This window comes from Cervus canadensis, chromosome 1 (assembly GCF_019320065.1).
Source record: "Cervus canadensis isolate Bull #8, Minnesota chromosome 1, ASM1932006v1, whole genome shotgun sequence".
NCBI lineage: Eukaryota > Metazoa > Chordata > Mammalia > Artiodactyla > Cervidae > Cervus > Cervus canadensis.
Window position 1 is genome coordinate 21,017,310 of NC_057386.1, and position 72,089 is coordinate 21,089,398.

General features: G+C 39.5%; 8 protein-coding genes and 1 pseudogene across 8 annotated transcripts in view; 5 read left to right on the forward strand and 4 right to left on the reverse strand.

Annotated features, from left to right (window-relative positions):
- Positions 1–81, reverse strand: part of LOC122442018 (keratin-associated protein 9-7-like) — a 1,181-nt gene extending 1,100 nt beyond the window's left edge. Inside the window, exon 1 of the mRNA XM_043469276.1 lies at positions 1–81. This exon is cut by the window's left edge and continues 1,100 nt beyond it. Coding sequence (XP_043325211.1) covers positions 1–20 — 20 coding nt within the window. The 5' untranslated portion in view covers positions 21–81.
- A 3,486-nt stretch (positions 82–3,567) lies between these two features.
- Positions 3,568–4,776, forward strand: LOC122442080 (keratin-associated protein 9-9-like). The gene has a single exon (XM_043469378.1). It carries the CDS (start codon positions 3,698–3,700, stop codon positions 4,286–4,288), a length of 591 nt encoding a protein of 196 aa, XP_043325313.1. The 5' UTR covers positions 3,568–3,697; the 3' UTR covers positions 4,289–4,776.
- Positions 4,777–10,897: 6,121 nt separating this feature from the next.
- Positions 10,898–38,935, reverse strand: LOC122442000 (keratin-associated protein 9-3-like). Its single transcript, XM_043469227.1, has 2 exons — positions 38,014–38,935; positions 10,898–10,956 (listed from the first exon to the last, which is right to left on the reverse strand). Exon 1 carries the CDS (start codon positions 38,902–38,904, stop codon positions 38,101–38,103), a length of 804 nt encoding a protein of 267 aa, XP_043325162.1. The 5' UTR covers positions 38,905–38,935; the 3' UTR covers positions 10,898–10,956; positions 38,014–38,100.
- Positions 11,058–11,525, reverse strand: LOC122442102 (keratin-associated protein 9-2-like). Its single transcript, XM_043469434.1, has one exon. It carries the CDS (start codon positions 11,523–11,525, stop codon positions 11,058–11,060), a length of 468 nt encoding a protein of 155 aa, XP_043325369.1.
- LOC122442073 (keratin-associated protein 9-3-like) lies at positions 20,821–22,028 on the reverse strand. The gene has a single exon (XM_043469365.1). It carries the CDS (start codon positions 21,902–21,904, stop codon positions 21,314–21,316), a length of 591 nt encoding a protein of 196 aa, XP_043325300.1. The 5' UTR covers positions 21,905–22,028; the 3' UTR covers positions 20,821–21,313.
- Positions 25,522–26,672, forward strand: LOC122442035 (keratin-associated protein 9-2-like). The gene has a single exon (XM_043469310.1). The coding sequence runs from the start codon at positions 25,571–25,573 to the stop codon at positions 26,222–26,224; it is 654 nt and encodes a 217-aa protein (XP_043325245.1). The 5' UTR covers positions 25,522–25,570; the 3' UTR covers positions 26,225–26,672.
- A 5,637-nt stretch (positions 38,936–44,572) lies between the features above and the next one.
- On the forward strand, positions 44,573–45,389 carry LOC122442106 (keratin-associated protein 4-1-like). The gene has a single exon (XM_043469442.1). The coding sequence runs from the start codon at positions 44,620–44,622 to the stop codon at positions 45,070–45,072; it is 453 nt and encodes a 150-aa protein (XP_043325377.1). The 5' UTR covers positions 44,573–44,619; the 3' UTR covers positions 45,073–45,389.
- Positions 45,390–58,354: 12,965 nt separating this feature from the next.
- Positions 58,355–61,539, forward strand: LOC122442097 (annotated as a pseudogene).
- A 7,515-nt stretch (positions 61,540–69,054) lies between these two features.
- On the forward strand, positions 69,055–70,135 carry LOC122442053 (keratin-associated protein 4-7-like). The gene has a single exon (XM_043469329.1). It carries the CDS (start codon positions 69,119–69,121, stop codon positions 69,731–69,733), a length of 615 nt encoding a protein of 204 aa, XP_043325264.1. The 5' UTR covers positions 69,055–69,118; the 3' UTR covers positions 69,734–70,135.
- Positions 70,136–72,089: the final 1,954 nt, after the last annotated feature.

Here is a 72,089-nt window from a genome sequence, read left to right on the forward strand (position 1 = left end):
GAGCAGCAGGAGTGAGTCATTTTGTCAGTGGTGGAGTGTGGACTTCTGTTTAGAAGTGAGTTTCTCAGATTCTGAGGACTGCTTCTGTTCTGGGGCTTTTTATACACTGGACCCCCAATGTTGGGACCAATAAGCAAGACTTTCCTTGTTGTGTATGTTGTTTTTGCAGTCAATGGGAAATTATCCAAGAGGAAATGATTTCTTTAGTGTTTTGAGGCCTCTGTAAATTAGTGTTTGATCTTCTTTTTAATTAGGACTAGTACTTAAGAACCTTTTCCAGAAGGGAAAAAGAATAAGGAATCATCCCAGCAGCATGTCTGGTCATGTGACATCATCAGGTCATGGGATAGTTCTTCCTGCCTTGGCCAGGGTCGGAGCAGTCATCTTTTCTTTCTTCCTTTGACTACACTTAGGTTGAGACTTGCTGGATGTTGATGCATTCTGTGATGAATGAAGCCAGCTAAAGTCCAAGTGTGATGTCAGAGGAAGTCTGAGATTCAAGACGATCACGTGTATCTATCTACATGTCTTTCAAATCAGTAGTGACTGACCTAAAATGTTTCCCAGCTTTATTAGGTACATTTAGGTAGAAGATGTTGGCACATTGTTCTTCACTAGCAAGTCGGCACCAAAGCTGGAATAGAGGCCAAAACTGTACCCTGTTTTCAGACATCAATTCATTAATGTCCCATAACTATTTTTAGCTGGATCAATCACCTCTGATGAGACATCACAACTTGCACATACTTTCTTTTATAATTTGTGACAAATAGGTAGATAGGATGATAACTTTATGGATTTATAGATTTCAATAAATGTCAAATGTGTCAGCCATAATTTCTTAGAGTTTTTTCTGCCCTGTTTTCTCTCTTTTAGGTACATATGTAAGAGTGTAATTTCCATGTCATAGGGAAAGCAGATAGTCAACAGTGGTAGAAACAATAAAAGTGTTTCACTATTTCACTACAGTGGTGTATGTACTCTCCTGATATGAGACCTCTGAATTCTACTGGTGTGTATCTCTCCTTGTTTGTTTGTTTTAAACTGTGCTTTAATTGACACGGCGTTATATTGTGTATAGGTGTTCCAACATAATAATTTGATATTCGTAGATGTTGCAAAGTTATCACTGCAGTAAGTCTAGTTAACGTTAACATCTGTCACAATTGATAACTACAAAGTCTTTTTTCTTGCATGAGAGCTTTTAAAATCTACTTTTCTAGCAACTTTCAAAGATTTCAGTATTATTCACTATGGTCACTATGCTGTACATCACATCCCCCATGTATTTGTTTTATAACTGGAAGCCTGTACCTTGTGATCCCATTTACCTGTTTCACCCACCCCACCCCCACCTCTGGCTACCATGGATCTGTTCTATCTATGAGCTCAGTTTTAGAAAAATTCTTTTAAGATTCCTTATATAAGTGAAATCACATGGTATTTGCTTCTCTCTAACTTATTTCATTTAGCTTAATGCCCTCAAAGTCCATTCACATTGTCATAAATGGGAAGATATCCTTCTATTCACCATTGAATAACATTCCATTATATAATATGTTCCATGTTTTCTTGATCCATGTATCCATTGACAGCCACTTTGGTTGTTTCCATGTCTTGGCTAGTGTAAACAGTGCTATAATGAACATGTGGCTGCATAAATCTTTTTGAGTCCGTGTTTTTGTTTTCTTCAGATAAATGCCAAGAAGTAGACTATTTAGATCATATTCTATTCTCCCCATGTCCTATTTTTAATTTTGAGGAAACTGCATAATGTTTTCCATAGTGGCTGCACCAATTCCCATTTCAACTAGCAGGGAAAGGGGTTCCCTTTTTTCATATTCTCATTAAAACTTTGTATGTCTTGACACTTTTATGATAGCCATGCTAAATCCGGTATGAACTGATATCTCATTGTGGTTTTCATTTGCATTCCTGTTGATTAGTGATATTAAACACCTTTTCATGTACCTGATGGCCATTTGCATGTCTTCTGTGGAAAAGTATGTCTCTAGAACCTCTGCCCATTTTAAATGAGATTGTTTCATTTTTGCTATTGAGTCCTGTGAGTTGTGAGTCGTGTGAGTTATTGAGTTATGCATTTTGAATATCAACCCTTTATGAAATATGATTTGAAAATATTTTCTCTGAATTCAATAGGTTTCCTTTTCATTTTGTTGATAGTTTCCTTTTCTAGGCATAAACTATTTAATTATTCCCACTTTTAGATCTGTTGCCTTTACTTTTGGTGTCAAATCCAAAAAGTCAACACTCAGACCAATGTCAAGGAGCTTCCTATCTTTTTTCTCTCCCAGGAGTTTTATAATCTCAGGTCTTAAGTTCAGGTCTTTAATCGATTTAGAGTTAATTTTTGTGGATGGTGTAAGAGAGGAGTCCAGTTTCATTCTTTGGCACATGGCTGCCCAGTTTTCCCACCACTATTTGTTTAAAAGATTGCAATTTCCTTATTGCATTAATATATTCTTGGCTCCTTTGTAATAAATTAGTAGGTCATATAATGTGTGGACTTATTTCTGGCCTCGTTTTTCTATTTCGTTGGACTAAGTGCCGGTTTATTCCAATCCATCCTGTTTTGTTTAATAGAGCTTTGTAATACTGTTTGGAATCAAGGAAGATGATGCTTCCAGCTTTGTTCTTCTTTTTCAATATTGCATTGGATATTTTGTGGTTCCACACAAATTTTAAATTTTTCCTTTTTTCTGCCATTGGAATTACATTATCATTTTATCCTTTCTACTGCTGTTGACTATATGTTTCCCCATTATATGGAAATTATACGCAAACATATACATCTAAAAGAGAGAAAATGGGGCCTAAAAGCTTTAAGAAATTGCGGCTGAGATTCAACATTTGTCGGAATATATAAATTTACAGATTCAAACATACCTTAGTTATTCTCCTATCTAACCTGCTTGTCACAAGTTGTAGAAGAAAGTGTATGCAAGTTGGGATGTCTCACCACAGGTCATTAGCCGAACTAGAAAATAGCACTGAAACAGTAAGGAAGGGATGCTGTTTGAAAATAGGATTCAGCTTTCGCCTCTATTCCAGTTTTGATGCTGATTTTCATTTGAAAAATAATATGCTAACCATCCTCTAATCAGATGACCCTGATAAAATTGGGAAACACTTCAAACTAGTTTCCAAATACAGATATATACAAATACATGTGGAAGTCTTAACTCTGACTTTGTCAGAGACCGGGCTTGAACTCAAGCAGGCTTCATTCATCACAGAATGTATCAGCATCCAGACCCTTTCGAGGCATGTCCCAGTCTAAGTAGAGCCAAAGGAACAAAGCTGAGAAAGGAGAGCTATTCTGACCTTCACAGAGCCAGCAGGAACTACCCATGACCAGATGATGTCACAGGACCAGAAATGCTGCTGGTGATGATTCCTGACTTTTTCATTTCTAGGAAAGATTCTTAAGTACTAGACCCAATTAAGGAAAAGATCAAACACTAATTTACAGAGGCCTCTCTATAAAACACTAAGAAAGCAACTTCCTCCACAACTATTATCAAAACTACAACAAAAACATAAAGAACAACCAGGAAAGTCCTGCTTCTTGGTCCCAACATTGGGGGTCCAGGATATAAAAGCCCCAGAACAGGAGGAGTGAGCAGAATCTGAGAAACTCACTTCTGAACAGGAGTGCACCCTCCTCACAGACCCAATGGCCCACTCGTGCTGCTCCCCGTGCTGCCAGCCCACCTGCTGTCAGCCCATTAGCTGCAGGACCACCTGCTGTGAGTCCAGCTGCTGTAAGCCCTGCTGCCCCCCAACTAGCTGTCAAACCACCTGCTGCAGGACCACATGCTGCAGACCTACTTGTGTGACCACCTGCTGCCAGCCCACCTGTTGCAGCAAACCCTGCTGTCAGCCCACCTGCTGTGAGACCATCTGCTGCCAGCCCTCCTGCCCCCCAACTTGCTATCAAACTAGTGAAACCACCTGCTGTAGGACCACCTGCCGCAAGCCTGCTTGTGTGACCACCTGCTGTCAGCCCACCTGCTGTGGGTCCAGCAGCTGTGGGCAAACCTTCAGTGGGTCCAGCTGCGGCCAGCCTTGCTGTCAGCCAGCCTGCTGTGCTCCTGTGTACTGCCACAGAATCTGCTACCACCCCACGTGCTGCTGCCTGCCTGGGTGCCAAGTCCAAGAATGTGGATCCAGCTGCTGCCAGGCTTGCACCGCCCCTGTCTGCTGTCAGACCACCTGCTGTCGCCCTAGCTGTGTGTCCAGCTGCTGCCAGCCTTCCTGTTGCTGATCACCTCACCAGAGAACCTGTGTCCCCAACAACACTTTATAGCAACTGAGTTGCTACTTGGGGACAAAAAATTACTTCTTAGTCTTTGCTGACAACTGGTATGCTCTACCAGAATTTGTTACCCATCTGCCTCTTTAAAAGCTTATAAATCAGCTTGATAGAGTGCAGAGGGTTCTCCTAGTTGTCTTTGTCTGGTGTAGGAAGACCATGTGCCAGGCATCTTTGATAAGGACTTATGTCTTGGTTTTGACTCTGAAAATAGGACTGACCATGTTATACTTTTAAGCAACTTAGGAATACAAATCCTCTTAATGTTTCTATAGGTTTCTGCAGCTTATCATGATTAATATAATCATATGTTTCTCTATCAATATCCCCATGGCTCTTGTACCCTGAGTTTTCCTTTCATGATGCCTTTGAATTGTCTTCCTAGATGCAGTAGTCTTGCCTGTGTGTTTCTCAATAAATTCTTTGCCATAATCTTCCTATATTGTGTTTGATTTTTACATGGCATTCCTGATATAGAGATTTAAGTACATACTACATACTATATGCATTATCCATTATGAGTATCATGTTGGCTCTCAAAATCAATTATTAGCTCATTAAGTAAATTGTGTAGTATGCTTTAGCCAGTAATGAACACACTCATCCAGGATAGGGTCTTCTGTTCCTGCTCACAGGTATTTACCTATACATCCCAAGGAAATAGATGCTTCAATCTCAGTGACTAAGCTGTAGTTGTTGTCTTTGTTTATGTGCTATTGCTGGGCATGGACACATCATAAGATATGCCAAAGAAATTATGTTCAGACTATTAGTCCCTACTCTCTACCTCTTCTTGATAACCATCCCTGAGCAATTAGTAACTGCAAAAGAACCCCTGTCCCACACAACACCTTATGTTAACTGACTTGCTATTGAGGACAAAAAAATCACTTCTTAGACTTTGCTGACAACTGGTGTGCTGCACCAGAATTTGTTACAAATCTATCTCTTAAAAAAAAAAACTTGCAAATCAGCTTGATGGAGTTCAAAGGGCTTCCCACTGGTCTACCTACATGAGGAATGCAAAATGATGGACACGACTGAGTGACTGAACTGAACTGATATTCCTTCTAAGAAATGTGACTCTCATAGTGTTAAAGCCTTCAATGCAGGATGGGAAGCACTGATTCCCAAGAACGTTACTTTGAGTTAAGTTGAGAAGATTCACTCCTACATCACTTTCTGAAACCATGTGTACTACCTCTGTGTATATATTTGGTACTACCTATGTAGGAACCAGGTAATGGTCTTTGGGTCAAAGTATACACCACAACCAGAAGACACTATATCAAAATCACATGCTGTCACTTCTAAATTTGTTCTTTGCTCCATATTTGCAAGACCATTCCAATTTTCCATGGGGCCAGTCATCTCTGTCATGTGATGTTTGGTAGAATAAGTAGCTCTCATGTTTGTGTGCCTGTTGTTGATCTTGTTCTTCAAAAAGTGGGGCTCTTGGTCCAAATTGATGCTATTCAGAATCCTATGATAATAATACTATAAGCCAACAGTGCTGCTGATAGGGACAACAAATCCATGTTTAGAATATGCAGTCCTAGAAAGAAGAACCTCTCTCTTTTTCTACAAGTCTGAGAGGATAACTTGCCTTTGTGTGGCTTGGTTAATGAGTTATGATGCTACCTTATCAGTGCTCAATAACATTCTCTGCTTCTGACTAGCAGCACATACAGCAGGGGCAGCCATGGTGAGAGGGAGCCTATGCTATTGGGTTCACACAAATCCTCTATCACTGCCACCATGGATACTTTATTCATATTCTCTTGTGTAAATATTGATGCACCTGAGGACAGAGATGGGATGAGTTATTCCAAATTTGTAGCTGTCCAGTGCCTTCTCTATCATGAACACTCTGAAGATCATTGACGTGGGACAGAAGTGGGAAACACCTTCTGTCCTCAACCCATCTTTATATAAATAATTATTCTCCAAATCTCCTTATGTTCCAGTCTTGCTTCTCCCAAGCTCAATCCAGTCAGGACTTCCACCACTTGCAAACAGCCAATGAACATCATTGCAAGGCCACTTTTCCTCAAAATAAATGTCATGCCCATCTGTACTGTTGATTGTTTGCTGTAAATATTTTCTCTTTCCACTGCCTTTGAAGAGCAAAAGTGTTATCTGTGGTACTCAAAATTCTCCACCTGGCATAAAAACTTCTATGGGACTATGGACTGGTGAAACTTAAGGTATTGCATGTTTATATACTATGATCCATTAGATTTTGCAAGAATCAAATGCAAGTATTACCTGTGTATTCTTTAGTCATTGAGGGCAGCACAAAACTCTACTGTTCTCCTTGGATGTGTAGGTTCTCATACCTTCCAATACCTTGACTTTGTTGTTGTCCAGTCGCTCTGCTGTATCCAATTCTTTGCAACCCCATGGACTGCAGCACATGAGGCTTCCCTGTCCTTCACCATATCCTGGAACTTCCTCAAACTCATGTCCATTGAGGCGGTGATGCCATCCAACTATCTCATCCTCTGTCATCCCCTTCCCCTCCTGCCTTCTATCTCTCCCGGCATCAGGGTCTTTTCCAGTGAGTCAGGTCTTCACATCAAGTAGCAAAAATCTTGGAGCTTCAGCTTCAGCATCAGTTCTAATGAAAACTCAGGGTTAATTTCCTTTAGGATTGACTGGTTTTATCTCCTTGCAGTCCAAGGGATTCTCAGGAGTGTTCTCCAACACCACAGTTCGAAAGCATCAGTTCTTCGGCACTCAGCCTTCTTTATGGTCCAACTCTCACATCCATACATGACTATGGGAAAAATCATAGCTTTGACTATATGGAACTCTGTCAGCAAAGTAATGTCTCTGCTTTTTAATATGCTATCTAGGTTGGTCATAGTTTTTCTTCCAAGGAGCAAGCATCTTTTAATTTTATGGCTGCAGTCACCATCTGCAGTGATTTTGGAGCTCAAGAAAATAAAATTGGTCACTGTTTTCATTGTTTCCCCACCTATATGCCATTACGTAGTGGGACTGGATGCAGCGATCTTAGTTTTTTGAATGTTGAGTTTTAAGCCATATTTTCACTCTCCTCTTTCACCTTCATCAAGAAACTCTTTAGTTCTTCCTCGCTTTCTGCCATAAGGGTGGTGTCGTCTACATATCTGAGGTTATTGATATGTCCCCTGGCAATCTTGATTTCAGCTGTGCTTCATCCAGCCTGGCATTTCACATGATGTACTCTGCATATAAGTTAAATAAACATGGTGACAATTTACAGCCTCGATGCACCCCTTTACCAAATTTGAACCAGTTTGTTGATCCATATTCAATTCTAATTGTTGCTTCTTGACATGCATACAGATTGCTCAAGAGACAGATAAGGTGGTCTGGTATTCCCAGCTCTTGAAGACTTGGAAGTTTACAATTAGTAGATTTGAAGCTAATTTGTGTTAAGTCAGGCACACAGGTGCTTCCCAGGGGGCGCTAGTGGTAAAGAACCCGCCTGCCAGTGCAGGAGACTTAAGAGACATAGGTTTCATCCCTGGATTGGGAAGATCCCCTGGAGGAGGGCATGGCAGCCCTCTCCAGTATTCTTGCCTGGAGAATCCTATTTACAGAGGAACCTGTTGGTCTATAGTCCATAAGTTTGCAAAGAGTTGGACATGACTGAAGCAACTTAGCGTGCACCCATGCAGGCATACAGTGTTAAACAAAAGAGACAAAACAGATTATCATGGAACAAGTAAGGGAAAAACCAATTCTCTGGTGATGAATAGATCTGTTCCTGTGATATTCTTTTTTTTTTTTTTTTCCTGTGATATTCTTAAAAATATAACAATTGTGGTTTTTCAAAGTCATCTGCTTATAGACTAGTTGACCCATAAAAGCACGGGGAAGAGAAAGAAAACACTTCTAGATTAATACATAAGTTGACATAATATGAAAGAAAATAGTGGAAAATTAACACAACGTTGTAAATCAACTATAATTAAATAAAAATAAGTTAGAAAATAAAAAATGATAACAGAATATATATGAAAAATATGTTCTGTACATTCTCCTAATAAGACTAGTGAGTGGCAGAACAAGAATTTGAGTACTCTTCCATATGATTTTAATTCTCATAATTGAGTGATAGTTGCTCAGTCATGTCTGACTCTTTGCAATCCCATGGACTGTAGCCTGTCAGGCTACTCTGTCCTTGGAATTCTCCAGGCAAGAATACTAAGAGCTGTGGTCTTTCCTTCCTTTATAGAGATTTTATGATTGAAGATAAATTCAGAAGTAAAGAAAAGCACAATCTAAGAGTGAGTTTAGTAAAGAAAGTGTGTGCATGCATGTTAAGTCACTTCAGTCCTGTCTGACTCTTTATGATCCCATGTACTGTAGCCTGGCTGGTGCCTCTGTTCATGGGATTCTCCAGGCATGAATACTGGAGCGGGTTTTTATGCCTTTCTCAAGGGCATTTTCCTGACCTAGGGATCTCTTATGTCTCCTGCATTGGCAGGCAGGTTCTTTATCACTAGTGCCACCAGGGAAGCCGAGTACAGAAAGTGGATAATGTAAATTAGAAACATCTTAAAAAGGCACAGACACAGTCATAAGAATGATAACATATGTCCATGCATTTCAGTGGTATTTCATGCCACTAAACCATAATCCAGTACATTTAGAATATTTAGAGAAAATGTTTGGACTTAACCTTAACACTATAGATCTAGTTGGAAAAGTCAGTGACTGGGGCCTCAGGGAAAAATGAACATCTGCGGTCAGTAAGGAAACACTAGGCCTTGTCCAAAATGCACCCTGGGAGGTGGGAAAATACATGCCAGGGATTGGTGTGAAACCAATGTGATTTTTCAGTGTGCATATCTTCTACTGGGGAGAACTCAGTAACTGCTCAGTAATGCCATTCTGACTGTCTAACAAGTGATCCCAAAGAGCAAAAGATTCAGGAGACCAGGCTGGACAATCCAGGAGACCAACTGAAATTCCATGGCTGACTATTCCAACCCCATTTAAGAAATACACATTCGTTTTTCAAATCCTTTTCAGGCAAGAGGAAATTCTGCTAGTCTTGATATTACAATTTCTCTATAAGTTCTTTTGTATAAATTGGTTCTAGTCCTACTTATGTCTTGTAAGTTAGACTTTAGAAGGGTCAAGCCATCAACTGTAGTTGATAATGACTATGCATGCAAAATTAAAAAGAAAACCCATCTATTGATAAACTATTAGAAAGAATGAGGAAGTTTGGTTATAGTATCAACATACATGAACTAATTGCTATTTTATATGTCAGAAACAGGACTTCGCCGGTAGCTCAGATGATGAAGAATCTGCCTGCAATGCAGGAGGCCTGGGATCGATCCCTGGGTCAGGAAGATGCCCTGGAGAAGAAGATGGCAATCCACCACAGTGTTCATGCCTGAAGAATTCCATGGACAGAAGACCCTAGTGGGCTACAGTCTATGGGGTCACAAAGAGTGAGACACACATTCGCATACATATGAAAACACACATACACACACACATTTCACACATACGTATGAAAACACACATACACATACACATGTCAGAAACACTGAAGAATCAGAATTTTAAGTTGTACCCTAAAATAGCATAAATTTATGCTGTTATGTTTCATAATTATGAAACACCTAGAAATAAATCTAATAGAAATGGGAAGACCTCTACAGAGATCAGTATAAATACTTTGATCAAGCAATTCTACTTGCAGATATTTATCCAATAGAAATGTTTATATACATGTACCAAAGAACCTGTTCTAAAACTTGAAAGCAGCATGATTTTATTAGCCCCAAACTGCAAACAATATATCAATGGGAAACAAATGAAAGTTGTCATATTCATTCAGTGGAAGATGATACCGTAAGGAGAATAAGTGAACTTCAGATAATTACATGGATCAGTGTCACAATCCTAATATAAAGAACAAGTGGCCAGTTATATAGTATCTCATTTATATGAAGTTCAGAAAAATCGTGACCTTGCCTACATTTGGGAATGAATGAGAGAATTTGAAGATAGCAAGTTCTATTTCTTAAGCTGGTAAGAGTGACAGGAGTGTGTTCATTTGGAGGTCATCTATCAAGTTGGGCATTTTCTCATGTGAAATGGAAATAATAAATGTGGGGCATTGTATGAGCTCAGAATGAATAATTCATAGTATATGCATATGTGTATAAATCCTCACATCATGAATGCTATATAATAACACCAAACACAATATGGAATGAATACTGGCACAAGATTTATCTAGAAATTCAGGTAAGATTCCCTGCTTCTGGGAGATGCTAGAAGTGATTATAAAAAGAAGAAAGCAGGATGTAAGAATCATGAGTACGTTGAAAACAAACATGATTATGAAGATTTTTATGAAGATAGTAGCAGAAACTGAAGAAAGTCGTGAGTATGTGTCTTCATAAGTTGCATGTAGAGAGAAGATGAAGATCCTGATTTCTGAGTCAAAGTAGAGACCAACACTCCATATCAAGGATGCAGGAATGTGGAACATGACTCATATACACAGGAAGAAGAGAATCAAGGGGAGGTCCTCCACACTCCATCAAGCTGATTCTCAACCTTTTAAACAGGGAGATTAATAACAAAAATTTGGTGATAGAACACTGGCTTTAGCAACATTTGGAAGTAAAATTTGTTCTGGAATGCCAAATCAGGTGATGAGAAGGTTGGTTTGAGAGACAGTGATTCTTTAGCAAAGTGATCAGCAGCAGGAAGGCTGGCAGCAGCTGGACACACAGCTGGGGTGGCAGCAGGTGGTCCTACAATGGGTGGTCTGACAGCAGACAGGGGGGCAGCAAAGCTGGCAGCAGCTGGACCCACAGCTCTGGTCTTGGCACCCAGGCAGGCAGCAGCACGTGGGGTGGTAGCAGGTTCTGTGGCAGTACACGGATGTACAGTGAGCTGGCTGGCAGCAAGACTGACCACAGTTAGACCCACCACAGTTTTGTCCACAGCTGCAGGATCCACAGCAAGCGGGCTGACAGCCAGTGGTCACACAAGTAGGTTTGTAGCAAGTGATTTGACAGCAAGTTGAGGGGCAGCAGGACTGGCAGCGGCTGGACCCACAAGAGCTACATCCACTACAGGTGGGCTGGAAGCTCGTGGTCCTACAGCAGGTGGTCCTGCCACAGGCAGGCTGGCAGCAAGGGGAGCAGTAGGAATGGGTCATGGTCTCAGGGTGGTGTGTGGGTTCTTACACAGAGGTGAGTTCTCAGATTCTGATCACTTCTTCAATTCTAGTACTTTTATACACTGGGCTCTCAATATGTGAACCAATAAACAGGATTTTCCTTACTGTTGTTTACATTGTTTTCACAGTCACTGATGGAATTTTAGAGGAGGAAGTTGTTCCCTAAGGGTTATGAATCTTTGGTAAATAAGGATTTAATCTGTTTCCCAATTGAGAATAGTTCATAGAAACATTTTTCAGGGAAAAGAAAGGCGATCACATTATCAACATCATTCCTGCTTCAGTCATAATATGATCATGTGATACAGTTTTCACTGGCCTGAGGCGGGTCATAGCAGTTGTCCCTCCCTAGCTTTGGTGCTTTTGCTATATGGAAATTGGCAATTTCCTAATTTATCTTTAGGTTTTAAACTTTTTAAGGTAACAAGTGAATGGTAAATACAAATAATTAATTACCAGCTTTATAGATTATGATGCAATGAACAAACCCATGTCAATATTACCAGGTTAAGAAATAGAAATTAAAAGTGGTCCTTTCCAATTATACCCTCTTCACTAATCCCCATATGTGCTAAATACTCTATTGATGACTTACAACCCTTTAGGTCAGTTTTAACTTTTTTTTTAACCTTTATGTAATAAAAGAATATAGAATTGACTTCCCTTTACATTATGAGTGTGAGATTCAACAAAGTTATTATTTGTAGTTTATCTATTGTCATTGCTCTAAAATCTTGGATTGTATGTGAATATGACACAATTTATTTGTTGACTGTCCTCCTGATGTACATTTTTTTTAAGGTTTAATATTGAAAAGAGTCCTATAAATGTTTTTGTACCAGTTGTTTGATAAACACATTTCTTTGGATGTAAACCTAAGAGTAGGTGGCTCATATAATTGCTTGGTCAAATGTTTATCCTATTCTATGTATCCTATTCTTGCCCATCTTCCATTTGATTTATTCCTAGATATTCTAATTTTTATGCTAATTTTATTTTATAATTGAATTTTTTCGATTGCTTCTGACATACAAAAATATATTCATATATGTTGATGTTGTAACTAAGCTCTCTTATTATTTTTAATATTTAGCAATAGATTTTTTGAGAAATTTTACATGCACAATCATGTCATCTACAGATGATGATAGCTTTATCCATTTCATAGAAGACTTTAAAGTTTTTTTTAATTAATTTATTTTGTATTGAAGGATAATTGCTTTACAGAATTTTGCTGTTTTCTGTCAAATCTCAAAATGAATCAGCCATAGGTATACATATATCCCCTCCCTTTTGAACCTCTCTCCCATGTCCCTTCCCATCCCACCCCTTTAGGTTGATCCAGAGCCCCTGTTTGAGTTTCCTGCCATACAGCAAATTCCCATTGGCTATCTATTTAACATATGGTAATATAAGTTTCTGTGCTACTCTTTCCATACATCTCACCCTCTCCTCCCCTCTCCCCATGTCTATAAGTCTATTCTCTATGTCTGTTTCTCCATTATTGCCCTGTAAATAAGTTCTTCAGTACCATTTTTCTAGATTCTGTATATATGCTTTAGAATACAGTATTTACCTTTCTCTTTCTGACTCACTTCCCTCTGTAGATTCTAGGTTCATCCACCTCATTAGAACTGACTCACATGCATTCCTTTTTCTGGCTGAGTGATATTCCATTGTCTATATGTACCACAACTTCTTTATCCATTCAACTGTCGATGGACATCTAGGTTACGTCCATGTTCTAGCTATTGTAAATAGCATAGCAACCTTTTTAAAATTAAAGAATAGTTGGTTTACATATTGTGTTAGTTTCAGGTGTATGGTAAAGTGATTCAGTTATATGTATATATATATTTTTCAGATTATTTTCCGTTGTAGATTATTAAAAGATATTGACTACTGTATCCTGTATTATGCAGTAAATCCTTGTTACTTATCTGTTTTATTCAATATATATGTGGTAGTGTGTACTTGTTAATCCTATACTTCTAATTTGTTCCTCTCCCCTTATCTTTCTCTCTTGGTAATGATAAGTTTGTTTTCTATGTCTGTGAGTCTCTGTTTTCTAAATAGATTCATTTATATTGCTTTTTTGATTCCACATATAAGTACTGCAGTCCTTAGGGTCACAGCCAGACATGACTGAGTGACTGAACAACATAAGTGATATCATATGATATTTGTCTTTCCTCCTCTGACTTAATTCACTTGGTATGACATTACCTAGGTCCATTCACATTGCTTCAAATGGCAATATTTAATTCAATTTTCTGGTTGAGTAATATTCCTTTGGTGTGTATACACACACACACACACACACACACACCATATCTTCTTTACCCATTCATCTATTGATGTATTCCTAGGTTGCTTCTATGTGTTAGCTATTTAAATAGTGTTATAAGCCAACTCATTAGAGAAGACTCTGATGCTGGTAAAGAGTGGAGGCAGGAGAAGAAGGGTACAACAGAGGATGAGATGATTGGATGGCATCACCGACTCAATAGACATGAGTTTGAGCAAGCTCTGGGAGATGGTGAAGGACAGGGAAGCCTGGCGTGCTGCTGTCCATGGGGTCACAAAGAGTCGGACACGAATGAGCGACTGAACAATGATGAATGATGAGGCTAGCAGCCTTTTTATCTTTTATAAAAATTAATTTCTTTACTTTAATTGCAGGCTAATTACTTTACAAGATTGTAGTGGTTTTTGCCACACATTGACATGAATCAGCCATGGGTGTACATGCATCCCCCATCCCGAACCCCCTTCCCACCTCCCTCCCCATCCCATCCCTCTGGGTTGTCCCAGTGCGCCAGCTTTGAGTGCCCTGTTTCATGCATCGAACTTGGACTGGTCATCTGTTTCATATATGGTAATATACATGTTTCAATGCTATCCTCTCAAATCATCCCACCCTCGCCTGCTCCCACAGAGTCCAAAAGTCTGTTCTTTATATGTTTCTCTTTGCTGTCTTGCATACAGGGTCATTGTTACCATCTTTCTAAATTCCATATATATACATTAATATACTATATTGGTGTTTTTCTTTCTGACTTACTTTTTCATCCACCTCATTAGAACTGATTCCAATGTATTCTTTTTAATAGCTGGGTGATATTCCACTGTTTATATGTACCACAACTTTCTCATCCATTCATCTGCCAGTGGACATCTAGCTTGCTTCCATGGCCTAGCTATTGTAAACAGTGCTGCAGTGAACATTGGGGTACATGTGTATCTTTCAGTTCTGGTTTCCTCAGTGTGTATGCCCAGCAGTGGGATTGCTAGGTTGTATGGCAGTTCTATTTCTAGTTTTTTAAGGAATCTCCACACTGTTCTCCATAGTGGTTGTCCTAGTCTGCATTCCCACCAACAGTGTAAGAGGGTTCCCTTTTCTCCACACCCTCTCCAGCATTATTGTTTGTAGACTTTTGGATAGCAGCCATTCTGACTGGTGTGAGATGGTACCTCATTGTAGTTTTGATTTGCATTTCTCTGATAATGAGTGATGTTGAGCATCTTTTCATGTGTTTGCTAGCCATCTGTATGTCTTCTTTGGAGAAATGTCTGTTTAGTTCTTTGGCCCCTTTTTCGTTTTTTTTTTTTTTTTTTTTTTTTTTTTTTTGCCCTTGTGCATTCTTTTTTATTTTATTTTATTTTATTTATTTTTTTGTCATACATTGATATGAATCAGCCATAGATCTACACGTATTCCCCATCCCGATCCCCCCCTCCCACCTCCCTCCCCACCCGATTCCTCCGGGTCTTCCCAGTGCACCAGGCCCGAGCACTTGTCTCATGCATCCCACCTGGGCTGGTGATCTGTTTCACCATAAATAGTATACATGCTGTTCTTTTGAAATATCCCAGCCTCACATTCTCCCACAGAGTTCAAAAGTCTGTTCTGAATTTCTGTGTCTCTTTTTCCGTTTTGCACATAGGGTTACGTCACCATCTTTCTAAATTCCATATATATGCGTTAGTATGCTGTAATGTTCTTTATCTTTCTGGCTTACTTCACTCTGTATAAGGGGCTCCAGTTTCATCCATCTCATTAGGACTGATTCAAATGAATTCTTTTTAACGGCTGAGTAATATTCCATGGTGTATATGTACCACAGCTTCCTTATCCATTCATCTGCTGATGGGCATCTAGGTTGCTTCCATGTCCTGGCTATTATAAACAGTGCTGCGATGAACATTGGGGTGCACGTGTCTCTTTCAGATCTGGTTTCCTCAGTGTGTATGCCCAGAAGTGGGATTGCTGGGTCATATGGCAGTTCTATTTCCAGTTTTTTAAGAAATCTCCACACTGTTTTCCATAGCGGCTGTACTAGTTTGCATTCCCACCAACAGTGTAAGAGGGTTCCCTTTTCTCCACACCCTCTCCAGCATTTATTGCTTGTAGACTTTTGGATAGCAGCCATCCTGACTGGCGTGTAATGGTACCTCATTGTGGTTTTGATTTGCATTTCTCTGATAATGAGTGATGTTGAGCATCTTTTCATGTGTTTGTTAGCCATCTGTATGTCTTCTTTGGAGAAATGTCTGTTTAGTTCTTTGGCCCATTTTTTGATTGGGTCATTTATTTTATTTAAGGATCTAAATGTAAGACCAGAAACTATAAAACTCCTAGAGGAGAACATAGGCAAAACACTCTCCGACATAAATCACAGCAAGATCCTCTACGACCCACCTCCCAGAATATTGGAAATAAAAGCAAAACTAAACAAATGGGACCTAATGAAACTTAAAAGCTTTTGCACTACAAAGGAAACTATAAGTAAGGTGAAAAGACAGCCCTCAGATTGGGAGAAAATAATAGCAAATGAAGAAATAGACAAAGGATTAATCTCAAAAATATACAAGCAACTCCTGGCCCATTTTTTGATTGAGTTATTTATTTTTCTGGTATTGAACTGCATGAGCTGCTTGTATATTTTTGAGATTAGTTCTTTGTCAGTTTCTTCATTTGCTATTATTTTCTCCCATTCTGAAAGTTGTCTTTTCACCTCACTTACAGTTTCCTGTGTTGTGAAAAAGCTTTTAAGTTTAATTAGGTCCCATTTGTGTATTTTTGCTTTTTTTCCATTACTCTGGGAGGTGGGCCATAGAGGATCCTGCTGTGATTTATGTCAGAGAGTGTTTGCCTTTGTTTTCCTCTATGAGTTTTATAGTTTCTGGTCTTACATTTATATCTTTAATCCATTTTGAGTTTATTTTTGTGTATGGTGCTAGAAAGTATTCTAGTTTCATTCTTTTACAGGTGGTTGACCACTATTCCCAGCACCACTGGTTAAAGAGATTGTCTTTTCTCCCTAGTATATTCTTGCCTCCTTTGTCAAAGATAAGGTGTCCATAGGTACATGGATTTATCTCTAGGGTTTCTATTTTGTTCCACTGATCTTTATTTGTCTTTGTGTCAGTATTATACTGTCTTGATGACTGTAGCTTTGTAGTATAGTCTGAAGTCAGCAGCCTTTTTATCTTGTAAAATTTTTTCTTATCCTAGTTCACTGGTACAGTTGAGCAGAATAGTGAAGAAGATATCTTTGTGTATTCTCTCTAGAAGGGACAACTCTCAATATTTCATAATTCAACAGAATGCTTTCTGTCTTTTTTGGTAGATTGTTTCCATCAGAGTAACTAGAGGTTTCCTATTCCTTGCTAAGGTATCCTATATTGGAAATGTGTTGACATTTCTAAAATGCTTTCTCTTTACCTGTTGAGATACACTTATGATTATTCTCCTGTAGTTTTTCAATTAGTGTTCTTTTCAAACATCGATTAACGTTCAAATGCTAAACCAACCTTGTAATTATGAAAACAATTCAATGTTTTCATCTGATCAATAGCCATGCAAATGTGAAAACCCAGACAAGTGTGTAAGACAAACCTATTCCACTGAGCTTTACATTTGCATTTTGAAAAAGATTGGAGACTGTGTTATCAATTAAAAATATAATTTGAAAAATCTACAAATTATAAATACTGGAGGTGTGGGGAAGAAGGAACCCTTTTCTACTATTAATGGAATGTAAACTGATAGAGCTACCATGGAGAACAGTATGAGATTTCTTAAAAAACTAAAAATATAGCTGCCATATGACCTAGTAATTCTGCTACCGAGCATATACCCCGAGATAACGATAATTCAAAAAGCCTCATGCATTCCAGTGTTTATTGCAGCACTATTTACAATAGCCAGGACATGGAAGCAAACTAAATGTCTATCAACAGATGAATGAATAAAGAAGATGTGGTACATATATACAATGGACTATTACTCAGGCAAAAAAAGTATGAAATTGGTCATTTGCAGAGATATGGATGGACCTAGAGTCTTCATACACAGTGAAGTTAAGTCAGAAAAAGAAAAAGAAATATCATAAATTAACGTGTATGCATGGGCATGCACACACGCACACACATAACCTAGCAAAACAGTAGAGATGACCTTTTTGCAGGGCAGGAATAGAGACACAGACATGTGGACACAGGGAGGGAAGAGGGGGTGGGATGAATTGAGAGATTGGAATTGACATGTATAAATTGCCATGTATAATAGAAGATAGAAAGTGAGAACTAGTTATATAGCACAGGGAGCTCAGCTCAGTGCTCTGTGGTGACAGAATGTGCGGGATGGGGGTGGCGAGGAAGGGAGGTCCAAGAGGGACGGAGTATATGTATGCACATAGCTGATTCACTTCTTGTAAAGCAGAGACTAACACAATGTTGTAAAGCAACTATTCCTCAATAAATAAATAAAATATACTTAGACTTCTATGACATGTAATGCAACTAGTTCTTAAATATTATTGCGGAAATGAGCCAAAAGGAAGTTTACACTAACATAACAGGAATAGGCAATCCCAAAGAATGCTCAAACTACTGCACAATTGCACTCATCTCACACACTGGTAAGGTAATGCTAAAAATTCTCCAAGCCAGGCTTCAGCAATACGTGAACCGTGAACTTCCAGATGTTCAAGCTGGTTTTAGGAAAGGCAGAGGAACCAGAGATCAAATTGCCAATATCCACTGGATCACCAAAAAAGCAAGAGAGTTCCAGAAAAACATCTATTTCTGCTTTATTGACTACGCCAAAGACTTCGACCGTGTTGATCACAATAAACTGTGGAAAATTCTGAAAGAGATGGGAATACCAGGCCACCTGACCTGCCTCTTGAGAAATCTGTGTGCAGGTCAGGAAGCAACAGTTAGAACTGGACATGGAACAGCAGACTGGTTCCAAATAGGAAAAGGAGTACATCAAGGCTGTATGTTGTCACCATGCTTATTTAACTTATATGCAGAGTACATCATGAGAAACGCTGGGCTGGAGGAAGCACAAGCTGGAATCAAGATTGCCAGGAGAAATATCAATAACCTCAGATATGCAGATGACACCACCCTTATGGCAGAGAGTGAAGAGGAACTGAAAAGCCTCTTGATGAAAGTGAAAGAGGAGAGTGAAAAAGTTGGCTTAAAGCTCAACATTCAGAAAACTAAGATCACGGCATCTGGTCCCATCAGTTCATGGGAAATAGATGGGGAGACAGTGGAAACAGTGGCTGACTTTAATTTTTTGGGCTCCAAAATCACTGCAGATGGTGACTGCAGCCATGATATTAAAAGATGCTTGCTTCTTGGAAGGAAAGTTATGACCAACCTAGGTAGCATATTAAAAAGCAGAGACATCACTTTGCCAACAAAGGTCCGTCTAGTCAAGGCTATGGTTTTTCCAGTAGTCATGTATGGATGTGAAAGTTGGACTATAAAAAGAGCTGAGCCCTGAAGAATTGATGCTTTTGAACTGTGGTGTTGGAGGAAACTCGTGAGAGTCCCTTGGACTGCAAGGAGATCCAACCAATCAATCCTAAAGGAAATCAGTCCTGAATATACATTGGAAGGACTGATGCTGAAGCTGAAACTCCAATACTTTGGCCACTTGATGTGAAGAACTGACTCATTGGAAAAGACCCGGATGCTGGGAAAGATTGAAGGCAGGAGGAGAAGGGGACGACACAGGATGAGATGGTTGGATAGCATCAGTGACAATGCATGAATTGTCTCATTCTGAATTTCTACTGAAAGAGCACTTTTTTTTTTCAGGTAATTAATTAAATTCCTTGCTCTTTCAGTAGAAATTCAGGAGAAGGAGACAATTCAGAATTTTACTTGTGTGATATTAAGAAACAAGTCCCTTTATATGGACTTTCTCTTGTGATGACACAATGGATTCTAAAAATATTTGATACAGTTGAGTTGCATTAGTGGCTGAACTGGCCCGAGACAGGAAAGTCTCCACGCTTTCACCAGAGCTCTAAACGCATCTACTGCTCTAACATGTAACTGCTGCTTGCTGCATTTTAGGAAACCGATACAGGAATGACGTTGAAACAGGCATTATCTATTATATATACATGTATGCGTGCATTCTCAGTCCCTCAGCTGTGTCTGACTCTTTGCAACTCCATGGACTGTATGATCCAGCCATGATCCTCGATCCATGGGATTCTCTAGGCAAGAATATTGGAGTGGGTTGCCATTTCCTTTGCAGAGGATCTACTTGTCCCAGGGATGGAACCTGCATCTCCTATGTCTCCTGCTTTGGCAGGTGAATTTGTTATCACTGAGCCACCTAGGAAGCCCCAGCTATTAAATGTGAGGGATTTATCATTCCTCCCATTGTTGAAGTAGCAATTCAGTTTCATAACATAATAGACCTCAGTATTGGATATCGTTTCTGCTTATATTTTCATGTAAATATAGGTGTCCTTATGCAAAAACAGAGGAGAAGGCAATGGCAACCCACTCCAGTACTCTTGCCTGGAAAATCCTATGGATGGAGGAGCCTGGTAGGCTGCAGTCCTTGGGGTCACTAGGAGTTGGACATGACTGAGCGACTTTACTTTCACTTTTCACTTTCATGCATTGGAGAAGGAAATGGCAACCCACTCCAGTGTTCTTGCCTGGAGAATCCCAGGCATAGTGGAGCCTGGTGGGCTGCTGTCTATGGGGTCGCACAGAGTCGTACACGACTGAAGTGACTTAGCAGCAGCAGCAAGCAAAAACAGAAGTTGCCTGGGATCTCAGCTTGTCCATCATTAGTTACATAATATTTCACAGTGAAATTTCTCATCTAAAAATGTATGAATTAGTTAATGGCAGGATGTTTGCACCTCAGGTTGTATAGCTCATATGGTATGCAATATGGATACATGTTCATATATTAGCAATGCTGTACAATAAATCAAACACAATGTGGAGTGAATTGTGGAATCGAATTTATTAAGATACAGGTATGTAAGACTCCTGCATCTAGGAAGAGAACACAAAGTGGTCTTAAGGAAGAAAGCAAGTTACAGGATCCCTGAGTACACCGATAAAGAAAATATGTTTATGAAGATTATGGTCAATTGCAGAAACCTATGAAAATGTTATGAGGATTTGTTTTCAAAAATTATTTAGAATGACTAGGAAGTAGATCTTGACATCAGAGTGAATACCCAGACAAACTCCATATGAAGGATGCATGAAATTGATATATTATCCCCACACAGGGAAAGAAGAGATAGGGCAAAGCCTTTTTCACTCCATTCAGCTGACTCACAAGCTTTTAAACAGGAGATGAGTAACAGAAATTCTGGGAGAACATGCTAGTTGTCGGCGAAGTCTAGTAAGTGATTTTGTCCACACAATAGCAAGCTAGTTAACAAATGATGTTGTGTGGGGATGGGGAAACTTTGGTGAAGAGATCAGCAACAGGAAGGCTGGCAGCAGCTGGACACACAGCTAGGGCGACAGCAGGTGGTCTGACAGCAGACAGGGCGGCTGCAAGGCTGGCAGCAGCTGGATCCACATTCTTGGGCTTGGCACCCAGGCAGGCAGCAGCACGTGGGGTGGTAGCAGATTCTGTGGCAGTACACAGGAGCACAGCAAGCTGGCTGACAGCAAGGCTGGCCGCAGCTGGACCCACTGAAGGTTTGCCCACAGCTGCTGGACCCACAGCAGGTGGGCTGACAGCAGGTGGTCACACAAGCAGGCTTGCGGCAGGTGGTCCTACAGCAGGTGGTTTCACTAGTTTGATAGCAAGTTGCAGGGCAGGAGGACTGGCAGCAGATGGTCTCACAGCAGGTGGGCTGACAGCAGGGTTTGCTGCAACAGGTGGGCTGGCAGCAGGTGGTCACACAAGTAGGTCTGCAGCAGGTGGTCCTGCAGCAGGTGGTTTGACAGCTAGTTGGGGGGCAGCAGGGCTTGCAGCAGCTGGACTCACAGCAGGTGGTCCTGCAGCTAATGGGCTGACAGCAGGTGGGCTGGCAGCACGGGGAGCAGCACGAGTGGGCCATTGGGTCTGTGAGGAGGGTGCACTCCTGTTCAGAAGTGAGTTTCTCAGATTCTGCTCACTCCTCCTGTTCTGGGGCTTTTATATCCTGGACCCCCAATGTTGGGACCAAGAAGCAGGACTTTCCTGGTTGTTCTTTATGTTTTTGTTGTAGTTTTGATAATAGTTGTGGAGGAAGTTGCTTTCTTAGTGTTTTATAGACAGGCCTTTGTAAATTAGTGTTTGATCTTTTCCTTAATTGGGTCTAGTACTTAAGAATCTTTCCTAGAAATGAAAAAGTCAGGAATCATCACCAGCAGCATTTCTGGTCCTGTGACATCATCTGGTCATGGGTAGTTCCTGCTGGCTCTGTGAAGGTCAGAATAGTTCTCCTTTCTCAGCTTTGTTCCTTTGGCTCTACTTAGACTGCGACATGCCTCGAAACGGTCGGGATGCTTATACATTCTGTGATGAATGAAGCCTGCTTGACTTCAAGCCCGGTCTCTGACAAAGTCAGAGTTAAGACTTCCACATGTATTTGTATATATCTGTATTTGGAAACTAGTTTGAAATGTTTCCCAATTTTATCAGGGTCATCTGATTAGAGGATGGTTGGCACATTGTTTTTCAAATGAAAATCAGCACCAAAACTGGAATAGAGGCAAAGCTGAATCCTATTTTCAAACAGCATCCCTTCCTTACTGTTTCGGTGCTATTTTCTAGTTAGGCTAATGACCTGTGGTGAGACATCCCAACTTGCGTATACTTTCTTCTACAACTTGTGACAAGCGGGTTAGATAGGAGAATAACTAAGGTATGTTTGAATCTGTAAATTTATATATTCCGACAAATGTTGAATCTCAGCCACAATTTCTTAAAGCTTTTAGGCCCCATTTTCTCTCTTTTATATGTATATGTTAGAGTATAATTGCGATGTAATGGAGAAACATATAGTCAACAGCAGTAGAAAGGATAAAATGATAATGTAATTCCAATGGCAGAAAAAAGGAAAAAATTTAAAATTTGTGTGGAACCACAAAATATCCAATGCAATATTGAAAAAGAGGAACAAAGCTGGAAGCATCATCTTCCTTGATTCCAAACAGTATTACAAAGCTCTATTAAACAAAACAGGATGGGTTGGAAAAAACTGGCACTTAGATCAATGAAATAGAATAAAGAGGCCAGAAATAAGTCCACACATTATATGACCTACTAATTTATTACAAAGGAGCGAAGAATATATTAATGCAATAAGGAAATTGCAATCTTTTAAACAAATAGTGGTGTGAAAACTGGGCAGCCATGTGCCAAGAAACTAGACTCCTCTTGTACACCATCCACAAAAATTAACTCTAAATCGATTAAAGACCTGAACTTAAGACCTGAGATTATAAAACTCCTGGAAGAGAAAATAGATAGGAAGCTCTTTGACATTGGTCTTAGTGTTGACTTTTTGGATTTGACACCAAAAGTAGAGGCAACAGATCTAAAAGTGGGAATAATTAAATAGTTTATGCCTAGAAAAGGAAACTGTCAACACAATGAAAAGGAAACCTATTGAATTGAGAGAAAATATTTTCAAATCATATTTCATAAAGGGTTGATATTCAAAATGCATAACTCCATAACTCACATGACTCACTACTCACATGACTCAATAGCAAAAATGAAACAACCTCATTTAAAATGGGCAGAGGTTCTAAAGACATACTTTTCCACAGAAGACATGCACATGGCCATCAGATACATGAAAAGGTGTTTAATATCACTAATCAACAGGAATGCAAATCAAACCCACAATGAGATATCAGTTCATACCGGATTTAGCATGGCTATCATAAAAGTGTCAAGACATACAAAGTTTTAATGAGAATATGACAAAAGGGAACCCCTTTCCCTGCTAGTTGAAATGGGAATTGGTGCAGCCACTATGAAAAAAAAATGGAGTTTCCTCAAAATTAAAAATAGGACACGGGGAAAATAGAATATGATCTAAATATTCTACTTCTTGGCATTTATCTGAAGAAAACAAAAACACGGACTCAAAAGATTTATGCAGCCACATGTTCATTATAGCATTGTTTACACTAGCCAAGACATGGAAATAACCAAAGTGTCTGTCAATGGATGAATGAATAAAGAAAACATGGAACATATTATATAATGGAATGTTATTCAGTGATGAATAGAGGGATATCTTCCCATTTATGACAATCTGAAAGGACCTTGAGGACATTAAGCTAAATGAAATAAGTTAGAGAGAGACAAATACCATGTGATTTCACTTATATAAGGAATCTTAAAAAAAAATTTTCTAAAACTGAGCTCATAGATAGAACAAATCAATGGTAGCCAGAGGTGGGGGTGGGGTGGGTGAAACAGGTAAATGGGATCACAAGGTATGGGCTTCCAGTTATAAAATAAATGCCTGGGGAATGTGATGTATAGCATAGTGACCATAGTGAATAATACTGAAATCTTTGAAAGTTGCTAGAAAAGTAGATTTTAAAAGCTCTCATGCAAGAAAAAAGACTTTGTAGTTATCAATTGTGACAGATGTTAACGTTAACCAGACTTATTGCAGTGATAACTTTGCAACATCTACGAATATCAAATTATGTTGAACACCTATAAACAATATAACGCCGTGTCAATTAAAACACAGTTTAAAACAAACAAACAAAGATAGATACACACCAGTAGAATTCAGAAGTCTCATATCAGGAGAGTACATGACACTACTGTAGTGAAATATTGAAACATTTATTGTTTCTACCACTGTTGACTATCTGCTTTCCCTATGACATGGCAATTACACTCTTACATATGTACCTAAAAGAGAGAAAATAGGGCAGAAAAAACTCTAAGAAATTATGGCTGACACATTTGACATTTATTGAAATCTATAAATCCATAAAGTTATCATCCTATCTACCTATTTGTCACAAATTATAAAAGAAAGTATGTGCAAGTTGTGATGTCTCATCAGAAGTGATTGATCCAGCTAAAAATAGTTATGGGACATTAATGAATTGATGTCTGAAAACAGGGTACAGTTTTGGCCTCTATTCCAGCTTTGGTGCCGAATTGCTAGTGAAGAACAATGTGCCAACATCTTCTACCTAAATGTACCTAATAAAGCTGGGAAACATTTTAGGTCAGTCACTACTGATTTGAAAGACATGTATATAGATACACGTGATCGTCTTGAATCTCAGACTTCGTCTGACATCACACTTGGACTTTAGCTGGCTTCATTCATCACAGAATGCATCAATATCCAGCAAGTCTCAACCTAAGTGTAGTCAAAAGAACAAAGAAAAGATGACTGCTCCGACCCTGGCCAAGGCAGGAAGAACTATCCCATGACCTGATGATGTCACATGACCAGACATGCTGCTGGGATGATTCCTTATTCTTTTTCCCTTCTGGAAAAGGTTCTTAAGTACTAGTCCTAATTAAAAAGAAGATCAAACACTAATTTACAGAGGCCTCAAAACACTAAAGAAATCATTTCCTCTTGGATAATTTCCCATTGACTGCAAAAACAACGTACACAACAAGGAAAGTCTTGCTTATTGGTCCCAACATTGGGGGTCCAGTGTATAAAAAGCCCCAGAACAGAAGCAGTCCTCAGAATCTGAGAAACTCACTTCTAAACAGAAGTCCACACTCCACCACTGACAAAATGACTCACTCCTGCTGCTCCCCGTGCTGTCAGCCCACCTGCTGTGAGCCCAGCTGCTGCCAGCCCTGCTGCCCCCCAACTTGCTATCAGGCTAGTGAAAACACCTGCTGTAGGACCACCTGCTGCAAACCCACCTGTGTGACCACCTGCTGTCAGCCCACCTGCGGTGGGTCCAGCTGCTGCCAGCCTTGCTGCCGCCCTGCCTGCTGTCAGACCACCTGCTGCAGGACCACTTGCCTCAAGCCTGTTTGTGTGACCACCTGTTGCCAGCCCACCTGCTGTGAGGCCAGCTGCTGCCAGCCCTCCTGCCCCCAAACTTGCTGTCAAACCACTGAAACCACCTGCTGCAAACCTACTTGTGTGACCACCTGCTGCCAGCCCACCTGCTGTGGATCCAGCAGCTGTGGACAAACCTGCAGTGGGTCCAGGTGCTCTCAGTCTTGCTGCCAGCCAGCTTCCTGTGCACCCGTGTACTGCCACAGAACCTGCTACCACCCCACATGCTGCTGCCTGCCTGGGTGCCAAGACCAGAGCTGTGGATCCAGCTGCTGCCAGCCTTGCAGCCGCCCTGTCTGCTGTCAGACCACCTGCTTCAGGACCACCTGCTGCCGCCCTACCTGTGTGTCCAGCTGCTGCCAGCCTTCCTGCTGCTGATCACCTTGCCAAGGAGCCACTGTCCCTATACAACACCTTCTATTAATTGACTTGCTATCTGGGGACAAACAAAATCACTTAGACTTTGCTGACAACTGGCATGCTCTACCAGAATTTCAGTTACTCATCTCCTTGCTTAAGAGCTTGTGAATTAGCTTCCTCCAATTGTCTTCCTCTGGTGTAGGAGGACCATGTGCCAACTTCCTGCATCTGTGATAAGGAAGCATGTCTTGGTTTTGACTCTGAAAATAGGATTGACCATCTAGTTCTTCTGAGTAACTTAAGAAAACGAGATCTCAGAATGTTTCTATAGGTTTATGCAGCCTATCATAATCTTTATAATCATATTTTCTCTTTTGCTATCCTCATAGTTCTTGTATCATGCTTTCTCCTTTTACGATCACTTTGACGTTTACCCATATGTTTCTCAATAAATGGTGTACCACAATTCTTCTATATGTGTTTGATTTATTGCACCACCTTCCTGACATAGAAATTTATATATCATATGCTTTATCCATTATGAGCATCATATTAGCCCCCTTCCTAATTATTATCTCATTATTAAACACCCATTTCATTGTGTAGTGTGATTTACCTAACAATAAACAGACTCATCCAGGATGAAGTCTTCTGTTCCTGCTCAAGGACACTTACATTTACATCCCAAGGAACTATTAATAGATGTCTAAGCCTCAGTGACTATGCCCTTGGTAAGCTATAGTTGCTGTCATTGTTCATGTGGCTATCTATAGCTGGGCCTGGACACACCATGAGATACTCCAAGGAAATTATGCTCACACTATTTCTCCCCGCCCTCTATCTTTTCACAATAATTATCCCTCAGCAATTAGTAACTCCTCTCTCTGCCCACTGGTCTATCTAGATGAGGAGTCCAAAATGACCAGGTGACAGTTTAAACATAGACTATATTCCCTAAAAGATGTGAGTTTTATAGTATTAAACCCTTCAATCCAGGAGAGTGTAGATCTATGGGGAGGGGAAGAACAGATTCCCATATATGTCACCCTGAGTTAAAGTGAGAGGGTTCACTGCTACTTCAGTTTCTGAAACCATGTATACTACCTTTGTGGATATACATGGTACTATCTATATGGGAACAACATAGAGGGCAACAACATATCAACCTTGTGTGTTGTCATCTCTAAGTTGGTTCTTTACTGCACATCTACAAAACCATTCTAATTTTCCATGGGCCAGCCATCTCTTGATGAAACTGAAAGAGGCTCAATACTCTTGGCTTAAAACTCAACATTCAGAAAACTAAGGTCATGGCATCTGGTCCCATCACTTCATGGCAAATAGATGGGGAAACACTAGACACTTTGAAAGACTCTTTTGGGGGCCTCCAAAATCACTGCAGATGGTGACTGCAGCCATGAAATTGAAAGACACTTGCTCCTTGAAAAAAAAGTTATGACCAACCTAGACAGTATATTAAGAAGCAGAGAATTACTTTGCCAACAAAGGTTCATCTAGTCAAAGTTATGGTTTTTCCAATAGTCATGGATGGATGTGAGATTTGGACTATAAAGAAAGCTGAGCCCCGAAGAACTGACACTTTTGAACTGTGGTGTTGGAGTGGACTCTTGAGAGTCCCTTGGACTGCAAGGAGATCCAACCAATCCATCCTAAAGGAAATCAGTCTTGACTATTCATTGAAAGGAATGATGCTGAAGCTGAAACTCCAATACTTCGGCCACCTGATGCGAAGAACTGACTCATTTGAATGGTCCCTGAAGCTGGGAAAGATTGAAGGCAGGAGAAGGGGATGACAGAGGATGAGATGGTTGGATGGCATCACTGACTCAATGGACATGAGTTTGAGTAAGCTCCAGGAATTGGTGATGGACAGGGAAGACTGGTGTGCTGCAGTCCATGCAGTCACAAAGTGTTGGACATGACTGAGTGACTGAACTGAACTGAACAAGATGATTCTAATTTTCCATGGGTCAGCCATCTCTGTCATGTGATGTATGGTAGAACAAGTAGATCCCTTGTTCATTTGCCTCTTATTGATCTTGTTCATTAAAAAGTGGGTCTGTGGGTCCTAAGTTTTACTATTCAGAATCCTATGACAATATTACTATAAGCTTGTGAATAGTACTCCTGATAGTAACAACAATCCATGTTTATAACATGGAATCTTATTAAAGAGGAATTGCTGTCTTTTCCATGCACACGTAGTCTAACAGGAAAACTAACTTGCTTTCAAGTTAGATGGCTAGATTTCCTGAGGGATATTATTCTCTGCTTCTGACCAGCAGCATATACAGCAGTGCCAGCCATGGTCAGAGCAAGCCTGTGCTGTTGGTCCACACAAACCTTCCATCCCTGCCACCATGGAGTCTGTTCCTGCTCTCTTGTATAAGTATCGATGTACCTAATGATCGAGATGGGATAAGATATCCCAAACTTGTAGCTGTCCAGTGTCTCCTTTGTGGTAAACACTCTGGAGGTCATTGATGTGGGACATAGTGGGAAACACTTTCTGCCCTCACACCTACCTCCATCTAAATAATTCTCCAAATCCCTTTACTTTCCACTCTTGCTTCTCCCTTGGCTCAATCCAATCAGTCAGTCCTTTTACCACTTGCAGATAGGCAAAAAGCATAATTTCCTCAGGGCACATTTCCTCAAAAACAAGAATATATATATATATATATAATGGACATGTGTACTGACTCACTGTTCACTGTGAGTATTTTCTCTTTCCACTACCCTTGCACAGCAGAAGTGTTATCTGTCATAGTCAAAATACTCCATTTGGCTTAAAAGCTTCTACTGAAGTTAACAGGTGATGAAATTTAAGATATTGAATGCTCATATATTATGATCAATTTGATTTTGTAGAAATCAAATGGAATTGGGATGTAATTATTTTAAATATTATTTTTAATTAGATATAATTACAATATTGCAATGGTTTCCACAATACATCAACATAAATCCACCATAAGTATATATAAGAAGGAGGAAACAGACAGAACAGGCTCCATCTTGAAAGCAGGACTCCATCTTGGGCCGGACTGTGGACTTTGAGCTATATGACCAGTATCTATAGAAACAACATACCAACTGGAAAACCAGGCCCCCTGAATGGAAGAGCCCCAGGGCTCATACCTAGACTCTCTGTTGCATAAAAGAACACCCTAATTATCTGTGTAACCAAATAGAATCATAAATTCTATTATGCTTATTGGGGTATGACAACAGGCCTATTGATAATTGTCCACTGTTAACTACCTAGGCTTAAGGTATATGAATCACAGGTTAACTTTGACTGTTTCTTTCTTTTCCTTTGTTCAGACTAGTTTCAGGGAATCTGGGGAGGTGGGTTTGGGCATGTACACTTAGGGTATGTATGGTTTTAACAAAAACTGGTCGGGGTCCTTGGCTAAGAGGAGACGCTACCTTGGGCCCGCTGGTGTAATAAACTGCACTCCACTATCTGCATTGTCCTTCTGAGTTTGTTTCCAGGAAGGTGTGGCTACAACACAAACATCACTTCCTCCTAAACCACCTTCCCACCTCCTTCTCCATCCCACCTCTCTAGGTCATCACAGAGCACCAGCTTTGGGTTCTGCATCTTACCACAAATTTCCACTGGCATCCACTTTATGGGCTTCCCTGGTGGCTCAGATGGTAAAGAATCTTCCTGCAATGCAAGAGACCTGGTTTCAAACCCTGGGTAGGAAGATCCCCTGAAAAGGGAATGACTCCAGTGTCCATAGAATCCCATGAACAGAAGAGCCTGGCAGGCTACAGTTCATGGGGTCTCAAAGAGTCAGACATGGCAGAGTGACTAACACACACACACACACATATACACACATTCATTTCATATATGGTAACGTATATGTTTCGATGCTACTTTCTCGAGTCATGCCACGCTCTCCCTCCTGCACTGTGACTATACATCTGTTCATTATGTCTGTATCTCCTTTGCTGCCCTGCAAATAGGATCATCAGTACCATCTTTCTAGATTCTATACATACACATTAATTTGCAATATTTGTCTTTCTCTTTCTGACTTACTTCACTCGTATAATAGGCTCTAAGTTCATCTGCTGCATTAGAATGGATTCAAATGTGTTCCTTTCTACAGCTGAGTAATATTCCATTGTGTATGGAATGTACACAATTATGTACCACTGTTGTAGCCATGCGTTCTGGGAAACAAACTCACTCAGAAGGACAATGCAGATAACGGAGTGCAGTTTATTACACCGGCAGGCCCAAGGCAGAGTCTCCTCTTAGCCAAGAACCCTAACCAGTTTTTGTGAAAACCTTATATACCCTAAGTGTATGTGCCCAAACCCACCTCCCCAAATTCCCTGAAACTAGTCTGAACAAAGGAAAAGAAAGATACAATCAAAGTTAACCCGTGATTCATATGCCTTAAGCCTAGGTAGTTAACAGTGGACAATTATCAATAGGCCTGTTGTCATACCCCAATAAACATAAGAGAATTTATGATTCTATTTGGTTACACAGATAATTATGGTATTCTTCTAGGCAACAGAGTGTCTAGGTACGAGCCCTGAGGCTCTTCCATCCAGGGGGCCTGGTTTTCCAGTTGGTATGTCATTTCTATAGATACTGGGCATAGAGCTCAAAGTCCACAGGCCGGCCCAAGATGGAGTCCTGCTTTCAAGATGGAGCCTGTTCTGTCTGTTTCCTCCTTCACAACAATTTCTTTATCCATTCATCTGTTGATAGACATTTAGGTTGCTTCCATGTCCTTGCAATTGTAAATTAGTGCTGCAATGAACATTGGGGCAGATATGTTTTTTTCAATTAAGGTTTCCTGAGGGCATATGTCCAAGCAGCTCAATACCAGAAAAACAAACAACCCAATCAAAAAGCGACCAGAAGGACTAAACAAGTGAAATGTTGTTCCTAAACCATGAAAGACGACAGGATTCTTGGCCTCTGGAGAAGAATTCAATCCGGGGCCGGTGACGAGGTTTGATCACTCAGAGCTTTTGTTTCATAAAGTTTTGTTAAAGTATAAAAGAGAAAGAGAAAGCTTCTGACCTAGACATCAGAAAGGAGCAGAGAGAATGCCCCCTGCTAGTCTTTAGCTGGATATTATATAGCTACTAACAGTCTGCTAATCAGAGAAAGGAAATGTTTCAAAACTCAGAGAATGGCACCAGGCCCCTCACCCACAACATGCATTTTGAGATAACATTGGCACCAGTTGAGTCATCCTGGGCCATAAAACAATTGACATGAATCTTGAAGAAAGGCAGTTTTCCAAGCAAATATATAATTTCATTAACATTGATTAGGAGAACAATATATGAGTAAAACACACTGGTTTGTCAAGTTGGTTCTGAGTCTTAGGTGGAACCAACTTGAAGACAGTGTCTAGAGTAAATACATAGTACATTAACATAACTTAAGACAAACATCTCCATAAGAAAAATGTCTTGGTTAGCTCAAGGTTTGAGAAAAGTTAAGTTCAGGTGGAATCAGGTGTCATCATGGCAACACAGAATTTTAAGAGAAATCTCTTTTTAAATTTGTATAGAGAAGTGAGGAAAAATCTTATTTGTATAGAGAAGGGGGGAAAAATCTTAACACTTGTTGTTTGTTTCCTCCTGCCACTTCAGAGAGAGATAAAAAATGTCTGACATTTGCAGCCTACTTCCTCCATTTGGAGACCCCTGGCCTTCCTGCTTGTTACCCTCTCACAAGCATTTCTCCAAAGAAGACATAAAGATGGCTAATAAACACATGAAAAGATGCTCAACATTGTTCATTATTAGAGAAATGCAAAGTAAATCTACAATGAGGTATCATCTCACACCACTAATGTTGGGACCAATAAGCAGGACTTTCCTGGTTGTTCTTTATGTTATTGTAATAGTTTAGGGTAATTGTCATGGAGGAAGTTGCTTTCTTAGTGTTTTATAGAGAGGCTTCTGTAAATTAGTATTTGATCTTTTCCTTAATTGGGTCTAGTACTTAAGAATCTTTCCTAGAAAGGAAGAAGTCAGGAATCATCACCAGCAGCATTTCTGGTCCTGTGACACCATCTGGTCACTCAGTAGTTCCTGCTGGCTCTTCGAAGGTCAGAACTGTTCTCCCTTCTCAGCTTTGCTCCTTTGGCTCTGCTTAGATTGGGATGTGCCTCGAAAGGGTTGGGATGCTGATGCATTCTGTGATGAATGAAGCCTGCTTGAGTCCAACTCTGATCCCTAGAAACTTGTGTTCAAGACTTCCACATCTGTCCATATCTGGGACAACTTATTCAATATGTTTCCCAGTTTTATCAGAGACATTTAGGTATAGAATGGTTTGCACAATGTTTTTTATGAGAAAATCAGCACCAAAGCAGGAGACTAGAAGCAGGCATAGAAACAGTACACTGGAATTCAGATAGCATCAACCAATTAATATTCCATCCCCATCTTGTAGCTGGGTCAGTGATCTGGGGTGAGACCTCCAACTTATACATAGATTTTTTTAAATTGATGCAAATATAATGATAGCCAAGGTATATTTGAATTTGGTAATTTACATATTTTAACAGATGTTGAATGCATGAGACATAATTTCTTAAATTTTTTCCTGTGCAATTCTCTCCATCTCTCTTCCTCTAGTTACAAATGTAGGAGTGTAATTGTCATGTCATACGGAAAGAATTTGGGCTTCCCTGATAGCTCAGTTGGTAAAGAATCTGCCTGCAATGAAGGAGACCCTGGTTCAATTCCTGGGTTGGGAAGATCCACTGAAGAAGGGATATGCTGCCCACTCCAGTATTCTTAGGCTTCCCTTGTGGTTCAGCTGGTAAAGAATCTGCCTGCAATGCAGGAGACCTGGGTTCAATCCCTGAGTTGGGAAGATCCCTGGAGAAGGGAAAGGCTACCCACTCCAGTATTCTGACCTAGAGAATTCCATGGACTGTATTGTCTATGGGATCACAAAGAGTTGGACAAGACTGAGCTACATTCACACACAGAGGGAAAGAATATAGTCAACAATATTAAAAAAGAATAAAACAGTATTTTAACATTTCACTACCAGCAGAGTTATATGCTTTCCTGTCTATTATAAGCTTTCTGAATTCTACTGGTATGTGTCTCTCTTGTTTTTATAAATTGAGGTATAATTGTCATAATACATTATATTAGTTTCAAGTGTAAATCATAATGATTTGGTATTTGTATATATTGCACAATGATCACCACAATAAGTCTAGTTAAACTCCATCACCAACTACAGTTACAATTTTTTTTGGAGTGATGGGAACTTTTAATATTTACTCTCTTAGCAACTTTCAAATATGCAATAGAGTGTTATTAACTATAGTCACTACACTGTACATTACCTTCCTCATGAGTTTATTTATAACTGGAAGCGTGTACTTTTGACTCACTTTACCCATTTTGCCCACCCTCCACCACCCCACTCCAACTTTGGCTACCATTAATGTGTCCTCTCCATCTATGAGTTCAGGTTTTTGTTTTGGGGGGTTCTTTTTCATTCCAAATATAAGTGAGATTATATAGTATTTGTCTTTCTCTGTCTGACTTGTTTCACTTAGCATAAAGTCTTCCAGGTACATTTATATTGTCACAAATGGGAAAACAGCTTATATTTTACTGCTGAACTGTATTCCATTGCATAATACATAACATGTTTTCTTCATTCATCCATTGATGGACACTTTGGTTGTTTCCATATCTTGCCTATTGTAAATAATGCTGCAATGAACATGTGGGTTCTTCTATTGTTCCCAGTTAGTGTTTTATTTTCTTCAGATAAATACCCAGAAGTGGAATTGCTGGATTGGATGGTAGTTCTTCTTTTAATTTTTGAGGAACAGGCATAATCTTTCTCATAGTGGCTGCACCAATTTATGCTCCCACAAACAGCCCATAAATGTTCTTATTTTCTCCACATTCTCACCAAGACTTGATGTAGCTCGTCTTTCTGATTATAGTCATGCAAAACCATGAGGTAATAAATCATCATAGTTTTGAGTTGCATTTCCCTGATGTTTAGTAATGTTGAGCACCTTTTTAGTACCTGTTGGCCATCTGTATGTCTTATAAGAAAAAAAATGTCTATTCTGAATGTCTGCCCATTTTTTCAATCAGATTTTTTTTTTTTTTTTTTTGCTATTGGGTAAAGTGAGTTCTTTATATATTTTAATATCGATCCTTATCATGTATATGATTTGCAAGTATTTCCCCCCACTCAGTAGGCTGCCTTTTCATTTTGTTCGCTCTTCACTTCACTGTGTGGAAGCTTTTTTCTTTTTGCCATGCCATGTGGCTTTTGGAATCTTAATTCCTGGACCAGGGATTAAACCCAGGCCCCCGGCTGTGAATGCACAGAGTCACACTCAGTAGACCACCAGGGAATTCTCGTTTTTTGGTTTGATGTAGTCCCACTTTACTTTTTACCTTTGTTTTTAGTGTCTTTTTAAATTTTTTTTTAATGCACCAAGACCAATGTTAAGGTCTATGTTTCCTCCAGAAATTTTATGGTTTCAGATTCATCTTTAATCCATTTTGAGTTTTATTTTCTTTTTGCCAGTGTTGGTCTTCATTGCTGTGTGCAGATTTTCTCCAGTTGTGGTAAGTGAGAGCTACTCTCTAGTTGAGGTGTGCAGGCTTCTCACTGTGGTGGCATCTTTTTGCAGAGCACAGACTCAAGAGTGCAGGGGCTTCAGGAGATGTGGCAGGTGAGCATATTTGCTCTGAGGCATGTGAAATATTCCCAGACCAGGGATCAAACCCATGTTCCCTGCAGTGGCAGGTGGATTCTTGACCACCAGACCACCAGGGAAGTCCATTTTGAGTTAATTTTTGTGTATGGTGTAAGATAATAGTTCAGTTTTATTCTTTTGCAAGTGGCTGTCAGTTTTTTCAACACCATGTATTGAAAAGATTGTCTTTTCACCATTGTATATTCCTGGTTCCTTTGCTATAAATTAATTGGCTGTAGAATGTATGGATTTATGTCTGGGCTCTCTATTTTGTTCCATTATGTATGTGTGTTTTTATGCCAAACCATACAGTGTTATTTACTATAGTTTTGTAACACACTTTGCCATCAGTGAGCATTATGTCTCCAGCTTTGTTCTTTATCAATATTGCTTTGGTTATCTGAAGTTTTCTATGCTTCCATACACATATTATAATTTTTTTTCTTATTTTGGTGAAAATGCCATTGGATTTTTAATAGGGATTGCAGTGAATCTGTAAATTACTTTAGGTAGTAAGGGTATTTCAACAATATTAATTATTCTAACCCCTGAGCAAAAAATTTGTTTGTATTTTCTTCAATTTCTTTCACCAGTGTATTATTATTATAGTTTACAGTGTTTACACTGTAGTTTGCAATGTTCTTTCATTTCTGATTTTATTAAATTTGAGTCTTCTCTTTTTCTTAGTGAGCCTAGATAAAGTTTTTAGTTTGCTTATCTTTTTTTAAATAAAAACAGCTTTTAGTTTTGTTGATCTTTTCTCTTGTTTCCCCCCCCCCCTTTTTAGTCTCTGTTTCATTTATTTCCACTATAATCTTTATTTCCTTGCTTCTACTCACTTTGGACTTCCTTTGTTCTTTTTTATCTAGTTCCTTGAGTATTAACTTAGGTAGTTTATTTGAAATTTTTTTGTTTCTCAATCATTCATTGCTATTAGCTTCTCTTTTAGAACTTCTGTTTCTGCCCCCCATAAATTCTGGTATGCTGTAATTCCATTATCATTTGTCTCAAGGTATTTTAAAATTTCTCTTTTGATTTCTTCTTTGATTCATTGGTTGTTCAGTTGCATTTTATTTAATCTCCACATCGTGAATTTTCCAGTTTTCTTTCTAATGTTGGATACTACTATGGTTTCCAAGTATACTTTATATAATTTCAATCTTTTAAAACTTATTATGAGTTTGTTTAGTGAGCCAACATATGATCTATCCTGAAGAATGTAAAATGTGTGTTTGAGAAGAATATGTATTATGTTGCTCTTGAAAGCAATATTCTATATATGTCTGTTAAGATGGATTTATATATGGTGTCATTTAAGGCCAATATTCCCCTGTTTATTTTTTGGTCTGGATAATCTATCCAGTGGTGAAATTAATGTCCTCAAGTGGACATATTACCATATACCTGTCTGCTTCTTCATTAAGTCTGTAAATATTTGCATTATATTAATATATTTAGGTTATCCAATAGCATAAACATTTTGATCACAAAATTCCATAAGCAATTCTATAATTAGTGTTTTCCAACAAAAATGCAAATATATAAAAATTATGTAAGTAAATATATATTTATATGTAATATTTATTTACATATTTATCAAAAGACATACAGAAATGTTTTTAGTTAAACTAGTTTAACATCTTTACTTTTTCAATAGTCTCAAACTGCAAACTATAGATATATGAGATATATATATATATAGATATATATATATATCATATTTTTGCATGGAAAGCATTTTATAGCTGAAATTTAGAATGCAGGGAGCATTTTTCTTGGGTCCTTAGGTGTTGTCCAGCCACTCATGCATTCATCTTCATCAAATATTTGTAAGCATCCCGTGTGAGAAAGAATATCATCTAAAGAGATGTTCTTTGACCTGAGAATGTGATGACCGAGTAGAAAGAATTAAGTAACTTCCTGCAAAATATATTATGCACCAAAGAAGTCTCTGAACTGATTCTTGCATACTCAGAAATCTGCTCTGATTCACATACCCCTCTCTTTGAGGCATAATAATTTTACCTATTCCATAAACTAATATGCCAATTTATTAACCACAATTGGGCTTCCCTGGTGGCTCAACTGGTAAAGAACCCTCCTGCCAGTGCAGGAGACACAAGAGACATGGGTTCAATCCCTGGGTCAGGAAGATCCCATGGAGAAGAAAATGGCAATTTACTCCAGTGTTCTTGCCTGGAAAATGCCGTGGGCAGAGGAGCTAGAAGGCTATAGTCCATGGGGTTGCAGAGAGTTGGACACAACTGAGCACACATGTGCGCACACACACATTAATCATAATTAAAACTATAATAACTATAGTTTTGACAGTCTATTAGATCGGTCATTTCTCTGTGCAGGAATATCTGAAAGGAAAGTCAAATAGTAACTGGAAGTTTATTTTGTGAGAGCAAAGAATCAAAATAAGTATTAGGAACAACAAAATGTTGAGTAGTATCCCATGCACTCATGTCAAACACGTGGTCTTTCCTAAGGGACTGGAAAACTCAGGGGCAGGGCCCCTCGCGCCTGTGCACTGCCAAACCTTGTATGTGTGTGTGCCTCTCCTGACTCTGAACTTCCATGGCCAACTATCCCATCCCCATTTAAGAAACACACATTCATTTTCCAAATCCTCTTCAAACTTGAAGAAATTCTGCTAGTCTTGATATCACATTTTCTCTCTAAAGTGTCTTTGTATTAACTAGTCCTATTTATGTCTAGTCCTATTTATGTCTGTAAATTCAACTTTAGAGGGGAAATCCTGTCAACTGCAGTTGATATGACTATGTGTGCAAAAAAAAATTTTTTTAAGCCCATCTATTGATAAACGTTTAGAAATAATTAGGACGCTTGGTTATAATATCAACACACATAAATTAATTACTTTTATATATGTCAGAAATATTGAGAAATTAAAATTTTAAGTTGTACCCTATAGTAGCATAAACTGTCAAGTAATTAGAAAGAAATATAATAAAAATGGGAAAGACCTCTACAGAGAACAGTATAAACATTTTGACCAAGCAGTTCTACTTACTGCTGGCTTTCAGCATCACTTGGAAGTGAATTTGTCCTGGGAACAGCAAGGTTGATTTGTGAGATGGTGGTTCTTTGGTGAGGTTTTCAGCAGCAGGAAGGCTGGCAGCAGGTGGACACACAGCTGGGGTGGCAGCAAGGCTGGCAGCAGCTGGATCTGCTGCAGGTTTGTCCACAACTGCTGGACCCACAGCACGTGGGCTGACAGCAGGTGGTCACACAAGTAGGTTGGCAGCAGGTGCTCCTGCAGCAGGTGGTCTGACAGCAGACAGGGTGGCTGCAAGGCTGGCAGCAGCTGGATCCACAGCTCTGGTCTTGGCACCCAGGCAGGCAGCAGCATGTGGGGTGGTAGCAGGTTCTATGGCAGTACACAGGTGCACAGGAAGCTGGCTGGTAGCAAGACTGACAGCACCTGGACCCACTGCAGGTTTGTCCACAGCTGCTGGACCCACAGCAGGTGGGCTGGCAGCAGGTGGTCACACAAGTAGGCTTGAGGCAGGTGGTCCTGCAGCAGGTGGTCTGACAGCAGGCAGGGAGGCAGCAAGGCTGGCAGCAGCTGGACCCACCGCAGGTGGGCTGACAGCAGGTGGTCACACAGGTGGGTTTGCAGCAGGTGGTCCTACAGCAGGTGTTTTCACTAGTCTGATAGCAAGTTGGGGGGCAGCAAGGCCGGCAGCAGCTGGGCTCACAGCAGGTGGGCTGACAGCAGGTGGTCACACAAGTAGGTTTGCAGCAGATGGTCCTGCAACAGGTGGTTTGAGAGCAAGTTGGGGGGCAGCAGGACTGACAGCAGCTGGGCTCACAGCAGGTGGGCCGGCAGCAGGTGGTCCTGCAGCAGGTGGGCCGGCAGCAGGTAGGTTGACAGCAAGGGGAGCAGCAGGAATGGGTCATAGTGTCAGGTGTGGAGGGGTGGCTTCTGAGCAGAGACAAATTTCTCAGAATCTGAATACCTCTTCTCTACTAGACCTTTTATACTCTGGTTCCCAAATTTAGGACCAATGAACAGAATTTTCCTTGTTATTATTTATAACATTTTTCATGATCCATGGGAAATTGCCTAAGGAGGAAGTGTTCCCTGAGTATTATGAATCTTCTGAAAACAGGATTATTTTCCTAGTTAATATTAAACCATAGGAACTTATTTCCAGAAACGGGAGACACTATCAACATCCATACCCTTATTTAAGTATGAATCATCATTTCTCAAGACAGAATTCATCCTTTTGTCACCTATCAGTTCAAGATAATTTGTAGAAGATTTCAGAGCCATTGTCCCCACCTACATTTTCCTCTTGGAGCTACTTATTTTGGGATTCACCCCTCAAGATAGGTGAAACAAAAGTGATGGATTCAGCTCATATTTTAACACATTCTGAATTAAAGTTACTTTTTAACAAGTCTTTCATCTATGCCACACAAAATTCAATGATAGATAAATCTATGAGTAGGAAGCTTTTCCACTTGGTATCTCATTTCCAAAAAACAAGGGACTGAACTCACTATATTAAACATTATCTTTCCATGCTCAACTTCAAATCTGCTGACAGACCTGATAACAAACTTGCTCTGGGGATGCTATCTTTATTATTTCCTTATTCCCTTTATTTCATGGCAAAAGGAAGAGTCTCAAAGCAGTTAATTTGACAACTAAAATATTTTTCTTTCAATTGCTGCTTAAAAGAAAGGCTATGGAGGACAGCAAAGTGGGTAAAGATGGGCAAATATATGGCGAAAGAAACCATACCTTTGATGATGATCATTTGGTAGTGTATACAGAAATCTAAATAGAATATGGTACAAGCAAAACTCAATGTTATAAGCCAATAAAAATATACAAATGTCAATAAATTATTAACATGCAGGAACAAAAGGGACACCAATGACTCATTGGAGCAAAGCATAATATTTTGGATACTTAGCAATTTCCATATTTGTAACCTTTTGAAAGAAACAGCATATTTATTTCACTGATTAACACTGTGGCCCCTGATACTTCATTTGCTCTGACTTAACTGCAGATATGGATTTCTGATGCCTCTGCTGCTGGGCTTCCTGACCTTGGTGGTGAAGTTGTATAAACCCCCTGTTAGTAGATCCAGTAAATGGGTAATAGCATTACCAGTTCATCTGGTCTAATAATCTGCTGCTGTTCATTGAGTCAGAATGGAATCGTAGCAGAAGTGGAATGGGTTGAATATCATCTTTCCCTTCTGTGCCTCTGTCCTGAGAATGGCTCTTAGAGGGTGGGAATCAACATGGATTCACTTGAATAAAGGAGAACTCCAAGTTTACTAGCTTGAAACTTGAACTATAAGTAATTTGTAATAGGGCTGAGTAATTGGGATGTTGGGATGTTGGTTTGGAAAAGTGACCACCTCTATTTTGAACAACCTGAAGTCATGTGCCTTAAATCCAGTTATATTGCTTAGCTTCTTCATAAGTTATGAGTGTGTTATATGCTGATTTTGCCACCAGCCACTTTGCTATAGTTTTCGTTTATTAGTTTATTCATGTTTGGATTTAAGTATTGTCCAAATAGCAAGAATTGTGGTTGTGTGTCTGTTTTGGGTACAAGAAGTTAAATGTCTTTAAGACTAAAGAATGATAATGTTCAGAGTATCAAATAACACATTTTGGAAAGTATAAGAGGGAGTAGATGAGATGAAGATGAAATAAGAAAAGAAAGGCAAATGCTCCTTTTTAGGGATAAATGATTAAATAAAGGTATGTAAGCATACTCTTTAAATACCAAAGCTAACCAGATGCCGCATCAGAATGTCTGATAATCTCCCTTTAAACATGATAAACAGCAGCTAGAAAATAATCTTGGACATGATGATGACATCTCCTCATCAGGGTATACAAAAGGATTTGGGAGAAGACTTCCATTTAAGAACCTCACTCTCCTGGAAACCCAGAACCTGCACCCTCTAACACCATGGTCAGCTCCTGTTGTGGCTCCATCTACTCTGACCATCTACTCTGACCAGGGCTGTGGCCAAGGTCTGCCAGGAGAACTGCTGCCAGCCCAGCTGCTGCCAGACTGCCTGCTGTCACCCCAGCTGTCCTGCATCCAGCTGCTGAGTCTCTAGTTGTTGCTACCCCCTGTGGCTACAGTTCCAGTTGCTGTGTCCCCAGCTGTGGAGTGTCCAGTTGCTGCTGCCCAGTCTGCTGCCAGACTACCTGGTGTCTCCCAGCATTACAGATTTTCTTGTTGTTGAACTTCATTCCTCACCCCAGCCCTGAGTTAACCACCAGTATTCCAGTGTATTCATCTTTTTTTTTTTTTTCCATTTCTTTTGTCCACAGCATCTGGACTGGCTCTGATCTGTCACTGTGTTTGTCCATCCCATCGATCATGCCACCAAGAAACTGTTTTAAAAGAAGCGGTTTAAACTGAGTACCACGGAGACTCTCCAGGTTCTGTGCCTGTTACCTTGACATTCAGGCAGACGATCAAATGTCTACTCTAGTTCATGGGGACAGGCTCCTTATCTCATGACTGCTGTGCATGACCTGGCCTTTGCAGTGAGTTCTGTGTGATGGAACAACTACATATCCATAAACACTTGGTATCAGAAATATTTTTGGCCTTTTATTTTATTTAGTGTTGATTATGAACTGGAGATAAACTTGTATTTCTGTCATGTGAACAAAGAAAACTGATTTTACATATCAATCAAATCCTGTATCAGAGAAAATGCTAAACAATGACTTTCCCCCCAAAAGTAGATTGTCCTCCTTGCCTGCAAGTTTATTGAGAGAAAACAAGAGCTTCCTTCTTACTACAGTTGAATTATGGACCACCCTGCAAGGTCCTTTGGGGAAGCACTAAGTCAAATGTGACCCAATTCCCATCCCAATGTAACTCACAATGAAATCTTGGATTCAATAGGAAGACACATGTCAGGCAGAGTGTATTGGTGATATTGGAGAGAAAGAGAAATCATTCTGTTGGAGACAGGTAATGTATAAAGATGGATTCTTAGAAATAAAATGTGTCATGTATGAAAGTTTAAGGAATAGTGTACAGTTTACAACCACATAAGACAAAGTGAAGGAGTGAATCAGAAGAAAGCAGAGTGTTTATATTCTTATAATGTGATTATTACTTTAAAACTACTCCCTCAAAACACATTATAATCATTCTAAGTAGGAGGGATATTTCCTAGCTGTCTTCCTGCCTTCAGACAGAACACCAACCATCTCCAAACAAACAAATGACTGTAGAACTGTGGCCCAATTAGATCAAAATCTCTAACACCTGTTCTTGTCTTCACTTTGTGACTTCTTACTGATATACGAATTTATGTCTATATAAATTGTAACTTTCTTGCTATCATAAATGCTTTCAAGCTATGTTGAAACTAAGTGCAAAAAAACTATTATACCTAGTGAAAATTTATAAAACCACAATTATAGCAGAGACTTTAACACCTTATTTTAGAATGGTCATTTGAAGGAGAAAAATAAACAAGGAAATAGAGAATGTGAGTAGAATCATTACCAATTTAGATATAATTGATATTTATATGCTCTTTCTCAGGTGACTCAGTGGCAAAGTATCTGCCTGCCGAAACAGGAGCCACAGGAGATGTAGGTTCAATCCCTGGGTCTGAAAGATCCCTTGGAGAAGGAAATATTCTTGCAGTATTCTTGTCTGAGAAATGACACGGACAGAGAAGCCTGCCAGGCTATAGTCCATGGGATCAAAGGAGTTAGACATGACTGAGCATGCATGCCTGGCAAATTTTCATAATTTTCATATATATATATTTATCTATATATCTCCAGTATGTTCACAAACATATAGACTACAAACAAAACTCTTTTGGCAGAATAATACAAACTTCTCTCTCTTACCCAAATGCAATGAAATTAGACTTAAATAACTGAAAAACAACACAACCAAACATGATCATATAGCTTTGCTTTCTTTTTTACCTTCTTCCCTCCTTGCTGAAATTTTGTCTAAAAAACAAGGTGTGTCTATATGGAAAAGGGATGGTCTGTTTTGCTGTAAAAGTGTACTTCATTTTCCTTATTAAAATAATGTAAAAATTATAGAAAAGTTGCAAGAATAGCTCAATAAGTGTTCTTTGTGACAAAATGATGCTCTGTAACATGGACCCTGGTGTGTATTTTCTACATCAGAGACATTCTGCTCCATGGTCACAATACAGTTCAATTTCAGACTTTCATTCTTACCAACAATGCTGCAAAGACCATTTTGAGTTTATATCCTGGAGCTCCTGCTTATGTGTATCTGTTGAATATGTTTCTATAAGTGAAATTGCTCAATCAAATCTTATAGTTACTGCTGAATTACTTTATAAAGAATTTACTCCAGCTTAGACACCTAAGATATGAAAATATCTGTTTCCTTTTAAGCTCTCCAACTTATTAGAGTTTAAAAAATTAGATGCTTTATATTTGTCATTTCAAACTATTCACTGTTGTTATTCCCAGAGCCTAGAGCAGGACCTGGGACATAATAAGTGTTCAATATTTGGTTTACAAATGGATAAATTGTTCAATCAAAAATTTGGGGGTGGGATATTTCAAAAGAACAGCATGTATACTATCTATGGTGAAACAGATCACCAGCCCAGGTGGGATGCATGAGACAAGTGCTCCGGCCTGGTGCACCAGGAAGACCCAGAGGAATCGGGTGGAGAGGGCAGTGGGAGGGGGGATCGGGATGGGGAATACGTGTAAATCTATGGCTGATTCATATCAATGTATAACAAAAAATAAAAAAATAAAAATAAAAATAAAAAAATTAAAAAAAAATTTAAAAAAAAATTTCAAAATTATAAATGAGACTGAAAATCTTTTAAAACCTTAAAAGGCATTCATATTTCTTTTTCAGTGAAATGACTGTTAATATCCTTCCCTCAACTTTCTATTTGCTTGTTAGCCTTTTTTTTCTTACTATGCATGCATTAAGAAAATTAGGTCTTTTGGGTCATATTGGTTAACCCATTTGTTATTTACTTCAGCTTGCTCTTTTGTAGTCTTTTGGTTTTGTTTAAAGCTTTAAAATGACTAATAAGACATTAAGATTTTTCTGCTCTAAAATTTTTTAATCTTTTCCTTTATTGTTAGTAAGTTTTCTGTCTTAGAATAGCCTCTCCACTTTTTAAAGAAAAATGCCTCCAAGTACTCCAGTATGTTCACAGTTTATTTTTCTCAAACTGTTTTTAGAGAACAAGCCCCATTTGAGGGCTGGTATGAGACACAGCTTTAAGGATGATGCAGAGTGTTGACATTTAAATGATGTATTATATGACAACAAATTAGATGAAGAAGCTGAGGAGTCTTTGAAATCAGATGATACATATAAGAAAGAAAATGAAATGTGAGTCAAGAGGAAAGACTAGATTGGATGAACCACAACACAGAGAAAGGAAAAATGCATTCTACTCAACAAATAACTAACTTGATAATTGCCTATCTATTAAGGTAAACAATAACAAGGAAATAGCCCTTAACATAGTGACAGCAGTCACTCAGGTAGGTATAAAAGGGGACATGTTGCAATGAGACTTCCAAACTCAAGAATCTCGCTCTCTAACCCACCTAGAACCTCCACCCTCTGACACCATGGTCAGCTCCTGTTGTGGCTCCATCTGCTCTGACCAGAGCTGTGGCCAAAGTCTCTGCCAGGAGACCTGCTGCCAGCCCAGCTGCTGCCAGCCCAGCTGCAGCAGGACCACCTACTGCCGCCCCAGCTGCGGCGTGTCCAGCTGCTGCCGCCCCGTCTGCTGCCAGCCCACCTGCCGCCCCAGCTGTGGCGTGTCCAGCTGCTGCCGCCCCGTCTGTTGCCAGACCACCTGCCGCCCCAGCTGCGGCGTGTCCAGCTGCTGCCGCCCCGTCTGCTGCCAGACCACCTGCCGCCGCACCTGCCGCGTGTCCAGCTGCTGCCGCCCCGTCTGCTGCCAGACCACCTGCCGCCCCAGCTGCGGCGTGTCCAGCTGCTGCCGCCCCGTCTGCTGCCAGACCACCTGCTGCCGCACAACTTGCTGTCGCCCCAGCTGTGGTGGATCCTTTTGCTGAAATCAACCATGAACCAGTCACTATCACATTAGTGTGGACATGTCATTCATTTTAAATTTTCCTTGTTTTAAAAGACCACCAGCTTTAGTACCCTGTGGTGCCACTAAGCCACAAGCAAAAGGGCCCCCATTCTGCATTCAGGACCATTCTTGTTCCCCACAGATCTCTTCCCTGCATCTAACCTCATGTGCATGACGCACTTGAACTAAACCTCCAAATATCTGACTATTATACTTGCCTTGACCTTCTTTATCATGTTAACTATTTCTAAATAACAGTATCTTGATATAATAAATCAGTGTATTCTTCTTTAGTTATTTCTGAGAGTTGGTTTTCTATTTATTTTCCAGCATTCTTTTTCTCAAGATGAATAAAAGTGTGGGTTTCTATGGCCAGGAAAGAAAACTCGTTTTTCAAATATCGCCTAATGCCTGTATTATATAATAGAAAGGACTTTATGTATTTTTCAAAACAAGATAAGCCATCCTACCTAACAAGCAATAATTTTCGTACCCAGTCAGTAAAATGATCCATTCCTGGGCATGCTCTTGCACTGCTGGGCTCTGGAGATCTTTCCAACATGTGTGAAGCATGGTTGCTTCCTATCAGGAGCTCACAATCCAATACTGGAGTTAAGAGGACCCACCCAGGTAGGTAGAATTTGTTGGGTAATATTCATGAGAAGGGGGAATTTCTGTCTGTATGTGTACATGCTAAGCTGCTTCAGGTGTATCTGACTATGTGAGACCCCATGGGTTGCAACCCACCAGGCTCCTCTGTCCATGGGATTCTCCAGGCAAGAATTCTGGAGGGTGTTGTCATTTCCTTCTCCAGGGGATCTTCTCAATCTCTCAGCATTATTATCAAATTTCTAAGGTAATTATTAAGTACACCAATGTTAGAGAATCTCTGTTAAAACTCTAGCTCTCCAAAATCACTTACCACTCCTTAAACCTGTCTCTGCCTTTGTACATGTCAGCATTTCTGGCTCAAGTTCACTCTCAAACTGTCTCCTTCTTGTTATTCAAGGTCCATGTCTAACATCACTTTTGTGCATCAGTTTTAGACAGTTAGTTACTTCTCCTACCATATGGAGGTCCATAGCACTTGATTTTCTATATAGAATTATTCTTTGTGCTGTAACTATTTGTTTGTTTATCTCTTTCACTACACACACTGAGTTTCTCAAAGGCAAGGATTCTATGAGTTATTCAACAGACATGTATATAGAGCCAGCTCTTGGCCATGCTGTGAACAAAGCATGGGGATTATAATAAAGACCTATTAGTATCTTCATAGCAAGTTCTGGAAAAGTGATAATAAAGCAATGTGAAACACATGAGGAGCATACTCCTTGAATATTAGAAGAGGACTAGGGAACAGTGATTTGGGTGGAGAGTATCTTGAAGGGTTTATTGGAGGAGATAATGACAACTAAGTCTTAAAGAAGAAATAGGATGGTGGTTCATGCATAATGCCTAGAACAAAATAGGGGGCTCTCAACCACTGTTTGTTGAATAGATGAGTGACAATCTACAGCAATATGGGACTCCAGGTTTATAATTCTATCAAATCCAAAAGAGACCTTTCAAGGGGTACATTTATACCCAAGATCTTGCAAACATGGGCCTGATGTTGTAATTCCAAGTATGAGTCACTTGGGGCTTTTTTAGACCTCAACCTAATCCTTACATGACCCTGTGTACATTCTGAACACTGAAAACTGTGGGGTCAGTGACTCACTTTCACTCTCAGGAAAGTAATTCCTTGCTAAGGGTATTATACATTCCTGGGAGTGTTATAGGTCAGTGCAATAATCCATCACTTGACTGACGTAGTACCTGAATCATTAAGAAAGGATTAGGACAATGTCCTGAATGTCTCCGACGTTCTTTAAGTCTCTTCCTTTGATATTCACGCAATAAAATCTAGTTAATTTGGGCACATCCCACTTTGGACATGTGTAGCTTATTTTTCCTGACCTGCATTTCTATAAAATTTGGCTTCTTCCATAAAATGATTGTTTGTAAGGCAAATTAAAGTAAATATAATTACAGAAGATATATTTAACTCAATGTGGACCTACTCAGCACTAATTAGGAATGAATCATATCATTCTCTATCTAAGCCTTGACTTATCACTTAGAAGCTTTCTTTAGCTATGATTCTCAATTATGCTTTAAATGTACTGGAAAGGAGGTAAAAGATATATATTTTTAAAGTTCTAGCTAATCAAATTTGACAAGTTTGCCTTTTTGAAAAATTGAAGCATAGTTGACTTACAATATTATATTAGTTTCAATGTACAGCATAGAGTTTTGATATTTCTATAACTATACATTATGCAAAGTTACAACATTATTGACTATATTATCAGTGCTATATATTGCATCTCAGTGACATTTATTTTATAACTCATAGTTTGTACCTCTTAATTTCCTTCACCTATTTTGCTCTCCCCAAACCTCCTTTCTTTCTGGCAATCACTCGTTTGTTTTCTGTATCTATGAGTCTGTTTCTATTTTGTTACATTTGTTTGCTTTGTTTTTCAGATTCCACATATATGTGAAAACATACAGTATTTGTCTTTCTCTGTCTGGCTTATTTCACTTAGATGATACTCTCTATGTCCATTCATGCTACTGCATGTGGTAAGATTTCCTCATTTTTTATAGTTGAGTAATATTCCACTTATACATTCTTCATCCATTTACATGTCAATGGACACATAAATTATTTCCCATATTATGACTACTGGAAATAATGTTGCAATGAACACTTAAGTGTATGTATCTCTTTGAGTTAGTGTTTTCCTTTTCTTGGGGGCAAATACCAGGAGTGGAATTCCTAAATTGTATGGTAGTCCTATTTTTAATTTTTTGAGGAAACTCCATACTGTTTTCCTTAATGTAAATGTTACCAATTTACAGTGTACCAACAGTGCACAACAGTTACCTTTTCTGTATATCTTTGCCAAGAATTATTATTTTGTGTCTTTTTAATGATAGCCATTCTGACAGGTATCAGGTGAATCTCAATGTGGTTTTGATTGCATTAGTGATATTGAATATGTTTTCATGTGCCCACAGACCATATATGTATGTGTGTATATATGTATACACATATATGTATATATATATAGTGGGAAAATGCCTATTTAGGACCTCTGTCTATTCTAAAATTATATTTTCTTGTTCTTTTGATATTGAACTATATGAGTTCTTTGGCTTCCCTGGTGGTTCAGACAATAAAGAATCTGTCTGCAGTATGGGAGACCCAGATTTGATCCCTGGACCAGAAAGATCCCTGGAAAAGGGAATGACAACCCACTCCAGCCTGAGAAAAACCATTGACAGAGAAGTCTGGTGGGCTACAATCCATGGGGTTGCAAAGAGTCGAACACAACTGAGTGGCTAACACTTTGACTTTCATTTGTATGAGTTCTTTACATAGTTTGGATGTTAATCCTTTATTGGCCCTATCATTTGTAAATATTTTCTTTCATTCACTAGGTTACCTTCTCATTTTGTTAAGGTTTCCTTCACTGTACAAAGACTTTTTAGTTTAATGTCATCTCACTTTTAATTTTTTTTTGCTTTTGTTTCCCTTGCTTAAAGAGAAAGATCCAAAAAAAAAAAAAAATTGCGAAGACCAAAGTCAAGGAGAGTACTGTCTCTATTTCTTCTAGGAGTTTTATACTTTCTGGTCTTAAGTTTAAGTCTTTAATCTATTTTGAGTCTATTTTTGTATATGGTGTGGAAAAAAAATCTAGTTTTATGTTCTTCCATGTAGCCGTCCAGTTTTCCCATCACCAATTATTTAAGAGACTGTCTCTCCCCACTTTTCCTCATTGTAAATTTTTTCCCCTTTTGTCATAGTTTAATTGAGCATATATGTATGGATTTATTTGGGGGCTCTCTATTCTGTTCCATTTATGTATCTGTTTTTGTACCAGTATCATACTGATTTGATTACTATAGCTTTGTGGAATAGTTCAAAGTCATGGAGAGTGATAACTTCAGCTTTGCTCTTCTTTCTCAAGATTGCTTTGGCTATTCCAAGTTTTTGTGGTCCTATACAAATTTTAGGATTATATAATGAGGTTATATCCTGATAAGCCAATTGTAATTTGAAATATCATAAGTTAAAAATGCATTTAATACACTTAACCTAATGAATATGATAGCACCGTGGTAAAGAGTCTGCCTGCCAATGCAGGAGACACAGGAGATGTGGGTTTGATCCTTGGGTTGGGAAGATCTCCTGGAGTAGGAAGTGGCAGTCCACTCCACTTGCTTGGAAAATTCCATGGATAGAGGAGACTGGCAGGCTACAATCCATGGGATCATAAAGAGTCAGACACAACTGAGTGACTGAGCACACACTCACACTGACTGTCACAGCTTACCCTAGATTACCTTAAATATACTTGGAGTACTTACTCTTGCCTACAGTAGGGCAAAATCATTTGACACAAAACCTATTTTAAGATAACATGCTGAATATCTCATATAATTTATTTAATATTGTACTGAAATGAAAAACAGAATGAGGATGGGTACAACATGAGCACAGAGTGGTTGTAGTGTATTGGTTGTTTGCCCTTGTGACTAGGAGCTTGGCCCATTGCTGCTGCCTGGAGTATCATACAGTATATCACTAACCTGAGAAAAGATCAAATTTTAATTCAAATAAAATTTCTGCTGAATGAGTATCACTTATGCACCATTGTAGAGTCAAAAAATCTTAAGTTGAACCACTGTAAGACAGGGACCATCTGTAGTGCCATTTACTGATATGAAGACTGAGAGAAAAATAAACTTGGAGGAAGAAATGGACCAAGAGTTCTGTTTTGACTATGTCAAATTGGAGATTAATATTATTCACCCAAATGAAACTATTAACTAGGGAGTCTTCAGCTCAGTGGAAAAGTCAGGGATTGAGTTAAAAATGTGGTATTCACCACATTAACAAATTAAAAGATAAAAACCATATGATTATCTCAATAGATGCAGAAAAAACCTTTGATAAAATCCAACATCCATTTATGATAAAAACTCTCCAGAAAGCAGGCATAGAAGGAACATACCTCAACATAATAAAAGCTATATATGACAAACCCACAGCAAGCATCACCCTCAATGGTGAAAAATTGAAAGCATTTCCCTTAAAGTCAGGAACAAGACAAGGGTGCCCACTCTCACCACTACTATTCAACATAGTGTTGGAAGTGTTGGCAGAAAAAGAAATAAAAGGAATCCAGATAAGAAAAGAAGAAGTAAAACTCTCACTGTTTGCAGACAACATGATCCTCTACATGGAAAACCCTAAAGACTCTACCAGAAAATTACTACAGCTAATCAATGAATACAGTAATGTTGCAGGATATAAAATTAACACACAGAAAAACCCTTGAATTCCTATATGCTAACAATGAGAAAACAGAAAGAGAATTTAAGGAAACAATACCATTCACCATTGCAACAAAAAGAATAAAATACTTAGGAGTATATCTACCTAAAGAAGCAAAAAACCTATATATAGAAAACTATAAAACACTGATGAAAGAAATCAAAGAGGACACAAATAGATGGAGAAATATACCGAGTTCATGGATTGGAAGAATCAATATAGTGAAAATGAGTATGCTAGGCAAAGCAATCTATAGATTCAATGCAATCCCTATCAAGCTACCAACGGTATTTTTCACAGAACTAGAACAAATAATTTCATAATTTGTATGGAAATACAAAAAACCTCAAATAGCCAAAGTAATCTTGAGAAAGAAGAATGGAACTGGAGGAATCAACCTGCCTGACTTCAGGTTCTACTACAAAGCCACAGTCATCAAGACAGTATGGTACTGGCACAAAGACAGAAATATAGATCAATGGAACAGAATAGAAAGCCCAGAGATAAATCCATGTACCTATGGACACCTTATCTTCAACAAGGGAGGCAAGGATATCCAATGGAAAAAAGACAACCTCTTTAACAAGTGGTGCTGGGAAAACTGGTCAACCACTTGGAAAAGAATGAAACTAGAACACTTTCTAACACCATACACAAAAATAAACTCAAAATGGATTAAAGATCTAAATGTAAGACCAGAAACTATAAAACTCCTAGAGGAGAACATAGGCAAAACACTCTCCGACATAAATCACAGCAGGATCCTCCATGACCCATCTCCCAGAATATTGGAAATAAAAGCAAAAATAAACAAATGGGACCTAATGAAACTTAAAAGCTTTTGCACAACAAAGGAAACTATAAGCAAGGTGAAAAGACAGCCCTCAGAATGGGAGAAAATAATAGCAAATGAAGCAACGACAAAGGATTAATCTCAAAAATATACAAGCAACTCCTGCAGCTCAATTCCAGAAAAATAAATGACCCAATCAAAAAAATGGGCCAAAGAACTAAACAGACATTTCTCCAAAGAAGACATACAGATGGCTAACAAACACATGAAAAGGTGCTCAACATCACTCATTATCAGAGAAATGCAAATCAAAACCACAATGAGGTACCATTACACGCCAGTCAGGATGGCTGCTATCCAAAAGTCTACAAGCAATAAATGCTGGAGAGGGTGTGGAGAAAAGGGAACCCTCTTACACTGTTGGTGGGAATGCAAACTAGTACAGCCACTATGGAGAACAGTGTGGAGATTCCTTAAAAAACTGGAAATAGAACTGCCATATGACCCAGCAATCCCACTCCTGGGCATACACACCGAGGAAACTAGATCTGAAAGAGGCACGTGCATCCCAATGTTCATTGCAGTACTGTTTATAACTGTCAGGACATGGAAGCAACCAAAATGCCCATCAGCAGATAAATGGATAAGGAAGCTGTGGTACATGTACACCATGGAATATTACTCAGCCATTAAAAAGAATTCATTTGAATCAGTTCTAATGAGATGGATGAAACTGGAGCCCATTATACAGAGTGAAGTAAGCCAGAAAGATAGAGACCAATACAGTATACTAATGCATATATATGGAATTTAAAAAGATGGTAATGATAACCCAATATGCAAAACAGAAAAAGAGACACAGATGTACAGAACAGACTTTTGGACTCTGTGGGAGAAGGCGAGGGTGGGATGTTCTGAGAGAATAGCATTGAAACAAGTATACTATCAAGGGTAAAACAGACCACCAGCCCAGGTTGGATGCATGAGACAAGTGCTCAGGGCTGATGCACTGGGAAGACCCAGAGGGATGGGATGGGGAGGGAGGTGGTAGGGGTATCGGGATGGGGAACACATGTAAATCCATGGCTGATTCATGTCAATGTATGGCAAAAACCACTACAATATTGTAAAGTAATTAGCCTCCAACTTATAAAAATAAATGAAAAAAAAAAAAACGACTAAATTGAGACTAAACCCACTTAGAAAAAATGTGGTGTTCTTGGTGTTCTATGGAGTTGGGTGAAATCAAACAAGGAAGATACGTAGGCAAACAGAAGATAAATAAAAGGAGCTAAAATCAGAGCCATGGGGGTATCTCACCATTTCAAGGTTAAGAGAAGGGAAACTACAGCAAGGAAGATTTAAAAGGACAACCTTTAGAATTTTAGTGTGGGATAACAGGGACACAGAATTGTCTTTATAATTTTAATAATGATTGCCAACTCATCCTCCAAAGAGCGTCATCAATTTACACTCTCACCTTACATTCTATAAGCCTTCCAGTTTCTATGCATTGCCACCAACCCTGGTTATAATCAATCCAAAATAGGATTTGTTTTTTTAAGTTGTATTTTCTTAATGACAAATTAAATAGCTTTTCTTATGTCTATTAGCTACATGCCTCTATTATCCAGAGGGGGAGCAGAGTGTGCCACCCCAAAATATGCCTCTTTGGCATAAATACTATTTTAGGCTGATTATTCTTGGGACAGTAGATATGGGAGACACTAGTAGAATCACCCTTTTGTAAGAGGCATTTATATTTATAACGGAAGTCTACATTTGTAAGGGTGTCTCCTTCTCTATACTAGGAAGAAAAAGGTGATTCTAAATTTCTAGAAACTCTTATTACTGGACAAGGCAAATAACTTAAATCTGCAAAACAACCTTACCACTGTTTACTGTGTTTTTCCTGGTTAACTCCCATAACTAGCCTCTCCTGTTTCCAAAATCTTTTGCATTTAGCTAGAGATGATATTTGGAGAAGGAAATGGCAACCCACTCCAGTATTCTTGCCTGGAGAATCCCAGGGACAGAGGAGCCTAGTGGGCTGCCATCTATGGGGTCACTCAGAGTTGGACATGACTGAAGCGACTTAGCAGCAGCAGCAGGGATGATATTTAAGGTGGTTGCCTGGCTCATTTTGAGGAGCTCCTTAGTTTTCCTGGGTATCTCCCATGTACATAGAGGTATCGGTTCAGTTCATTTCAGTTCAGTCGCTCAGTCGCGTCTGACTCTTTGCAACCCCATGAATCGCAGCACGCCAGGCCTCCCTGTCCATCACCAACTCCCAAGTTTACTCAAACTCATGTCCATCGAGTCGGTGATGCCATCCAGCCATCTCATCCTCTGTCGTCCCCTTCTCCTCCTGCCCCCAATCCCTCCCAGCATCAGGGTCTTTTCCAATGTGTCAACTCTTTGCATCAGGTGGTCAAAGTACTGGAGTTTCAGCTTCAGCATCAGTCCTTCCAATGAACAGCCAGGACTGATCTCCTTTAGGATGGACTGGTTGGAGCTCCTTGCAGTCCAAGGGACTCTCAAGAGTCTTCTCCAATGCCACAGTTCAAAAGCATCAATTTTTCAGCGCTCAGCTTTCTTCACAGCCCGGGGTATACATATAATTAAATTTCTGTTTGGTTTTTGCCTATTAATCTATTTTATTACAGGTGGGTCTCAGCCAAGAACCTAGAAAAGTAGGTTCTCTCTAGAAAGGTTTCCCTCTCGAATGGTAGAGGGAACATTATTTTTCCTCCCCTGAAATGCTCTCTCGATCTAATTCACAGCATGCTCCATTCTGATAGTTCCACATATACCTCTGCTTCTTTAAGTTGCCCAGTTGCTGCAGCGCCAGGTCCAAATCTGGCATCTCATTCTGGGTGCTTGAAGCTCTAGCCATGCATTGGAATTGCCTCTATAATGAATAGAGAGATGCTTCTCCCAGACCATATGAGTCAAACTATATGGAAGTGTACTGAGAATCATGCCTAGTGCTGCACCTCCTATCCAGCACCATATGAACATTTCTGGTTCATAACAAGCCTCTTTCCTCTGGTGGAGCTTTGGTTTCCTGCCTACTAAGCAGTTTAAATGTACACTTTTTGTTGAGTGCACATTTGTGAATTGGCATTCCAGGGCAAGAATGAGATTCAAATTATTTATAAACCAGTAGTTCAAAGTCACCAAACAATCAGAATAGACATAAGGCTTAGCCCTAGAAGAGGAACCCTTCTCACATTCTTGACTTTCTTTCTTACTGGATCACAAGGATGCATCACAACAGGGGCACTCTGGGAGCTCAGGGCATTGTTTCTTTTTTTACCAACAGAACATCATAACAGCCAGTGCAGCTGAACTGGTGCTACCCTCTGAGCACCATGCTAGCCTGGAACTCCCCCAATACCCAGCCCCAGTGGTTCACAGTGGAGATCTCAATGTAATGGCATGACAGTTTTCTTGAAAATTCTTTCTGTTTAGAAAAGAAAAACAAGTCATTAAAGAAAAATCAAAGAAAAACTATTAAGAAGAAAATTAAGCTTCCGTAAGTCTATCAACTAGTGATAATTACTACGCACATTTCTGGTAACAGTGTCAATATTTTTCTTTTTATTTATTTATTTATTTTAATTGGAGGCTAATTAATTTACAATATTGTGGTAGTTTTTGCCATACATTCACATGAATCAGCCACGGGTGTACATGTGTTCCCCATCTGGACCCTTCCTCCCACCTCCTTCCCCATGCCATCCCTCAGGGTCATCCCAGTGCACCAGTCCTGAGCACCCAGCCTCATGCATCAAACCTGGATTGGTGATCTATTTCACATATGATAATATACATGTTTCAATGCTATTCTCTCAAATCATCCCACCCTCACCTTCTCCCACAGAGTCCAACAGTCTGTTCTTTACATCTGTGTCTCTTTTGCTGTCTCACATATAGGGTCATCGTTACCATCTTTCTATATATACATTTTTTCATTTATTTTTATTAGTTGGAGGCTAATTACTTTACAATATTGTAGTGGTTTTTGTCATACATTGACATGAACCAGCCATGGATTTACATGTATTCCCCATCCCGATCATATGACCCAGCTATCCCACTTCTGGGCATACACACTGAGGAAACCAGATCTGAAAGAGACACGTGCACCCCAATGTTCATCGCAGCACTATTTATAATAGCCAGGACATGGAAGCAACCTAGATGCCCATCAGCAGATGAATGGATAAGGAAGCTGTGGTACATATACACCATGGAATATTACTCAGCCATTAAAAAGAATTCATTTGAATCAGTTCTAATGAGATGGATGAAACTGGAGCCCATTATACAGAGTGAAGTAAGCCAGAAAGATAAAGACCAATACAGTATACTAACGCATATATATGGAATTTAAAGATGGTAACGATAACCCTATATACAATTTTTTTTTTCACAATTCAGGTTACTCTGTATATTCTATTTTGATGTTGTTGTTGTTCAGTTGCTCAGCTCAGTTGTGTCTGACTCTTTGTGACTCCATGGACTGAAGCACGCCAGGCTTCCCTGTCCTTCACCATCTCCCGGAGTTTGCTCAAACTCATGTTCATTGAGTTGGTGATGCCATCCAGCCATCTCATCTTCTGTCTTCCCCTTCTCCTCCTGCCTTCAGTCTTTCCCAGCATCAGGATCCTTTCCAGAGAGTCAGCACTACACAACAGGTAGCCAAAGTATTGGAGCTTCAACTTCAGCATCAGTCCTTCCAATGAATATTCACGGTTGATGTCCTTTAGGATTGACTAGTTTGATCTCCTTGCAGTCCAAGGGACTCTCAAGAGTCATTCCCAGCATCACAGTTCAAAGGCATCAATTTTTTGGCGCTCAGCCTTTTTTACTGTCTAGCTCTTACAGCCATACACAACTACTGGAAAAGCCATAGCTTTGAATGTATAATGGCAAAGTAATGTCATTGCTTTTTAATACACTGTCTAGGTTTGTCATTGATTTTCTTCCAAGGAGCAAGCATCTTTTAATTTCATGGCTGCAGTCACCATCTGCAGTGATTTTGGAGCCCCCCCAAATGAAGTCTGTCACTGTTTCCATTCTTTCCCCATCTATTTGCCATGAAATGATGGGACTGGATGCCATGATCTTTGTTTTTTGAATGTTGAGTTTTAAGGTAGTTTTTTCATGCTCCCTTTTCACCTTCATCAAGAAGCTCTTTAATTCTTCTTCAGTTTCTGTCATAAGGGTGGTGTTATCTGCATATCCGAGGTTATTGATATTTCTCCCTGCAATCTTGAGTCCATCTTGTGCTTCATCCAGCCTGGCATTTCACATGATGTACTCTGTATATAACTTAAATAAACATGGTGACAACGTACAGCCTTGACGTACTCCTTTCCCAATTTTGAACCAGTTTCAATTCTACTTTATACATAAATATAATTTTTTAAATAACATAAGCACTGTTTCCCACTCCAGTAGTGATTCCAGATGGGCTATGTCCCATTGCAGATATAATGTTCTGTTTTTAAATTTTTTATTAAAGTTTATTTACAATGTTGTATTAATTTCAGATGTGCAGCAAAGTGAATCAGTTATACATACACATATATCCACTCTTTTTAAGATTCTTTTCTATATATGTCTTTACAGAATAATGAGCAGAGTTCCCTGTGCTATACAGTACAGGGAACTGTACTGTTATTAGCTATCAATTTTATATATAACAGTGTGAATATGTCAACCCCCATCTCCTAATCTATCCACCCTTACCCCTGGGTAACCCTAAGTTTATTTTCTACATCTGTGACTCTATGTTTTGAAGATAAGTTCATTTGTACTCTTTTTAAGATTCCATATATAAGCAATACCATATGATATTTATATATGTTGTTCTTTGAAAACAAACAAAAAAAATCTGCCAACATTTTAAGTCCAGGAAATGAGATGAGAACACAGTTTGTGTGTCCTGGGTTTCTCCTATCTATACACTGACCAATTTTGCTTAGAACTGACCACACTGATAAAAGTTTTACCCTAACTTCTCATCTTACCTACAAGTTGCTCAGTCATGTCTGACTCTTTGTGACCCCATGAACTGTAGTCCGCCAGGCTCCTCTGTCCATGGAATTCTCTAGGCAAGAATACTGGAGTAATCTTTCCCTTCTCCAGGGGATCTTCCCAACCCACCCAGCGATTGAACCTAGTGATTGAACTGAGGTCTTCCACATTGCAGGTGGATTCTTTACCATCTGAGCCACCAGGGAAACTCATCTTAAGATTCCATCTTCTGAGATTTCCTTTTGAACTGAATGTACAACTGAATCTTTTTTCTCCCCATAAGGAATGCTACAAAAGTTGTGAGCATGGTGAGATCCACAGATGTGGAAGGGTGATACCTGGACTACTCCAGGTGAAAGTTCATATGACAGTGCTTTGTGGAAGGAACTACAGTATCTGTAAACATAGATGATCCCTGCAAGGAAGGAATGACAGGATAATAATTCAGGAGCAAAAAGCAGATAGGTGAAAGTCAGCATATTCAGCTTAGAATGTTTACCCAGTATCTGTGCAAAGGAAGACAACCAAATATGATGCAGGAAGGGTCACTGAGGTAAATATTCAGTCAGTTCAGTTCAGTTCAGTCACTCAGTCGTGTCCAACTCTTTGCGACCCCATGAATTGCAGCATGCCAGTCCTCCCTGTCCATCACAAACTCCCGGAGTTTACTCAGACCCATGCCCATCGAGTTGGTGATGCCATTCAGCCGCCTCATCCTCTGTCGTCCCCTTCTCCTCCTGCCCCCAATCCCTCCCAGCATCAGGGTCTTTTCCAATGAGTCAACTCTTCGCATGAGGTGGCCAAAGTATTGGAGGTAAATATTAATCCATCAGAAATAAGAAACTGTTTCCCATCCAATTTGGAAAACATAATTGCTTAATTTAATAATTGCTCACTTATTAGGATAAACAATAACAAGAAAAGAGCTCCTTCAGCAGAGTATAAAACGGGACCTGGAGCAAGAAGGCATTCAGATTCAAGAAATATACTCTTCTGAAAACCATCCCAGAACCTCTACCCTCTGACCCCATGGTCAACTCTCACTGGGGCTCCATCTGCTCTGACCAGAGCTGTGGCCAAGGTCTCTGCCAGGAAACCTGCTGCTCCCCCGAGCTGCTGCCAGACCACCTGCTTCACAACCACCTGCTGCCCCCGCTGTGGTGTATCCAGCTGCTGCCACCCTGTCTGCTGCCACCCCACCTGCTGCAGGACCACCTGCTGTCACCCCAGCTGCTGTATCTCCAGCTGCTGCAGGCCCACATGCTGTATCTCTAGCTGCTACCGCCCCAGATGCTGCAAGACCACCTGCTGCTACCCAGTCTGCTTTAAGGGTTCTTGCTGCTGAACACCCTGTCCTGCACCATCAACCAACTTGATGTCCAAATATTAGCTGAACCATGAGAGGCCAACTGCCAAACCCCAGTTCTAACAGATTCTTATACTGAATTTGGCCTCCAAATATATTGCCCCCTCTCCACCATGATACTTTCTCTCTGCTAAACAACACAAAGTATCAATTTTCTCTGAAATCTGTCAACCAATACATTCCAATGATATATTTGTTTCCCACCAAATTTTCTTTTTTCTTTTTTTCCATTTATTTTTATTAGTTGGAGGCTAATTACTTTACAATATTGTAGTGGTTTTTGCCATACAGTGACATGAATCAGCCATGGATTTACATTTGTTCCCCATCCCGATCCCCGCTCCCACCTCCCTCCCCATCCCATCCCTCTGGGTCTTCCCAGTGCACCAGCCCTGAGCACTTGTCTCATGCTTCCAACCTGGGCTGGTGATCTCTTTCACCCTTGATAGTATACTTGTTTCAATGCTGTTCTCTCAGAACATCCCACCCTCGCTTTCTCCCACAGAGTCCAAAAGTCTGTTCTGTACATCTGTGTCTTTTTTTCTGTTTTGCATATAGGGTTATCGTTACCATCTTTCTAAATTCCATATATATGCGTTAGTATACTGTATTGGTGTTTACCTTTCTGGCTTACTTCACTCTGTATGATGGGCTCCAGTTTCATCCATCTCATTAGAACTGATTCAAATGAATTCTTTGTAATGGCTGAGTAATATTCCATTGTGTATATGTACCATAGCTTCCTTATCCATTCGTCTGCTGATGGGCATCTAGGTTGCTTCCAACAGTATTTTTCACAGAACTAGAACAAATAATTTCACAATTTGTATGGAAATACAAAAAACCTCGAATAGCCAAAGCAATCTTGAGAAAGAAGAAGGGAACTGGAAGAATCAACCTGCCTGACTTCAGGCTCTACTACAAAGCCACAGTGATCAAGACAGTATGGTACTGGCACAAAGAAGAAATATAGATCAATGGAACGGAATAGAAAGCCCAGAGATAAATCCACGAACCTATGGACACCTTATGTTTGACAAAGGAGGCAAGGATATACAATGGAAAAAAGACAACCTCTTTAACAAGTGGTGCTGGGAAAACTGGTCAACCACTTGGAAAAGAATGAAACTAGAACACTTTCTAACACCATACACAAAAATAAACTCAAAATGGATTAAAGATCTAAATGTAAGACCAGAAACTATAAAACTCCTAGAGGAGAACATAGGCAAAACACTCTCCGACATGAATCACAGCAGGATCCTCTATGACCCACCTCCCAAAATATTGGAAATAAAAGCAAAACTAAACAAATGGGACCTAATGAAACTTAAAAGCTTTTGCACATTGAAGGGAACTATAAGTAAGGTGAAAAGACAGCCCTCAGAATGGGAGAAAATAATAGCAAATGAAGAAACAGACAAAGCACTAATCTCAAAAATATACAAGCAGCTCCTGCAGCTCAATTCTAGAAAAATAAACGACCCAATCAAAAATCTAAACAAAGATCTAAACAGACATGTCTCCAAAGAAGACATACAGATGGCTAACAAACACATGAAAAGATGCTCAACATCACTCACTATCAGAGAAATGCAAATCAAAACCTCAATGAGGTACCATTACATGCCAGTGAGAATGGCTGCTATCCAAAAGTCTACAAACAATAAATGCTTGAGAGGGTGTGGAGAAAAGGAAACCCTCTTACACTGTTGGTGGCAATGCAAACCAGTACAGCCACTATGGAGAATAGTGTGGAGATTCCTTAAAAAACTAGAAATAGAACTGCCATATGACCCAGCAATCCCACTCCTGGGCATACACACACAGGAAACCAGATCTGAAAGAGACACGTGTACCCCAATGTTCATTGCAGCACTGTTTATAATAGCCAGGACATGGAAGCAACCAAGATGCCCATCAGCAGACGAATGGAAAAGGAAGCTGTGGTACATGTACACCATGGAATATTACTCAGCCATTAAAAAGAATTCATTTGAATCAGTTCTAATGAGATGGATGAAACTGGAGCCCATTATACAGAGTGAAGTAAGCCAGAAAGATAGAGACCAATACAGTATACTAACGCATATATATGGAATTTAGAAAGATGGTAATGATAACCCTATATGCAAAACAGAAAAAAAGACACAGATTTATAGAACAGACTTTTGGACTCTATGGGAGAAGGCGAGGGTGGGATGATCTGAGAGAACAGCATCGAAACATGTATATTGTCAAGTGTGAAACAGATCACCAATCCAGGCTGGATGCATGAGACAAGTGCTTGGGGCTGGTGCACTGGAATGACCCAGAGGGATGGAATGGGGAGGGAGGTGGGAGGGGTTCAGGATGGGGAACACATGTAAATCCATGGCTGATTCATGTCAATGTATGGCAAAAACCACTACAATATTGTAAAGTAATTAGCCTCCAACTAATAAAAATAAATGAAAAAAAAAAATAACAACTTAATCAACAATGTGACCTGGCAGTAGCAGAACCATAAATTATCTGCCAGGGTTTTAGAATATCAAACATGATCCGAAGTTTGAAACATCCAAGAAAACACTACACTTCTAGCTGTTTCCATCCCTCCTGCTGTGGGTCCAGCTGTGATTCCAGCTGCTGCAGGCCTACCTGCTGCATCTCCAGCTGCTGCAGGCCCCGCTGTTGCCAGTCTGTGTGCTGCCAGCCAACCTGCTCCCGCATCTCCAGCTGCTGCCGCCCGAGCTGCTGCCTGCGCCCAGTGTGTGGCCGGGTCTCCTGCCACACCACTTGCTATCGGCCCACCTGTGTCATCTCCACCTGCCCCCGCCCCGTGTGCTGTGCTTCTTCCCGTTGCTGAATCTCTGCCCATGATTTTTGTCATACTAAATATGTCCTCAAAAAACATAAAATGTGTTGGAGCCAGCCAGTAACTGGGGAATGGGCACAGTGGCCAACTCCTGATTTGGCCTTCAGAGTTGGTGCTCAGTTGTAGGGAGTGACAGATGAAAACACATTTGTCATGATTTTAACTCAGGCTCAAATACATCTATTCTTAGACCAGTAATGTCTTCATCTGAAGTATACACTGATTGTGATGATCTCATATGATATTGTTTTTATGTGTTCTTAATAAACACCCATTTCCCTAATGCTGAAATCTTCTGATTTGGTAAAGATACAATGTGTGTGTGTGCTTGTGTGTATGTGTATATATCTATCACTTTACATCAAGGATCATCTTGTTTCAAACGCAGGAGAGTATGTTCAGGAACAGTTACTTATGTTAGGAGTCCTCCTCAACCTACCTTAAGTCCTTTTTTTCCCTCTTCTTTCCTTTCTTCCTTTCCTCCCTCTCCCCTTTGCTCCTTCCTTCCTTTTTTCTCTCCTGTCTTCCTCTCTATACATAAGGCTTTTTCAGAATACTAAGTATACCTTCTAAATCCAGATTTCTGGGAATTAATGAAGATCATGGCAATTTTTCCATAAAAATTCAAAACTTTCTAGTATTAGATGCTCAAAACTTAAGTATTTCCAGACTGAAACCTCTTCATAATTTTAGTCTCTCATATTTCTCAGATTTCTCCATCTTCTTGTTGGTTTTATTCTTCCATTTTAAGCTTTCATCACCTTACTTGGTCTTACTTAAGAGTGCATGGGCACTTAAGAGTACACGAGTCTCTGAGACTCAATTTTCTCATCACCAAAACTCAAGTAAGCATGATCCTTCTTAGCTGTGAAAATGTATCAGAATATATGCAATAGTACTATTTCTATACAACTGTAAGAGTCTATATGTTTTGTTTCATAATCAGGAGTATATTAAAAGCATTTTAAACTCAAAATTTGTTTATATTAGCTGTGCTATATTTCTAAATAGTGAACATAACAAAGAGTCTATTATTATTTCTAGAAAACATTAAGATGTTAACAGACAAAATGGATAGAAGCTGACAGACATCATGTGGGTTTCACCTCAGTGTAGATTGGGAGCTATATTCTTAGTCTACCATAGAAATGTCTTATACACATTTTCAGATTCACCTTTTTCAACTTACTCTGAAATGTTTTGCAGAATATAGCCCTCTCTTTTCATACACTAGAATTAACAAATGTTTTACCGTCCTATGTGTTTTTCTTTGACAACTGCTAATTAAAGGATACAGACCATGACTTTAACATTATGCTTTATTAGCTAGTGCTAAATCAAAGAATGGAGGTGTATACGTCTTTTTCAGTATTAAAATATTTGAGGCTTATAATTTCCTGTTTTTACAACAAGAACTGGGTCACAATGGGAATGAGATGGTCCCTGTATCTAGATAATAAAAGGACTATTTACAAAGGCACGATAGAGTTTAGGGAAAGCAGCACAGAATAACTCACTACCCAGGGCTCATAATAGCAAGGAACAGCTACCCCTCATCCTATGCAATGACTTGGGTGAAGTAACCCAAGGGTGGCATGCGAGACTTCTTAGGGTTGTTCTATACACGCACTTAACATACAATAATTACCACCAGGGAGAGTTATAGTGCTTTAAAAGATCCAAAAGTGACACAGAAGATATTGTAGAAGTAAAAACCATGAGATAAAATTATGAATCAGAAAGTGTGGCTGGAGTGATTATTCTGTGGTCCAATCAACTTTACCTTAGGATGGATTTTAAGTGAACAGAGCATCCACTAAGTGTACCCTTCACCCAGTTTCATTTGGCCATGATAATACTCTATGTTTGGAATTGTTCAAGCCCTTCTAGATGGAAAATAGTAAGCAATAAATAATTTCAGAAGAGTAACAATTCCTGCAACAAGCTCTGCTTCAGGAATAGCTAAAGCAAAATCATAATTCCCACAAGCTCCTTTTAATAGTCCTGACTGGTTAGTATGTGGGAAGACAGTTCTCAGAAATTAACAGTAGACTTTCAGGGATAAAACAAGACCATTCCTTTCAACTGTTCATATGCAATTAATATACAAGAATTTACGGGAAGCACAAGTCTAACAAGACTAATGTGTCATCACAGACGTGGATAGTGTCTTCTTTAAAATACCAGCCCCAGAGTCCAGCCAGGTGCAATTTATTTTCTCATGGCAGGGAACCCAGTATACATTTACTGTTGTGCCTCATACAGATATTTGAGTTAACTAGCATATTACCACAATTTTGGACTTGAGCTTGTAGTTACTAAGATCAAGTTAATATTATATATATTAATACCCTAGTGCATTGAAAAATCATTAACGAATTTTAAAAAACAAGTCTAAAACTAGACACAAATACAGAAGAGAATTTAGTATATAATAGTGATAGTACTATTTTCAATATGGGGGGGAATATATTACTTAATAAATGGTGTTGGGTTATGTTCATATCAGATTCAAAAATGTTTAAACTGCATATTCTATAACTGTATAAATACCTAATAGACCAGTTGAGGTATTTCAAATTCTAAAAGATGATGCTGTGAAGGAACTGTACTCAACATGTCAGCAAATTTGGAAAACTCAGCAGTGGCCACAGGACTGGAAAAGGTCAGTTTTCATTCCAATTCCAAAGAAAGGCCATGCCAAAGAATGTTCAAACTCCTGCACAATTTCACTTATCTCACGCGCTAGCAAAGTAATGCTCAAAATTCTCCAAGCCAGGCTTCAACAGAACATGAACCAAGAAGGTCCAGATGTTCAGGACAGATTTAGAGAAGGCAGAGGAACCAGAGAGCAAATTACCAACATTTGTTGGATCATAGAAAAAGCAACAGAGTTCCAGAAAAACACCTACTTCTGCTTTATTGACTACACGAAAGCCTTTGACTGCATGGATCACAACAAACTGTGGAAAATTCTTAAAGAGATAGGAATACCAGACCACCTGACCTGCCTCCTGAGAAATCTATATGCAGATCAAGAAGCAACAGTTAGAACCGGACATGAAACAATGGCTCCAAATTGGGAAAGGAGTACATCAAGGCTGTATATTGTCACCCTGTTTATTAAACTTACATGCAGAATACATCAGCTGGAATCTTAAGCAATCTTAAGCATCATATAAGCACAAGCTGGAATCAAGATTGCTGGGAGATCAATAACCTCAGATATGCAGATAAAACCATCCTTATGGCAGAAAGCAAAGAAGAACTAAACAGCCTCTTGATGAAAGTGAAAGAGGAGACTGTAAAAGCTGGCTTAAGAGTCAACATTCAAAAAACAAAAATCATGGCATCTGGTCCCATCACTTCATGACAAGTAGATTGGGAAACAGTGGAAACAGTGAGAGACTTCATTTTCTTAGGCTCCAAAATTACTGCAGATGGTGATTGTAGCCATGAAATTAAAAGACGCTTGCTCCTTGGAAGAAAAGCTATGACCAACCTAGATAGCATATTAAAAAGCAGATATATTACTTTGCCAACAAAGACCTGTCTAGTCAAAGCTGTGGCTTTTCCAGTAGTCATGTATGGATGTGAGAATTGGACCATAAAGAAAGCTGAGTGCTGAAGAATTGATACTTTTTGGACTGTTGGGCTGGAGAAGACTCTTGAGAGTACCTTGGACTGCAAGATCAAACCAGTCAATCCTTAAGGAAATGAGTCCTGAATATTCATTGGAAGGACTGATGCTGAAGCTGAAACTCCAATAATTTGGCCACCTGATGTGAAGAACTGACTCATTGGGAAAGACCCTGATGCTGGGAAAGATTGAAGGCAGGAGGAGAAGGGGACGACAGAGGATGAGATGGTTGGATGGCATCACCAACTCGATGTACATGAGTTTGAGCAAGCTCTGGGAGTTGGTGATGGACAGGGAAGCCTGGCATGCTGCAGTCCATGGGGTCACAAAGAGTCAGACATGACTGAGCAACTGAACTGAACTGAGAACAATATTTGAAAATATAAAACATGAAAATTTGAACTTCACAAAAGAAACTATGGGACAATGTTTATGCAAATTTACAACTGGATAGATCTTTCAAAGTGCGACGCTTGCCCTGGGAGCCATAAAAGAAAAGATTAATAAATTTGAGTGTAAATTCAGTGCATGAAGCAGGGCACCCAGAGCTGGTGCTCTGGGACAACCCAGAGGGATAGGGTTGGGAGGGAGGTGGAAGGCAGGTGGTGAGACCATTTCAGGATGGTGAGACACATGTACACCCATGGCTGATTCATGTCGATGTATGGCACAAACCACCACAATATTGTATAGTTAGCCTCCAATCAAAATAAATGAATGAATTAATTAAAAAAATAAACATCTATGTGGTAAAAACACAGAAGCAAAATTAAAGAACAAAGACAAACTAGGAAAAAATTTGAAATTCACATTAAATAAAAAGGCTAATTTTGAAAATATACAAAGAGCTCCTGCAAAAATCACTGTATAAAGGCTAAACACAGTGAAAAACCAAAAGCATAATTATAGATATTAGGGAATTTTTTCCTATAATTTTCCTTGTAGAAAAGGAAAAATTCCAATAGCTCTTAAACATATGAACTCTTTAACATATGAAGAATTGTCTAATCTCCTTTACAATAAGAGTAATGCAAATTAAAATCGCATGGAGAAACCTTTTCACCTACCATCATGTTGACCAAAATACATACATAAATAGATGCCTATATATACAAATATATGTCTACAGGAGTATCTATAGATCTTCCTGCATGCCAGAGACCTGGGTTCAATTCCTGGGCTGGTAAGATCCCCTGGAGAAGGAAATGGGAACCCACTCCAGTGTTCTTGCCTGGAGAATCCCGTGGACAGAGGAGGCTGGCAGGCTGCAGTCCATGAGGTCACAAAGAGCGGACATAACTGAAGCAACTTAGCATGCAGCACATAGGCATATATTGTGCCAAACTGTGCCAACTGTGCAACAAGTGCATAACCGTGCCAAATATTCCATTCTAATTTTTTGGTGCATACGTCTTTTCCATATCTCCAAGTGATTTCAGTTCCTCTTCTTCTTCTTTTTTTAACACAACTTACCATTTCTGTTAGCCTATCCTTTAAATTTTTAGATTAATATCCCCTAGGAGGTAGAATGGAGAAGGAAATGGCAACCCACTCTGGTATTCTTGCCTGGAGAATCCCGTGGACGGAGGGGCCGGGTGGGCTGCTGTCCATGGGTTGCACAGAGTCAGGCACGACTGGAGTGACTTAGAAGCAGCAGCAGCAGGAGGTAGGAAGCTTAAGATAGATATGTGTGTGTGTGTGTGTGTGTGAATGTGTGTGTGTGTGTGAATGTGTGTGTGTGTGTGTGTGTTCAGTGTCTGACTCTTTGCAGCCCTAATGGACGGTAGCCCACCAGGTTCCTCTGTCCATGGAATTCCCCAAGCAAGAATACTGGAGTGGGTTGCCATTCCTTCCTCTAGAAGATCTTTCCAATCCAGGGATTGAACCCACATCTCATGTCTGCTGCATTGGCAGGTGAATTGTTTACCACTAGTGCCATCTGGGATATGCGTGTGTGTGTGTGTATATATATTATACATGTATAGTTATATATTTTATATATTTATGTATATTATATATAAATATATATTTATATGTATTTATATATTTATATGTGTGTATATTATATATTTATATATTATATATATATACATAAAGTGTATAAAAGGTTAAACTGAGATATCTTTTATAACTCTTATGAAGATCCCTCCTTATAGCTCTATTTTCAGTTTGGTCAAAGTATCTGCTGATACTTTCTTTGTAATAACTCTATGATGCTTATTGCCATTACCTGATTCTATGAGCTCACCTCTCACCCTGCCCCAGTTCAACCTTTTAAGCAATGTCTCCCTCATTTTTGCATTTCTAAAGGCAGATCAAAAATTAAGATAATTCATATATAGTGTATATATTTTATTATCTTCCCACCCAAAGACTTTTAATAGATCTACTACTTTTTTTTTCTAGAATTCAGGGCTACACAAGACCTCTCCCACATACCAGGAATCTCAACTTCTCTCATTTCTTCTTAAAATAGACTTTCCAGACATACTTCTTTCACCATCACAAACCAGGGTTATGCCCAATCTCAAATATAGCTCCCTCTTTTAAATCCCCCTTCTGCCCATCTATATGAATAACACGTGTTCTCAAGGTCAGTGTGTCTTCTTTGATGGCCTAGACAAAACCTTCACTCATTACACAGACATCTCCTTTATCAAAAACTCATCTCATTTCAGTCCCTGAAGATATGAAGATGAGTAAATCATAGTCTTTGTACAAATGGAATTTATATTCTAGAGTGAGCCAGATACATAAGTGCATCTCTGGTAGAGAATATTCGGTAGAGCCCACGAATACTCAAAGCACAGCAGAAGTGTAGCAGAGGAAGGACTTGACTTCGTGGCATCAAAGAAGATTTTGGAGGAAGATGGCAGTTGAACTCACTGGTAAAAGATCACTAGGAGAATGCTGAACTCACAAGATTTTGCATGAAGAGGGAATATCAGGAAGATTACCTTCTCTTTCCTAGAATGTTGTTTTTCTCTAAATGCCTTTGGCACTAAAAAGACCTCTAATTTAGCAGCCTAATCATATCTGGTTTTGGTTATAAAGCTCTTTATGGATGCAATTTTTGTGTAAGTACAGGTAAGATAGTGAATGTTATTTATATTCCCCTTAATGCATCTAAGAATATCTTAATCATAAGTAATACTACAAAAACTGCTAGGCATTTTAGTTCAGCATATTTGAAAAAGATTTTAATAAAATGTCCACAAAGCATAAATATGACATATTTTGATTCAAAACTATTGTGTCAATTACTGTACCCTAGCCTGGAAGACACGTCTAAAGATCAAAGACATTTCTGATTAATCTCAGATGACTGTTTGCTGCTTAAAAACACCAAGTCACAGCTAACTGTTTCAAAGTTCATCAAGGCGATGAGAAATAACACAGTTTGGAATGTCATTAGCTCAGTGACCACCCAGAATACACACAATGAATCATAAGTTTTCTCACATTCAAAAAGCGAAGCTTACTTCCATTTTCTTGACAAACATTCCATCTGACTGAAATGTGAAATTTCCACTAGAGATCCTAATCTCATCAGAAACTCTCCCAAAGTCATATCAAGGTGAGAAATAAACAAGGAACAGAGGCCCACCAATGTCACATGATACCCAGGGACTGAAGTCTTATAACCTTACAAACTAAAGAAGAAACAGAACAGGTGATTCATGTGAAAAGACTGGGGAACTTGAGAAAAGGGAAATGATTATTTTCTATATATTGCCAAATTTTACTAGAAAAACACATATGACTTACTAATTGTATTTTAGTCATATAAACAAAAAGAAGGAACTACTCTCTTCATAATCACAGAAGTCCCTCAGCTGAGTATAAAAGAGGACACGTGGAAGGGAAACTTCCAAATTTGAGAAACTCACTCTCCTAGAAACTCACCCAGAACCTCCACCTTCTGACACCATGGTCAACTCCTGTTGTGGCTCCATCTGCTCTGACCAGAGCTGTGGCCAAAGTCTCTGCCAGGAGACCTGCTGCAGCCCCAGTTGCTGTCAGACCACCTGCTGCAGGACCACCTGCTGCCGCCCCAGCTGTGGTGTGTCCAGCTGCTGCCGCCCGGTCTGCTGCCAGCCCACCTGCCCTCGTCCCACCTGCTGCATCTCTAGCTGCTACCGCCCCTCCTGCTGTGGGTCCAGCTGTGGTTCCAGCTGCTGCAGGCCTACCTGCTGCATCTCCAGCTGCTGCAGGCCCCGCTGTTGCCAGTCTGTGTGCTGCCAGCCCACCTGCCCTCGCCCCACCTGCTGCATCTCTAGCTGCTACCGCCCCTCCTGCTGTGGGTCCAGCTGTGGTTCCAGCTGCTGCAGGCCTACCTGCTGCATCTCCAGCTGCTGTAGGCCCCGCTGTTGCCAGTCTGTGTGCTGCCAGCCCACCTGCTCCCGCATCTCCAGCTGCTGCCGCCCGAGCTGCTGCCTGCGCCCAGTGTGTGGCCGGGTCTCCTGCCACACCACTTGCTATCGGCCCACCTGTGTCATCTCCACCTGCCCCCGCCCCGTGTGCTGTCCCTCCTCTTGCTGCTGAGCCACCTCTCTGAACCCACCCTCTCCTCTTCATCCATCTTATCACAGAAGCAGACTCCATATAGACACCAGAGGAGAGGCCATTCCCATAGTCTGTGTGTCCACATACTGGCCTCAGGCCAGACTCTCTCCTTCGTTGGCCTTTTCCTTGCTAGCAAATGAAACTAGGTGGTATTTATAGAAAGAAATTAGCAGAGTTGCCCCAGTTCTATAATTGACCTTTTGATTTGAGGGTACTGGGTCTTCCAGTCCCAAACATGAAAATTCCTACAGGGCCTATAGGGACCCTGATGTCACAGCCTCAGATCTGAAAGTCTGGGGGCTACATCCTATAAGTCTTTTACAGGGATGTTTCTGTGTCTTGTTGCTGCTTCTGAATAAAGCTCCACTTTCCTGGCGCATACAATGTTCTTGTGTTTGCTGCTTTATAATGATTGTCCTCATTTCCTGGGAAATGGTATTCAACATATTAATACAACTTTATCAAGCTTACCAATTTCTGCTCTAATCTTTAGGACAAATCCAACATGCAGCGACATAGAAGAAAACAAACAATCCCAGAAATAACACAATACATAACACAATATCTCCAAGAGAATTGAAAAATAATAATTTTTTTGAAAAATTTAAGTTTAGGGAAGAGACGGATTATACCCCACAGCAAACCTTTCTTAAATATTTTTAAAGCATGTGCTGTGTGCTCAGTCGTGTCCGACTCTTTTCGACCCCATGGACTGTAGCCCACCAGGCTCCTCTGTCCATGGGATTCTCCAGGCAAGAATACTGGAGTGGGTTGTCATTTCCTTCTCCATTTTAAAGCATATATTTCCCTAAAATTCCACTCCTCTCTTAGTTGTCTCATCCCCCCATTTTCCCTTCTTCCTTTTTTTCCTTCCCTCTCTCCAAATATACTGCTCTGCCCTTGCTCTTCTCCTTGGAAAACCAGAGTCTTCCCTTGGGTTTATCTATCCCACATGTAACCCAATTTATTACACTTTCAGATTTCTTATTTCCTCTCCATCCACTGACAACAAAATAATTGTTTTGGGCAAATCAACCTTCCTGAGAAGTTGAGGGCTAACAGACTATTGAAAATATTCAAATTTTAGTATTTTCTTATCTTGACTTTTCTAGGATGTGTATTTGACAGCATGGGTCTTGGGTACCTTGTCAACAAATCCTATGAGAAATGTGGAAACTAGTAGGGAATCCAATTAACGGACCAATTTTTATCTTAGGTTAACTCAGAATCCTCCCAAATTCCTATGAAGTCTATCCTAGGAAAAAAGGATAAAAGCAAATTCCTGATGAATTTATGCTAGTGGAAGTAGGAGAAATATATGGAAAGTTTTGTATATGCATATTCTAAGAGTTATAGGGTAAATAAGTAATTCAATGGTAATGAATCATGAATGTGTTTGACTTCCATAAATTCTACACATAAATAACGAGATAATAATTTAAGTTGTATAGGGGCATTATTCCTCATTCTTACTCAAAGCACAGAATTCCGAATGGATCTGAGATGGTAGATGAGAATTGGTTGCACCTTCTCTTGGTCTCAGCATAAGAAAAATTTTTTGTTTTATGTTTCTCTGGAGTGAGGGGTTCTTTCAGTACTTTTCTTCACAATAAAGAAAGATTTGCTTATTTAATTATTTTTGTTAATTTATTTTTAATTAGAGGATAATTGCTTTATAATGTTGTGTTGGTTTCTGCCATACATCAACATGAATCAGCCATAGGTATACATATGTCTCATCCCTCTTGAATTTTTCTCCCAGAAATAGAGTATGTGAAGAGCTGGAAAGAAAATAAACCAATAAATCTATCATTATTTGCAAATAATATGATTATCTTCATGGAAAATGTAGTAGACTTTCACAGACCAGGAATTGGTATGTGTATTAGTTACCTAATGTTGGTTAATGAGTTATCCCCCCCCCAAAACATTTATTATCTCATGGACTTTCTGAGGGTTAGAAATCTGGAAGTGGCATGTCAGGATCTCTCATGAGGTTGCAGGCAAGCGGTTGGCCAGGACTGCACTCTTATGAAGAGAGGAAAATCCACTTCCAAGCTCACTCACATGGCTGTTGGCAGGAAGACTCAGTTCTTCACCACATGGACTGATCACTCAAGGTGGCTGGCTTCCTCCAGAGTGAGCAACCTAAGAAAGATCAAGAAACAGAAAGAAAACCCAAATCTTACAATAACCTAGTCTGGAAAGCCCTATGTCCTCATTACTGCTGTATTCCATTCATTTGAAGTGATTCACTATGTACAGCTTACACTCAATGGGAAGGCATTACATAGGACATGAGTCAGAGGAGGTGGGATCCTTGAGAGTCATCTTA

Excerpts from the sequence above, each read along its gene's own strand:
- LOC122442102 (XM_043469434.1), bottom strand. The coding sequence starts at position 11,525 with ATGACCCATTCCTACTGCTCCCCTTGCTGCCAGCCTGCCTGTGGCAGG.
- LOC122442080 (XM_043469378.1), top strand. The coding sequence starts at position 3,698 with ATGGCCCACTCGTGCTGCTCCCCGTGCTGCCAGCCCACCTGCTGTCAG.
- LOC122442073 (XM_043469365.1), bottom strand. The coding sequence starts at position 21,904 with ATGGCCCACTCGTGCTGCTCCCCGTGCTGCCAGCCCACCTGCTGTCAG.
- LOC122442000 (XM_043469227.1), bottom strand. The coding sequence starts at position 38,904 with ATGACCCATTCCTGCTGCTCCCCTTGCTGTCAACCTACCTGCTGCCGG.
- LOC122442053 (XM_043469329.1), top strand. The coding sequence starts at position 69,119 with ATGGTCAACTCCTGTTGTGGCTCCATCTGCTCTGACCAGAGCTGTGGC.
- LOC122442106 (XM_043469442.1), top strand. The coding sequence starts at position 44,620 with ATGGTCAGCTCCTGTTGTGGCTCCATCTGCTCTGACCAGAGCTGTGGC.
- LOC122442035 (XM_043469310.1), top strand. The coding sequence starts at position 25,571 with ATGACTCACTCCTGCTGCTCCCCGTGCTGTCAGCCCACCTGCTGTGAG.